The 72,089-nt window shown below is 34.3% G+C and overlaps 1 pseudogene; it reads right to left on the reverse strand.

Moving 5' to 3' along the window:
* Positions 1-47,597: 47,597 nt before the first annotated feature.
* On the reverse strand, positions 47,598-48,197 carry LOC114089341 (N-alpha-acetyltransferase 50-like; annotated as a pseudogene).
* Positions 48,198-72,089: the final 23,892 nt, after the last annotated feature.

Below are 72,089 nucleotides of genomic sequence, written 5' to 3' on the forward strand. Positions count from 1 at the left end.
TAACTTTCTCAATAGGATCTCTAAAGCTCAAGAAATAATGCCAAGAGCTAATAAATGGGATGACATCAAATTACAAGCTTCTGCACAGCAAAGGAAACAATTAGGAATCTAAAGCAAAAACCTGAAGAATAGGAGAAAATCTTTGCTAGCTACTATTTTGACAGAGGATTAATATCTAGACTATATAAAGAATTCCAAAAACCTTACACCAAAACATCAAATGACCCAATTAATAAATGGAGAAAAAAATTAAATAGACACTTCTTAAGAAATACAAATGGACAACAAATATAAGAAAAATGTCCAACATCATTAGCAATTGGGGAAATGCAAATCAAAACTACATTGAGATTTTATTTCATACCAGTCAGAATGGCAGTCATCAAGAATCCAAATAATAACAAATGCTGGAGAGGATGTGAAGAAAAAGGAACACTTTTACACTATTGGTAGAATTGTAAAGTTCTACAAGCACTGTGGAAATCAATATTCATGTTCTTCAAAAGGCAAGGAATGGAGCTACGGTGTGACCCAGTTAACCCCTCCTTGGTATTTATACTTAAGAATTAAAGTCATCATACTACAGTAATATGTGCATGTTTATAACAGCAGAATTCACAATAGTCAGATACGGAACTAGCCTAGGTGTCCATTAGTGGATGATGGATAAAGAAAATGTGTTATCTATACACAATGGAGTTTTATTCAGCCATAAAGAAAGATTATGTTACTTTCTGGAAAATGGATGGAACTAGACACCATTATGATAAGTGAAATAAGTCAAACTCAGAAGGTTAAGAGTCATATGTTTCTTCTTATGTGAAATCTGGAGAGAAAAAAGAAAAGTAAAGGTGGAGGTGGATATTATGGAAATCAAAGAGAGGTTAGGGAGGGAGTGGGGAAGTACTGGGGAGTGTATTGGCCAAATTATATTTGTTATGTGTATGTACAAATATGTAACAACAAATACCACCATTATACACAAATATAATTCACCAATAAAAGTTGTTGAAAAAATGGGTGGTAGATTGTATGAGCTTTGATTTCCTTGTTTTGGGAGCAGTAAGTTATAGCTAGCCAGACAATAAGGTTATCATGATTCATGTATGATTTAACTCAATATTGCAATGGTTGGGTACATATAGAAATATATGATCACACACAGATATATTGCTTAGTACATACACATTCCTTTGCTTAGTCAGCAGAAAGGAACTATAAGCAACAGTACACCTATAGCAATAAACAGATTCCCATCCTAGGGCTCTCTGGAATGTGATTTGAAACCACTCTTGGAAACTAAATAAATAAATCCAGATCTTGGTTGCTAATATCATTCACCAATTAAAACATCCAAGATTCTTTGGAGAAATTGCTATTTCTATGATTCAGTCAGAAGTTATACAAAATGAGCCAGGAGAATCTAATTTTGTTAGGGAATATTTGAAACAATATCCAGAATTATGAGTTTCGGTAGAGTCAGAGGCCACCTGAAAGAGCTCCTAACAGCCAACGCTAGAGGGATTTAAGCAACAAAATAAAGTAGTATTGGATTTATAGCCTAAGGTGATATAAATAATTGAATAAATAATTGAGAAAATTAGAAGAAATAAACCTCTCACGTAGAATCATAAATAATTTATGTATTTACTCATTGCTCAATAGAGAGAGCTAAAGTACCTATTCCTTAAGTGTGGGCTATGCATAGTTAGGTTCTTCCAAAGAGTACAGAGTGAAAATAGGTAAAAAGAAAAACTTTCCAGTGGCTAAATTGACAAATAATACTCCAGCCAAGTGATCAAGGTCAATATCATATAATGTATGTACTCTTGATATACTGTGATGTAAGTGGTACTTTAACTCTGTGATCTTCTTCCTCACCTTTCACAACACAAAATGAATCATGAGGAAAATATTTTTAAAAATTGAGAAAAACTACAAAATACCTGATCACTATTCTTCAAAATTATCAAGGTCATGAAAAATAAAGTCTGAGAAACTGTCCTATCCAAGATGATTAGAAGCAGATATGATAACTCAACATACTGTGGAATCCTAGGTGTGATACAGTAACAGAAAAAGAAAGGCACTAGTTATAAATTAAGGGAATTTTAATAAAATATTAACTTTCTTAAATATAGTGTATCAATGTTGCTCCAAGGGTTGTGAAAAAGGCACAATAATAAAAATATTTTACATGCAGAATATAAAAGCTGAAAGTGACCTGTACCCAACTTTTCTATATTCTAAAATAAAAATAATATAAAATTTAATCCTTTAAATATGATGACTGAATCAGAAATTATAATTTATTAGCATTTTACAGGACATTATCATACTTTTTCTGGATGTTAATTTTTTGATTCAGAAATATAGTTTTTTGATACTTGACATTTTTCTTGTAACTTTAATGATAGGGCTATAATGCTGTTTCAAATGTTGACATGCTGATATGAATAACAGTCGATCAAAATTGAAATGCATTGTTCAAGAAGTTTTAGTAGGTACCTTAATGGTCCTCTCATGAAAATAGGAATGGAAAGGCAGCTTTACAGGATGCTATAATTGTCATTTTAGAATTGCAGGGGAAATCTATTTCAATAAAAACTGGAAGATTTTGTAGACTTTCTGTACGGACTTCACATGTTTCTATTTTTAACTTTATTCATGACTGTCTTATCATTACATTTGAATTTTATTTTATTAGCCATGTCTTTATGTCTCCTAGGAGTGCTATAGTTGCAAATGAGGAATAGCAAAGATTAGATGGTAAATCTGACTGTAACAGAGGCTTGATTTAAAATTTAGTAGCAATATTTGATTCCGAGGACTTGTCATCTTTTAAAATAAAGTAAAAATAGCAGTAGTTTTTGAATAGCAGTAGTTGTCCCCAGCTTGTCTAATGTAGTTGGTTTGCTTAAATATTTTCAGTGTCCCCTCTATTTATCTGTCTCAACTGACAGCTCTTCACTTCACCTTTCCTGCTCTCAGACAACATGGGGAGGAAGGAGTCTTACTCTCCTCCCCCATTCACTTTCTCAAACCCTCAGGGAAGCCAAAATGTCAGCTTTTGACTCTGAAAAATATTCATTCATCACATGGAGTTCATTTCTATTTTATACTCTTCTTCCTTGTATTGTTTTCTAAACAATATAATAATTCCAGTATATAAGCAATTATAAGAGAGGAATCGGGTCATTACTTTTAGTTGTCGTCCTCTTTCTTAACCCAGTTAAGTGATGTCTCAGAGTTATAATTCAAGAATGTATTACTGATGATCTCTGATTTTATTATTTAAAAGAAAAAACACGATAGCTTGCACATTTTGCAGTGTCTCAGCTCCTAAAGATAGGGGAAACATTAAAGTTTAACACATTTTTTAAAACTACATATCAATATGTTGGTTAAATTTTATTTAAGAACAGATTGACTCTATTGTAAAAACCAAGCATACCATAGTATAACGTAGAAACTCTATCTTTCCTCTCATTTATTTTTCAATTTTTAGTAAAAATGTAGTTTTGGAGGGTATGGAGTTTGACAAGTTCTTCAGCAATATCTACTCAGTTTCTATAAAGAGTTTCTAGAGTCATAAATCCTGAATGTTATTCTATATGTACGTCATTTCATTATTAACACACCTTTAGCTTCTCAACACATTAGAATCTCAAAACACCTTTAGTTTTATGTAAAAAGCTCATAAAACACCTTCATCTATATAGATGGAACATCAAAAATCTTATCTGGATTTCAGTGGTGCATGGAACAAATGAAGATATCAATTACCTTGAGGATAGGAAAATCCAAAGAAAAGGCAGGAATAGTTGATATCTGGGAGAGGGTCAGAGAGAGAAAGAACAATGTTGATGAAAATTAAGTCCTTAATTAGAAAAGGGTCAACACAGAGGAGTTGTTGCAGGTCTGAGTAATTACAAAATTAAATGGAATTCATGATGTGTTTTTGGTTTTATAATTTGAATATTTGGAAATTTGGCTCATATATTGCTAGTTATTTTCCCATATTACCCCATAGTCAAAATATATCCAAGAGAAACATAGGAGACTTATAAATATCTGCAACTTCCCTATACCATAAAGAGCTCTTCATCTATTATGAAATACTGTGAGTTGAACTCTCCAACTTTCATTATGTTATAGTTGACAGGCAATATGTTAATATGTTCCAATATGTCTAGAATTTACAGAATTTTCTGACCGTGAAAATTTTCCACTTGAACAAAATATTCTATGCAGCCCCAATGTATAACATAGATAAAAGAGTAGTTTGAGTGAAGCTGGGAATATTCAGCATAATTCTAACTATGTTGCCTCCCTAGTAGCCTTTGCAGTGGAACCAGGTAACCATGGGGAATTCTAGGGCTCTCTGGAATGTGATTTAAAACCACCCTTGGAAACTAAATAAATAAATCCAGTCAACAAAATATAACAATTTTTGGATGATATTTTTTAAGTTTTTTGCAAGTCATTTGTAAGTCGTTGGAAATCACTTCACTCCCCCCTGCACGGTAATTTTAGTGATAAAATAATGGCACAAGATTAACAAAAATCAAGTATCACAAAATAGTTGAAATGAGTCCCCATTTTAATTTCCCTCTTCTAATTCCCACGTATATTAATAGTTCTAATGATTTCATCCAAAAGTATCCCATGCACATGCCTGTGTCTGTGCACACCCACCCATGAGCTTCTTATTTACCCAAGTGAGAAAGTAAAAATCACTGATTTGTAAATTGTTTTTTTCTACCTAAGAGTAGATCTTAAGATATTTTTTCATATTTAAGAACATATTTATCGTACTACATATTGCAAATTAATTATTTTCATAGACTAATATTCATTATCAATACTTATTAAAACTATTATCTTTTCCATCTAAGCATTTTTATTAATTGCAATTAGTTGATGACAATCTTTGTATAGAAATCTCTTCAGATGTTCAAGCACTTACATAGGATGGAGTCTCAGAGGTAAAAATGCTGCAGAATTATTGCAGAATTTCTCTCAAGTCAGCAAAGGAGACACATTAATAAGAAAGAGACTCTTCCTCCACGAAGTGATATGCCATTATTATCTATTTTAACTTTTCCAGATATTTGGAAATAATGTTTGATTTTTAATTTTAATTGGCATGTCTTAATAGCTAGTGGGTTGAGCATATTTTCATATAAAGTCATCTCATTTTTCTGTGAAATACCTGCTTGTATCAGTGTCCCATTTTCTAATCAATTGGTAACTCTTCAAATATAAAGGAAATTAATACTTTGTATATGGTTTGAAAAAGGTTTCCCAAATTCTCTATTTTAAAATTTTATTTCAGAATTCATATTTAATATTATTTTCTTGTATGGCTTTTGATGTGATATCAAAGATAATTGTGAATAGTTAATAGTGGTTAGAATCTGTTTTATGTTGGCTAGTAATCTGTATAAAATCCACCATTGAAACAATATTCTCCCTTGATTTTAGGACACTTGTATGTATCTCATGTAGTGTGTTTCTTACATTTTGATGTGGGGAACTATTTAACATATTGTTTTTTGTTTTTTTTTTTTGCTTTTGATTTGAAGTTCATATTCAAGTTGAGACACAGGCAGGGAGAAACCAACACAGAACCTGTTACAAGAAATCACAAAGCTATTGACCTAGCAAAAAATTCCAAAATGAAAAAAAAAATTGTCTTTTTTATCATTAGAGCCCTGTATGTTCACAGTATTTATTTCTACAAAATAAGCTATTATAACATTCAATGATTTAAACTAAGACTGTATTATCATCCCTAATAACTTTGGGGATTGATGTGTTAAACCAGATGATTTTCTTTGGCATCTTTCATATAGTCTCACTTAGATGAGAACTGCTTCTAGACTTGTATAAAAGCTTCCTTCTTGCACTTAAACTAAGATGGTTGGACTTAAAGGGTGAACTGGTCACCACTTATACCCTTACTTCTAACTTTTCATTTATAAAGTTACTGGTACAAGTGAAAATAACTTATTTTCAATGAACATAATAAAAACTTCAATAATTTTAAAAGTAAAGACAAATGTAAATAAGAGCATTTTTTCATATGAAGGTTTTTTTCCCCCCTAAAGAATCTGTTGAGACCTTGGAAAAGAAAAAAAGGGTCTCTATATACCACTAGTCCACCATAATTAATGTTATCATAAAATCATTTTTTTCTTTTTCCAATTAATTACTTCCTATTATTCTTATCATTTTATCCAAAAATAGAGCTATAAAGGAGAACAGGTATAGAACAGATATAATTGCCTGCATTTTTTCAGGTAGAAATGAGGAGGTTCTGAAATCTCACCCTATGCAAGTCATGCACCTAGCACATAGCTTGGGTGGTTTTGAATCTGAGTGATCTAACTTCTAATCATGTGTTGTACCATAATAGCAATCTCTCTATGACTAACACTTATAATCTGCTACTAAGTAAAATCTTAAGAGAATAGTAAAGTAAATGTTAATGCCTTCTCTTTTTAGATGGCAAAATTGAGGTTAAGAAATGATAAATAGCTTGTTGTAGGACTTCAGAGCTAAGAAGTAGCAAAATGAGCTTTAGGATCCAAGTTTGTTTGATTATGTGATAAACATTCTTTATGCTGAATATCCTTAATCAGTGTGCTACTCATCGTTTCTAGTGGTATTTCTAGTGTTTTACTGAAACTATTTTGCATGAAGGTTAATGGATGAAATATCTATGGGATCATTTGTGCATATCTATAACTCACTAACCTGCCTCTTTTGTGTCTTTTTTTCCCCTCTCTCTTTCTATATTAACAAAAGGATTTTATTTTGCATTTTTATATTATTTTATTTATTCTAATTTGTTACATATGACAGAAGAATGCATTCTAATTCATATTACACAAAAATAGCACAATTTTTCACATCTCTGGCTATACACAGTTACACCATTCTTGTCTTCATACATGTACTTAGAGTAATGATGTCTGTCTCACTCCACTGTTTTTTCTACCCCCATGCCCCCTCCCTTCTCCTCCCCACCCTTTCCCCTATCAAAAGTTCATCTATTCCTCCCACACTGCCCCCTCATCCCCATTATGAATCAGCATCCTTATGTCAGAGGAAACTTTTGGCATTTGATTTTTTGGAATTGGCTTACTTCACTTAGCATTATATTCTCCAACTCCATTCATTTATCTGCAGATGCCATGGATAATTTTTTAACCTCCATGTCTACTATTACCAAGTAGAAAACATAAGTGTGTTTTAGTGTTATTTGGTCCTTCTTATGTTCAGAGTGTTAACACTTTTATTCTAAAATAAAATCACCCCATTGATTTTTCAAATCCTATAAGGTGAAAATTCTACACAGACTGAGAATTCACCAGTGAGGGTATGCCTTTAATATAATTTGTGACTGTTCTTCAAATAGAACAGAAAGGATTAGGAATTATTTCCTGTAAATGGCACTGATTTTCATCTTTTGAGAAATCTTGTCAGAGTGGAAGCTATATTTATTCTTCACAGGCCAAAATGTCTTTTATATATATGTGCTAAGAATTATTTTTTTTTAAATCATCTTTTGTGGAACTTATTTGGGTAAAAAATTAGAATAAACTCTGTCTATGAATAAGTAGCCATCTCAGCTCCAGTTAATCAGTTCAAACTCTGTACAAAACAGAATGAGGAAAAGTTCCTGTAGTTTCCTTTTTTATATCACCTGGGTGCCTGTAGATTGAATTAACATAGAGATTGGAATAACTATTTTCCCTGAAGTATAGAATTTAGGTTTTTGGCAAGAAGGTAGGAATGTTTCCTTTTTTATCTACTCTCTTTGTTTTATTAAGTGGCTAAATATTCCATTTGATTACACTAGGATTGATAATCTAAATCTAATATCCACACATTAATTCCCTGAAATTAAATTAGAAGTAAGATAAAATTTGTTAAGAGCTTTCAAACAAGGTATTCATCTGAAAGATTATTAAGGCTTAAGGCTATTGACTTAAAGGAACAGGACTCACTAAAATTCAATAACTAATTTTAATTTGAATTATTACATGACTATAAATATTATTTTTCAAAATTTGAATTAAAAATTAGGCTGTTTAATTGAAGATTACAATGTTATAGAAAATAAATTCTTTTAATTTATCAAAGATTATAATATGTATATTTTATATGTATACTTTTATGTGTTTTATATATGTAAAGTGAATTTGACTGAACACATAGATTTGCTTTATTTAAATTTATAGAAATATTTTCTATTATGTAATTCATCAACTCATTTGGGCTTTACCATAATGGCATGTATACAAATTCCCTACTTTGAAGACAGTCTTACCCCATAGCTGTCTATTAAGTCTGTGAACATGAATCCTTTACAAATGTCTTTGATCTGTGGTGGGTATAACAGATTACATATTGATGAGGGAATTCCCCAATCTAATCTGTTCTAAATTTTAATTACATTTATCTTTGGGCATGATAACTAAAAAGTATTTGTATTCTACTTTCAACAAGGCTGACTCCTTTTTCAGACAAGCTATATTCAAAGTTTCAAACCGGCTACCCAGCAACTAGCATGATTTGTGGGAGGTAAGAGGGGAGAGGGTTAGCCAGCTTGTGATAGGGGTTGGAGCAGCAGAGGTGCTTCTTTCCTTAAACCCCTCACCCCCCTTTTTTTCATGTTTCACCAGCAGAGGGGCAGTACCATCTCTCCTTTCTTTTCTACTTTCCAGCACCAAGAGATCACTCAGGCTTCAGGGGCTTCTTTCTTTCTCTCTCTGAGCTTTGGTGAGACTGTGCCCTGTCTTCCTCAGTGTCTTCAGACACACTTCATCTACCATCCTTCAGACCCATACCAGTATCCACCCTCCCTGGACCCAGTTAAGATGGTGACTTGGGAACCTATTTCCAGGAGAGTTAGAAAACACTTGAGCCCTGTTCTTGGATGTCTATGACTTTCAGTCTTCCTTGGGGCAGAACTTGTTTCCACTCATTTTTTTTCTTTAAAGCAGCTTAAGTCAGGAGAGCAGAAGAGAGGGGATCAAAGACCATGGAGGGAGAGAACAGCTCTATTTTAGTATTTAAAACACATTTACATTTGATTTAAAGTTGTCAATTATTCCCTAGCTCATTCAATCAGCCTTATGTTGGGATATATCCAAAGCTCTTTGGCCTCATTGATGGACATTATTTGTTCATTTGTAGGGGTGGATCCCTTGACTCAGTAGCCATAAATATGACTTTTTGGCTAGGGATGTGGGATTTGATTTTTTGTAGTCATCAGAACTCCCTTTCCTGGTCCTGTCTGACAAGAACAAACATCAAAGGACCCAAATACATGCTGGGCAGACCTTTTCCAATCTACCTCTCACTGTTTGGTGTCTCCACACTCCTCAACAGGTTGCATAGTGAGAAATCCTTATGCTTTCTTAATGCCGGGAAAAAAAATTTTTACTTGCATGATCCCAAGAAGCCCTTTCCCAAATCAACTTTTGAATGGCTTTGACCCTTCCCTCTTTTCAGAAATCTATGGCTCTGCCACCATCTCCTTCCCACTCTCGAAATTATCAAGGACCATGAAGAGTGATTTTTTTTTTTTTTTAGTTTTTCTTCAAGTTAACAAACTTTATAGCCACTTTTACATGGTTTTAGACAGAAGTCCTGAGGTTTCCAGGTGAGAGACAAAGAACTTTATCATTCATGGCACAGAAGGCAGTGTGAGTTTATTTGCATTAGCATTAGGATGCTAATTCCAAAGGAGCAAATTCAGACATAAATCAAGGTGGATGCTACATACAGTGGGATTCCAAGACAGGTAAGGAAGACTGAGTGTAGAAAATCTCAATATTTTGAAAAGGCTACTAGCAAACTGGAACGATCTTTGCCCTGAAAGGGGAGAATTTTGGATTGTATTGGTCAGCAAACAAATTGACCTCTTCACTGTCTTCCAAAACTCTTTTCATCACTAATCTCCTCAAAAAAATTCCAGAACAAAAGTTGTCAATTCTTTGTTCATAAGCGATATAGAACCTGGAGAGGCTCTTGGAGAACTGCCTCTAAGAAGGACCTTTATCTTCACCTTTATAATTTACCATCTGGCTCACAGTATCAAATAGTTGCTAAATTTTTCAAACTGTTGGATAATAACAATCTGTTTAAATATTTCTTAATTTGTTCCCCTGTATCTTTTAGTGATATTTTCTATATTATTGGCCACTCACTGAATATTCTTTGGATTATTGCAAAACTAATTACTCTGTAATTGTTTCTACATCCATACAAATTGAAGTAACAAACTTGTGTTTATTTATTTTTCTTGTTTGTTATGACTCTAAATATAGTCATTTTTCTCTAATATTTTTACTGGCTTGACTTGTCTCTTTTTATGATTTATCCTTCTCTTTGACAGTGTGTTAGTTACTCTCACTGGTTCCTTAGACTACATTTTCAGTGTGTTATTCTTAGGTTACTGTTGTTTTACTTTTCTTTGTTGTCTAATTCCCTTAGCACTTCTAGAATGTCTACCTTCTCTGATAGAAATTACATAGGAAATCTTACACTCCCTAGTCAAAGGAGACAAAATTAGAGCCATGTATTCTAGTTTTATCCCCACTATATTTTAATGTAGTAAATTCAAATTAGTGCTATGCACATGGATGCCCTTTCTACTGTGAACTAATATAGCAAAAAAAGCTATGACTACAAACTGCTTTTAAGTAATAATGTACTATGCATGTGTGACTAACTATAGCATTTAAAGGTATATATTCTGAAGTAAGACTGTAGCCTTGGGAAAAATTAGGAAGGATCTTCCTAATTTTCTCAAGTGGAAAGTAGGGTTTTACAGAGATTAAGTATGACATCTCTGAAATGCATTCTATGTACTAGAAAAGTAATTGTTGAAAAATTATTAATGAAATGCAAGGTAAATACACATTTATATATTACTTACCAAATTTAGTCAATATTTCTAAATACTTTTTGTTACACTAGAGGTTCAGCATTTCCTTTATTTTTTTTTCTATATTCTCTTTATTTTTTTTAAACAACTATTTTCTTACCATGGTTCTAGTATCCCAGACTCTTAACACACTAACAAAGGGACATTAGGGGAATAACCACATTGAGGAAAGAAAGCATTTGCTTACGAAAAGACATGGGAAAGTCAGAGTAACAAAGGAAGTGAAGTGATTTGCAGTTGCACAGAAAAAAATCAAATTCTCTCTTTCTCTTTGTGACAGTGAAGCTAGGACTCAGGGCCTTGCCTATGCTGGGCAAGATTTCTACCACTGCACTATATCCATAGCCCTTTTTATATTTTATTTTGAGACAGGATCCCTCTAAATTGCCCAGGCTGGCTTCAGACTTGCAATCCTCCTGCCTCATCTTCCCAAGTAACTGGTATTATGGGTGAGCATCACTACAAATTCCTAGGCAAAGATGATTTTTTGATACAAGTAGATAAAAGGAATGTCTTATTTACAAACTAAGATTTGTTTAGATAAGACTATGTTAGTATATACCAAGGTAACCTTCATGTTTATTAACACATGTGACTGACACTCCAATGTTCATTAAGTTTGTTTTATTAAAAATAGGTCCAAGTGATTTTGTTTTCAAAATTTTTTTTTCCAAACCAACTGCTTTCGATAGTAATAATAATAATAATAACAATAATAAATAAATAAGTTAACATTTTTTATAGGTTGTCATACAGGAAAATAAACAATTCAAAATTTTATTCTCTTCCTAAGTATGTTTAAGACAAATTTGGGAGTGGGGGGCTTGGTAAAATGGCAAAGGAGGAGGGGAAGAGAGTATGTGTGAGAGTCATGCTTCCCTTGTATTTAGATTTTCACCTTCAACTGTTCTGATGCTCTGAGCAAGGAATAATTCACTGGGGAGACAAATATAGCCTCTGTAGTTCAATGCTCATGCTACTAGGAAAAGGCTTATAAATGATACTGCAGTTTTATGAACACGATGATTCACCTGTTTTTAGAATAAATGTCCTGAGAGGTTTGGTTTAAGAAAGCTAGAAACATGTAAGTGACAGTACAATTTTATTATAATATTTCATGTATTATCTTTAATGTACACTTTGGCCAAACATAAAAATCAAGTAACAAGAAAAAAAAAAAAAAACATAAATATAAGCAGCAGTTTTTAGAAAATGGTGCCAAGAAAGTAAGTCTGAAGACTGAAGTTAGGAGACGGAAAACAAGCCATCTAATCAGGAAGATGATAGGAAAATTGGCATCCATAACACAGCTTCAGGTCTCAAGATGAACACCTTCATTTAACTAGAAATTAATCTAATGGCAGCATCTTTTTTAAAAAAATTGGTTGTAAATGGACATAATAATAATAGTTATTTTAATAATAAATATTATTATTACCAAAATACCTGACAAGAGTAACTTTAATGAGAAAAAGCTTATTATTATTATTATTAGTATTAGTAGTAGTAGTAGTAGTAGTAGTAGTAGTATTTGTGGTGCTAGGATCAAACCCAGTGCCTCACTCGAGCTAGGCTAACACTTTACCACTGAACCACAACCCCAACCCTAAAGGCAGCATCTTAAAAGTTGTACCAGAGTCTAGATGATTAGATAGCAAAACCTGCAGTAAATGCTGTGTTCGATTTTTTTTATTTTGTCATAAATGATCATTATCGAACTTCCAGATAAGAAGATAGACACATATGTAAACAGAAAAAGAAATACAAAGAAAAAGAGAAGTGGATTTATATAATTTGAAAAAGCAAGTACTAGTTAGTAGGATCTTATGGCTCACCTGGGTAAAGGTTATTGACTCTAGTTCTTTCATTGATTCACCAGCATGCTGTCTAAAACTGTTAAATTGATGAATGCAAAAGTTTATATGTTACAGACACAAATGGTTACAGATTTTCTTCATTTTTTTTCCTAAGGATATTTGTAAATATTTTTTTCTGCTTATATTTGAATATTCAAATATTGTACTTAATTATTATCATCCTTGATATTATCAGTCTCCTCTAGTTAAACCTTCCATTCTGTCATAAATGGTTGAATGTATTAACATTTCATAAGGAATAACTTTGCCATAATATAAAAACCTGTTAACAGAATCTTATAAGATGTTTGAGTAAAATATGTGAACATTTTCACCAATGATTTGTTTCTGAGAACTTTTTTAAAAATTAGCATCTAGGTTAAGAGTAGAAATTCTGTACTAGGCTTCCTTGTTACCCTTTAGTTCCTTTATTTATATTGGTTTTTAAGTTTGGTGCTTTCACCTCTGAACCTGTATCAAAAATGAGGAAAAAATAAATTCATGAAAAGCTAAGCATATTCCCTTAGTGTTTTTACTGAATAGAATAAGATTTCAAATGTGTAGGTCCTTTTATGGAAAAATGTATAATATTTCATAACATTCACTGAACTAAGTCCGAGAAGAGCATTGAATTCCAACACTAATCTCTTTGCCTGAATTCCCAGAGCATTTTGTTTATATATTATGATTTATTTCACTCTCAATTTGATAGTTATTTATGTATGTGTTTTCATATCCACTTACATTTTTATAAGCTACCAAGGACAGGTTTTATGTCTGCTTCATCTTGGAAACCTCAGCCAAGAATTAACACAGGGTCTTAAATGGTAGATTCTCAAAAAGCATATGTTAATTGAAGGCATATTAGAATATTGTTTACTAACCAAGGTGAATGGTGAGCTAAGTCGTACTGACCAAAGAGTGCACAATATGAACATCACAAAGAGTGTGATGTTCTATCCATTTTTTTCTTTTTTTTTAAATAGATGCATTATAATTATACCATAACAATGGGATTCATTGTACACATAATTTGAGCAACCTCATTCTCCAGTATCTTCCCCTTTTCCTCTCTCCTCCCTCCTCCTGATCCATTTGTTCTACTCTAGTGATCTCTCCCTTATTATCATTTCAATTAGTGTATTATATATAGTGTGTTGTGTGTGTATGTGTAATATATTTTGATATATTTTTACATGAACATAGATTGATTTGGTATATTTTGAAACCCAGGTTGTCAGTATGCCCTCCCCTCTTCCTTCCTTCTAGATCCCCTTCCTCTACTCTATTGGTTTCCCTTCTATTTTTGCAAGGTTTTTTTTTCCTTTGCTTCCTCTAGTTTCTACATATGTGAGAAAATAGTTAGACACTTGACTTTCTGAGTCTGGCTTATTTCACTCAGCATGATGTTCTCCAGTTCCATCTATTTACCAACATATGACATAATTTCATTTTTCTTTATGGCTAAGATTAAACTCCATTCTTTATATATACCACATTTTCTTTATCCATTTTTCTGGTTCATATCTTGTTGATTATAAACTGCAGTTACATAAACATTGGCATGCATGTATCACTATAATATGGTGATTTTAGTTCTTTTGGACAAATATCAAAAAGTGTGATAACTGACTCATTTGGAGTTCCATTCATATTCTTTTCAGCAATGACCATTCTGCTTTCCAAAGTGGTTGTACTGATTTGCAGTCTCACCAGCAATGTGTAGTGGAACTTTTCCCCTACATCCTTGTCAGCAATTATTATTTGTATACTTGATGACTGCCATTCTAACTAGGATGAGATAAAATCTCAGTGTGGTTTAGCACTTCCCTGATTGCTAAGAATTTAGAACATATTTTCATATATTTGCTGGCCATTTGTATATCTCCTTTTGAGAAATGTCTATTTGGATGATTTGCCCATTTATTGATTGCTAATTTTTGTCATTAATTTTTTTGAGTTCTTTATATATTCTGGACATTAATCCCATATTAGAACAGTAGCTAGCAACTATTTTCTCCTATTTTGTACATTCTTTGTTCATGTTCTTCTTTTTTTTTTTTCTGTGCAGAAGCTTTTTGATTGATGTCATTCCACTTATTGATTCTTGGTTTTATTTCTTAAGCTTCAGGAGTCTTATAAAGGAAGTCAGTGACTACACTAATATGTTGGAGTGCTGATCCTGTTTTCTTTTAAGAGTTGTACTGTTTCTTTTATAATTCCTAGGTATTTGATTCACTTTGAGTTGATTTTTATGAAGGATAAGAGAGAGAGATCTATTTTCATTCTTTTACACATGAGTTTTATTCAGCTTTTTGCTGCTGTGACCAAAATACCTAACAAGAGTAATTTAGATGAGAAAAAGCTTATTTGGGAGTCATTGTTTCTGACGTCTCAGTCCAGTGATGGTCAATTCCATATTTCAGGGCCCAAGGTGAAACAGCACACAATGGGTAAGGCTTAAGCAGAGGAAAGCTGTGCAATTCATGACAGGGTCTAGAAGCAGAGAGAGATGAAGGTGCCACAGGAAGACCATCTCTTCCAGAGCCTGCCCCTACTGACCCACCTCCTCCAGCCATTCCCCACATGCCTTCAGTTACCACCCAGTCAGTCCACTCAAACTAGGATGGACTAATTAGGTTATAGTTCTCATAATCTAATTATTTTACCTCTGAGTATTGAGTATTCCTGTATTAACAAAAGCTTTTGGAGCACACTCACATCTAAACCATAACAACATGGATATCCAGTTTCCCTGTCCCTATTTGTTAAAAAAGGCTCTGTTTTCTCCAAGGTATGATTTTGGCACTGTTTATAAAGAATAAAATGACTGACTATACATGCCTGTCTCTGTGTCTTCTATTCCATTGATTTTCATGACTTTTTTTTCTTTTTTTTTTCTTTTGCCAATAACATGGTGTTTATGTTACTATAGCTCTGTAGTAGTGTAATTTGAGATCAGGTATTGTTGTGGAGAACTTGAAACATATAGGAATAGCAAACTACTCTGCACAGAAGCTTTTCTGCAAACCAACAGTATTCCTATTTTAAAGATGAACACCAGGGAACTTGCTTTGTTTCAGACAACAAATTTATGAATAATTTACTTAATAAGAGAATTTGAAAGATAATCCTTTCCTATTCTAATATAGTGGAAATACTGTGTATAAAATAATATTGAGACAAAGTTACTGTACAATAATTACAGGCTTCCTTCCTTCATTGTAATTTAAAATTTGCCTTACAAATATAATAAGATCCCAGGCCTTAGGTCCTAATGACAGTGCTTCCAGTATACTTTTCTTTTTCTTTTCTTATTTTTTTTAACATAAAGAGTTATCTTTTTGTCTTTCTTTTTTTTAACATAAAGGGTTTCTTTCTTTTTTTAACAAAGAGTTATCTCAAGGTTAATTATCCCAGAAGTGTTTTAAGACCAGCACAATTGCCTAACATGTGAACTAAATGTTCTTACTAATGATACTTCCTCACCATTTAAATTTTAACTCACAAAGAAATCATTTCTTGCCACCAAGAAAATATGTCCTTTTAAAAATATTATTAGTTTTGTTTTGATTTTAAGCCAAGAAGCAAATAGTTAGCATTGCTGCTTTGAATATTCCATTTTTGGGGCAGTCTTTCTGTAATACTAAAACCACATTATGATTTGTTTAATAAAGCTCATTTTATAAAAAAAGACTGCTAGTATATTTAACCCATTTTTCAAATAGCATCTATATTTTTCAGTGTTAATTCAAACTTTATTTGAAGAATTCTCTAACAGATGTGTTGCCTCCCCAAGTACAGAAGGCAAAATCTATAAGTCTTGATCTAATTTGTAATCTTTGACCTACATGAAGGTTTAGTTGAAATAAACCAGTAAGATCAAAATATTAATTACTAAGAGGTCATTATCATGTGGGAATATTACACACCTTCTTCTCCAAGTAATCAAAGCTGAAGACGGAAGAGTTTCTGGCAAACCACAACAGAACATGATTCAGATACTGTAAGTCAAAAGCCAGATGAAACACTTCTGCCCCTTGCAGGGGGAAAAAAAAAAAAAAAGCATTCCTTTAAAACCAAGGACAAAGAGACAGGCTTAAATAGAAGCCAAAGAGAATCATCTTCCATAAATAGTGGCTCTTAGGATGAAACCTGAGAAGCCAAGGACAAAAATTCTCTTGAGATCCAGTTTTCTCACAACCCTGAGGCTTAAGAAAATGCAAGTCTTGTGGGAAAACATAACTTATAACTTATGTAAATGAATTAGAAGCTGTGTTTGCTTATGAAAAATAGAGAATTAAGAATTAAATTTTCTATAAGGTAAATTGCCTGTAGATTTCTACACAATATTGACTTTAATCCCCAGACAAATAACCAGATAAAGGGCAGTAAGGATGAAATTTACAAGTATTAGGAAGTAATTATCACCTAATATACACTGCCATTATTAATGACTTAAATAACCATATGAAGAATATAAATGTTGCAAGATCTATGATCTAAGTTGATATAAGTAGATTTAAAATGTCATTTTTATTTTTATAGCCCCATGGATAAATGGCATTAAACTTCTCTTATAACACTATTATATTTGCGTTATTTTTTAATAGTACACATTTTTATAAGTTCCTGATATACAGAACTGTGTTTAAAAAAAGACTCTAATCCTGTTTTACTTATGTTTGTTAAACTTCTATTTCATTAAATTTACTGAATCTTACAAAAGCAAATTCTGAAGTCAAAAATGTTAACTAGGTGGGAGGAAAAAAACTCTTCCTGCCCATTAGACAAGTGAGCTTCAAGGATGAGGTATCTAACAAAGGATATTATTATTATTTTTTACCCCCCCTCACTTTAGCTGAGGATAGAGGAAACCAGTGCAGGTACTCTTAGCTATCATATATAGACAATTTGGGGCAAAAATCTGATAGGTTTGATTTGCATTTTTCAAAAAGCAGACATAGAGAAAATACTCTCCCCATTGCTTTTAAAAATATAGAAGAACAAAACCTTTAGAAGCTTTAACAACAGTTAAAATTTTCCATTCAGAAGTTGTAATGATTCCAACAAGAAAATTTAACATAGGGTCTTAAATTTCAGACACACTTGGGATAAATCTGGGTTATAGGAAACAATAACTGAAAATAAAGACAATTATTCCTAGGAAATCACAACTCTTTATAAGAACATCTCATATCCCAGGCTTTACTAATTTTGCTTAGGAATGTCTAATTAAAAGTCTGTTTAAACACTTCCTTTATGCCATCTATTCTTCATCTCCCTTAAAGAGTTTTGGCACCTTTCAAGCACTCTCACTAGGAAAGCAGTCACATCCTGAAAGTTGTTGGCAGAGAAAAATCAAAAGCAATAGTTCTTAGCAGTTCCTGTAGCAAACTCAGAATTGGCATTACTACCAAAGTCAATAGCAAAGGGGGTCATTTATCTCCTTCAAATAATGCCTACCTAACACACCATAGATGTGGTGACAAGTGGAAAATGATGGTGTAACAAGCTATTGATAAAAAGATAAAAGCTGGTTACCTGCTAATCAAAAATCTGAATTTCATATAAAACTTAGCATGGCTTTTTATAGTAAGGAATTAAGTAGAACATCACTTTATAGAGGTTCCCTTTCTATATTTTAATATTGTTTATCAGGTCAATTATTTCTTCATTTGTTCTTTGTTTTTGGCAGGAGGGTGTACCAGAGATTGAACTCAAGGGTACTCAATCACTGAGCCACATCCACAGCCTTATTTTGTATTTTATTTAGAGACAGGGTGTCACTAGGTTGCTTAGTGCCTTTTCATATATTTTTATTAATTAAACTCAAGCTTATGGAATGACATTTAGGTGCCATGTATTGGCCATGGTTCATCATTCCATTTCCTCAATGAAAATGTCATTTTTTGATAAGACAAAAATAAGTCGATGATTAAAATAAAAATATTAAAGTCATCACTTTTGTGTTTATGGATAGTAACCGAATAGGACCTTTTCCTTTTACATGTACAATTTTTTTTTAAAAATTAAATTATGAATTTGAGATAAAATTCATGCTGATTTGAAACTGGTTTTCTTCCTAGGAGTTTTTAACTCTTGAATATATCTTGGGAAACACTTTTAACTTGCATCTGTTACACAAATGGCATTTGTTGCCAGTCACTAAAAGTAAATGTCCAATACTCTTTACCACACTATCTTGGTACTGAAGTCATTACCCTATGTACCTGTTCTTTCAGACTAATGGACAAAGAACCTCAATTCTTCTCCAAAGGGAACAGGTATAGCAATGGGGTGTGCAGGTGCCACATTATGTACATGCTTCAGTAGAACAAAGGAGTTCACAGTAAGTCTAAGACAAGAAAGGAAAGTACCCAACAAGATGATAAATCTAGCTATGACTGTTCTTTAGGAAAGGAAAGGAAGTATTCAGGCCCATAATCTGGTCATATTGACTGAGTAGAGGTCAAAAACCTGTATGCATAAGTCAGCCTACCCAACAGGATCATCCTAATCATTCCTTGTTTTCCTTTTGTTACCGTAGGGTCCACTCAGGTCACCCAGCAACAAGGTTGCCTGATGATGTCCTCCATTTGTATTCCTGGGCATTGAGCCTTTTATCATTACGTGACAGAGCCTATACTCTCCTTTTGCATTTTAATGAGCCCTGAGTGTGGTATCAATCATTTTCTTACATTTAACTTGTATATGATACCATTTTCAGGCCATATTCCTACCTATGCCTGTGTTTTTATGGAATGAATCAACATCTCCTCACTCTAGCCCAGAAATGCCTTATTAATATTTACCCCCTGTGCAAAGACCTTGTTCCCACTAACTAGTTTGTTCCATTGTGCCTGATGATGATGTGAATGCTCCTACTTCTGATTTTCTTAAAAGGCCATTATGACTATCTGAAATGAAATTTTCATCTCCATAAATGATTAAAGGTCTAGGCCATCACCTCTAGTCACTGAGGTTTTCCTCTCTATCAGCCTAGTGATTTCTTCCTCCTCAATATTCTCTGCAACTTTTTTTTTTTTTTTTTTTTTGGCTCCTGTCTGGTGGGATTGCTGCTATTGCTGTTTCTCTGTTTCTTGCTGGAATATTGGCAAACTCCTGGAGAGCCACTGCTTTTACAAGTTCACAAAACCAACTCATTGCAGTTATTGTATTCTCCCAGGGAGCTCCAAATTTGCAAATATTAGCCTTTATAAGTACTATTAAAAAGACTATCTCACAATTGATACCACTTATTAAATAATTTTATTTTTAATAAATATTTTATTAAAAATTAAATATTAAATTTAAAATTTTATTAAATAAATGTCTTTATTCATGCACAAGTGTCCAAAGCCTTTACATGAAGCATTAAATGATTTTAGTGTTTACTAACTGCCAGGAGTATTTACAGATGAAGTACTTCAGGGTTCTGTAGTAGAGGAGAACAATCTGAGATTTTTAATATTTCAAGGAGGAAGAGAACTGCTACAACAATAATAGTGTACTGTAACAATATAGCAGTTCCAAAAAGTGATTTGGTAAGAATACAAATTTTATACAGGTTCTTTTCTGTTTCCCACATATATCAAGTTTACAATTATTGAAGCATTTATAATTGTTGTTTACTGTGGTTCAGATCACTCTTGTAAAGGAACATTAGAAATAGTGATTTTAGAGTATTTTTTAATCTCTTTTCAATCATTAAAATATTTGAGAATAGTATTTAGCTTTGGTAGCCAGGAGCTAGAAATGTATAAAAGAAGAATCACTCTACCCAGAATTTTAGTAATGATCCACTGAGGATCTGATTCCTGGACCATTCTTACACATCTTCCTCATCTGGCTGTTTTTACATGGCTTCCAGGGTAAGTATCATTTTTATTATGAAGCACTATAAAACACAGAAGCTGAGGGTAAATAATTTCTGTAAATTATGTCCAATTCCAAATTGTATTTATTGCACTCAGTTGTTTATTTTTCATACACTATGATCTATCAGGACAAGTCTAAGCCTTATTTACCCTTGTAACCCCAATGTGTAGTGTAGTACACTTTCATATTTTATAAAATGAAAGTGAAAAATATTTGAAAGGGAGCAATCAATGGAATTTTATATATTTCTGATTTGAGTAGTGAGTAAGTATTTATTTTCAGTATGAATAGATTAGTGAACTGAGTGTGTTATCCTAATTATTATATATGGAAAAATAGGAAACATTGAAAAGGAGTTTGTGAAAATTAAAATATTTTAATCAAATTGGGACTGTGTTACTTTCCCCATATCCTTTACCATACTGGATTATCTTAAAAATAAACTTACGTTGTATGATAATTAGAGTCATTTAGTATGTGAAATATTATTAGTATCTTATATTCATATGGTTTTGATACTTTATCATTACATGTTGTAAACACTACCTCATAGAATTTTTATATCTGTATTTCTGGCAACGTATGAAATGTGCTAAATAATTGCTTGTTTTTAAATTTAATTTAATAAAAGGTTCAAAGCTCAGTCATAAGGCATTCTGCATAAGAGAAACTTAAGCCTATCAGTAAATTAAGTTCAATGTGAATCCTGACTTTGGTCCAAATTTAGTCTGGGAATTTTTCTACTAATTATAGAAAATAATAAGAGAGGTTTAGCTCGAGGAATTGGAGCTGCTTTATACAAGCTGTTCAATGAATATCAGATATTTAGTAGCATATCTGCTTACACAGTGTAAATGGGATGAAATAAGACATTAACTTTATATATACACTTCAGTAAAGGTTTTTGTTTTCTCCTCTAATTGAGAAGTTTGGTTCATTTACATTAACATACATTCTTTAACAAGATATCGGCATGCCAACTTTGAGGGGCAACATATGAATCTACTAGACTAAGAAATTTTAAGGTCAGTCATCTTTATTATTTTTTGAATCTTAATGTACAGCTGAGTACCAGACTTAAAAAAAATCACTCAAAATTTTATTATGATAGCTCAGAAGGCTTATGCATCAGAATAGAGTATTTAAATCCAGCCTAAGAAACTTAGTCAGACCCTGTCTCTATATAAAATGTAAAAAGAGCTAGGGATGTGGCTCAATGATTAAGTACCCCTTGGTTCAATTCCAGTATCAAAAAGAAAAAGAAAAGTTTATCATGGTATGTCACAGTAGCCTACATTTATTTTATAAATTTTTTCTTCCCTGGAAACCTTTACAAATGCAATAATAAAAAGGACAGTTTTGAAATGGAGAAACTATTTGAAATGGAGTTGGTTTTTGTTTTTGTTTTGTTTTTGCTGTTTTGAACCCAGGGTCATTTAACCAGTGAGCCACATCCCCAAGTCCTATCTATCTATCTATTTATTTATTTATTTTGAAATAAGGTCTCACTAAGTTGCTGAGACTGGCCTTGAACTTGCAATCTTCCTGCCTTAGCATCCTGAACCACTAGGATTATAGGACTAGGCCATCACACCCAAATGGGACTGGATTTTTGAGGTATATTTTAGCAAGAAGTGTATACACACACACACACAAACACACACACACATAATGATCTAACTTTGGAAAATATAAAAGTCCCATTAATCATTATGTTTGCACAATATGTCCCCATTTGGTTAAAATTCTTTTTTTAGGTAATAGTCACAAGTTCTGGTGAAAAGGAAAGAGTGGTTAAAAACGCTAGAAGGAGAGCTAAGTGAGCACAACATAATGATACCTTGCCATTTTGGCTAAATTTGGCTTTGATCCACCATGAGAGATTTAAAATTTGGATGAACCATTTGAAAACCCTCTCTTTGTTGTCAATCTATATAGCCTTATTCTCTGGAATACCTATACTTTTAACTATTGCTTTTCCTAGATTTTGAATACAACCATTTGTGCATTTAAGTATTACTTATCTTACTGGGTGGTAATCATCATAAGGAGACCTTCTAGTAGTTTTTTTCTCAGTGACTATAAAGCACTTTTATCTATCTCTATATATGTCTATCTTACCAATTTAATATTTTCTACTAAATGGTGAAAGATTAATCATCATAAGGAGACCTTCTAGTAGTTTTTTTCTCAGTGACTATAAAGCACTTTTATCTATCTCTATATATGTCTATCTTACCAATTTAATATTTTCTACTAAATGGTGAAGGATTATTTGCCATACTTCAGCTATGAAGAAGTTGGTGGAAATGATGGGAAGACAAATTGAAATAAAATGAGAAATGTGTGGTTTCAGAGATGGGTCATTTCAGAGCTGTGTAATCTTAGCTAAGTCAATGTATTTCTCCTTAAGTGTAGAAAGTAATATTCACCTGTTATGGTTTAGATATTAGATGTCTCTCAAAAGCTCATGTATGAAACAATTTATGAAAGTTTAATGGTGAAATGTTTGAGTTATGAGAGTTTAACCTAATCAGTGCATTAATCCCCTGATAGGGATTAACTGGATCGCCACTGATGGCAGATAGGATGTGTCTGGGGGATGTGAATCATTGTGTGTGTGGGGGGGATAATGCCTTTGGAATATGTATTTTGTTCCTGGTGAGTGGAGGTTACTCTCTGCTTCCTGGTGCCATGTACCCAACTGATTTTCTCTGCCATACACATGTGCCATAGTGTTCTTCCTCGCATCATGGCCCAGAGCAATGATGTTGCCCATCTATGTACTGAGATCACTGAAACCTCAATCCCCAAATAAATGTCTCCTCCTTAAAATAGTCCTTGACAGGGGCTGGGGTTGTGGCTCAGAGGTAGAGCGCTGGCCTGGCATGCATGACGCACTGGGTTCAATCCTCAGCACCACATAAGGGTAAAATAAAGATATTGTGTCCACCTATAACTAAAAAATAAATGTTTTAAAAAAATAGTCCTTGTCAGGTCTTTGGTCACAAGCAGGGAAAAAACTAGCTGCTCCATATATTTCTAATATTTGTCATGAAGGTCAAGTGAGGCCATAAATGGGAAGATTATATTAAAGTTCAATTATTGTGTTTTAATTTCAACAATTATCTGAAGATGGTTTGAATATTATCCTTTTCTCCAAGCTTAACAGTTATTCTTTCTTCATGAACCTCTTTAAGGCTGAACAATACAAATTTCTGTTTATGAAATTTAGTTTAGACACTTTAAAATTTTAATGTAAATATTTACATTTCTCCTTTTTATCACCTTTACCTATATATCACCTTAATAACTTAAAATATTATCCAGTGAGTGCTTTTAAGGAATTTGTTTTTCTGCATAATCAGATTGGAAATCACATTCCTAAAGCAGTGTATCTTAATTTTTTACAGTACTTTAAAATCACCTGAGGTGCTTTTATAAAAATTTCAGGGTGCCTTCACCAATTTCTGAGTCAATAAGCCTGGGGAGAGGTCCAAGAATTTTATTTCTGATAACTTGCCAGCTGATGCTGATAATACTGTTGTGGAACCACATTTGAGGATCATCAATCTATAATGGTCTCTCTATGATTGACTTCTCTGAGTTTAATTACCCATCCTTTCAACTCATAACTTTCCTATTCACATCCTACATCTAAAAAGTATTCACCAGCCTAATTATTACCACATCATTATGTTTTTCCCTATTAAAATGTGAAATTTAAAACAGTGCTAAAGCTATTATACAGCAAATGGGTACATGCTCCTGAAAAGTTCAGCCTTGGGTTTGCCCTCAGATAAATGAACAACTTGCTTTTCTCTGTTGGAACACACCCAAATATAGATGCAACCTCACATTTAGTTACAAAGTCTACTGTCAGGACCTCATTTTACTTTGTAGGAGTGATAACATAATTGAAGACTAACACCCACTTTTCACATTGGGCATGATGAACAATGATAATCAGGCTATTTCAGGGTGAGTCAGGTGGATGGGTTACATGTTAGGGATAGTGTGGACTAAATTAGGGGTGTTAAAAAGAAGGAAGTAAAAGAGATTTGGCCTGCTCAGCAATTCTAGCTTAATTTTTTTTACATCCTTTAAAAATTCCTGCTTTATTTCAAAATATTAAAGGAGTACTAACATAGAGGCATGGTGGTGCATGCCTGTAATTCCAGCAGCTGGAAAGGTTGAGACAGGAGGATTACAAGTTCAAAGACAGATTCAGCAACTTATTGAGGCCCTAAACAACTTAGAAAGACCCTGTCTCTAAATAGAATATAAAAAGAGCTGGGGATGTGGCTCAGTGGTTAAGTGGAGTTCAGTCCCTAGTACCAAAAAAAAAAAAAAAAAAAATTTAGCAACCTAAAAGAAGCAATTTGTAAGGGTCAGTAATGATGAAAACTATGAATATGAACTTCAGAAGAATTTTCTCTAGAAATATTGTAATTGAATAAGAAAGTACTTCCATCCAGAAGAACAGTTGATGGCAAGACAATAAGGACCTCCCAAACACAAATGAATCAGAAGTTGTCTTTGTTCTCAAAAATTCAGAAAAGGCACATTTCAATTTGGCTGTCAAAAAGGAATACACAGTACAAGAAAATGGCATGATTAGCACTTAATTTAAAGTAACTAAAGTGTATTAGCCCTAGTCAAGTGAGCAGTTTTATTTTTGTTGCTGTCTTTAGTAATCACACAAGTATGAGTCATTTAAAAGCCAATCTGGTTGGTTTGGTACATGCTGTTTTATCGTGTTTTCTCTTTGCCAGCATGCACATTCACCCGTAAATGGTTCACATCTGTTCTTTGTAATTTAGTGATTATATGAAGGCCTTTGTGTCCTCCCAGTTTGTTTTTAAAAGACAATGGAAAGCTTAATTGGAGTGAGATTTAAGCAATAATCTAGATATCCAAAAATCTTTATTTGCAGACTCTCCTTACAAATCGAATATAAAATCCTTATAAAATGTTAAACATTTTATATCATTTAAGTTATTGTATATAATCCTTCTAATTTAGGTCAGATAGTTTGATGGATGGTCCCTGATGTTTTTCAAACTATTGCCAGAATTCACTGTTTTATTTCCTGCCGTATAGATCCAATTTGGGATGACAATATGTCATGGACAGTTGCTGTATCTACTTATTTTGCTAATGCAATTACTAATATTCCTTTGTTTGCTTTCAAAATATGCTCTATTGGATAATCAATTATATGGCCATGCTAGGTATGAGACACAACAATTGAATAATTAGGGGGAGATATTTGATAAAATGATTTTACACCAGTTATGGAAGAAGGGATGTGAAGTGGCTACTAACATTGAAATATCTAAACATCAAGATCTAAGGTTTAGAAATTAATCTCTAGTTTAAATGCAGTCATTATAGGATATTTTGGTTCTTTTAGATTATATTTATAGTTAATGTCTGTGTATCATCTGTTGCACTCTACTTGATGCAAAGTAGAAAGCTGTTCATTTTTTTCCATTGTCAGAGAAATGCTCTTTTACAGCATGATCAAGTATGCTTTTTTCCTCTTATTAGTAGCATTTAGCCATAGGTATTCAATATATACTTTATTGATTTCTATCAGTCTCACACATACAGAAAACCATGACAGTTTCTAATTTTATCTGAATCAGTTTGAGAGCCAGGTGCTTGATAGAGGTGAAATTACTCTTAAAAGTGAACAGAAAACTATTTACCTAGCGTTGTGAACAATTCCGCATATTAGCTGAAATTCTGGATTTCCAACTGGGAAATATTCCAGACAGTGAGAAGTCTCTGTGTCAATAACCTATACTTGCTTTGGATGAAAAGGTTACAAAAAGATCTGGTACTGTGAGACACATGAATAGAAGATGACGCTGAGGATAACAGGGATTGACCTTCTGACCACAGGTATGGATCTAATATGCCTGCTGTGTTTCTTTCCTATCAAAAAGAAGATCAGGACCTATACAGGTTGCCTCATAAGTAATAAAAGGTTTTCTGTAGAAAATTTTATTATTACAACTACCCAAAGAATAAAAAAAAAGAGCTTCATAAATTAATCATCTCAACATTTATTCTCCTTAAACAACTTGCAGTTGTCTACCAACATATAAATAAGATATTCATATGGCTTTGGTAAAGCATTTGGTGAGAACAACAGCTGGATTCAAATGTGAAACAGAAACATTTATTTTGAGAGTTATTTACAGCAATGGAAAGGGAACACTGTACTTCCTTACAGAGCTTTCAGCCAATAATCACTAGGTCTTACTGTGTAGACTGTACTGTTATTCTTTGAACTACCAAAATTATTGATACTATTCACTATCCATTCCACAAATTATAAATAATGGCAAATATCTTTCAGAAATCATGCTGTACACTCTAACAGACATAGACATTTCTGAGTGACTCAGAGATACCTGTTCTGAAGTAGAGCAGTCAGTCCTAAAAGCAGACATTTAAGACCACCCAGTGTATCAGGTGGTTTAGTGTGATTTAATGTGATTTCTAAGGAAATCAAATGCAGGACTTTATAATTCCAGTCACTTTTATATGACAGACCTATTTGGAGGCCTATGTGCTTATTGTATGCACACATACCTATGTTACAATGGTGCTGTGGAAATTAAGATTTAAAAAAATTAATTTAAAAATATAATTGATTACATGAAACAATGCACAAAACGATGTATATACATATTAAAAAAGAGAAATGAGAGAATAAAAAATGTTTCATGTTCTTTTATTCATTGCTTTACGATATGCTGTCTAAAGTGTTTTTCAATATGCAAAATAATATGATTGTCTAGAATATTCCAATGTAAATCATATGATGATTGTATGATGATTATGAATCAACTAATATGTACTGTAATTACCATAAATAGTTATCTCTAATACATACAAAGAGAAAAAATACCCAAAGGTTTAAGTTTAATGTTTGTCAAGGGAAGCAGTATATGGGTGACAGGGTGACATAGATTTTGACACTTGAATTATTCTTTTGGAAACCTTGTATTTGCAAGAAAGAAATAGATAAATTGTGTTAAATATATTTAATTGAGAGGCCACTAGGCTGAGATGAATGCAGTGCTCTGGGGTTCCTAGGTAAGCAAACTGAAGTTCCTTGTAAATGCTAAAACAAAACTGAAGCTTAACCAATCAGAAACGGCCAAGGAACTTCTAACTGGGACTTCCCACTGGATCATATCTAAATAATACACATGTTTACTGTAGCCAATAAAAATGATTTCTTGAATTTTTCTCATGTTCATTCTATAAAAGCCTTCTGTTCATGCTGCTATGGATCCCTGCCAGTTTTGAGTGCTGCTTGATTCATGAACCCATTAATGCTTAAACTGTAAAATTTATTTTGCCTAAAGTTTTTGTTTTTTTAATAGTGGAAACTATTCAAATATTTTTAAAAGATATGACAACTGAAGTTCTAAAGAAAATGTTGAAAGGAAGGAAGGTAGAAAGAAAAAAAAGACATCTAAAACACCTGAGTGATCTGTAACAGAGGGGATACAGATAGCAGCATCTCCCAGTTCCCCTTAATCACAGACAGTGGAGACATAAACAGTAATATGAAAAAATCAAAGTAAAAACCCTGCTTTCAATTTCTGTGGGGTTTTCTGTAATCAAACAAAACACACACACACACACACACACACATCAAAACAAAACATTTTTGAGAAAGTAGATAAATTTTGGAAACTGGATTCTGCATTTTTATTTCTAAATTTAAAAAGTAGATATGGCAGTTAGACTGCTAGTGTTGATATCCAAGCCACATACATAGAAGAATTGGCATTAGAACTTGTTAAGTCAATATTATTACTAAGGATCATTCTGTTAGAATAGAAGTGAAAATCCTGAGATAAAATGCCTATAGAACATAAAAATGATGTATTAACTTTAGTTTGGAAGAACCACCACTCAGCCTACAATAGATAGCTTATATAAGTGTCTCAATATATTGAAATTTGCTAAGAAAATCTCTCCAGGGTGCCCATGTGAAATCTGATGACCATATGTAGATCATGCTTTATTTTGTAAAGAGGAAGAAAGAAACATTATTTTGGGTATGTAGAATTATTAATGGTTTTATTAAGAATCCATTTTGCTATGCTTTGGAGCCACCACACAATATTTATAATTTTCCTACATATAAATATAAAAATTATCAGTAGTATTAGAAATTACTTATACTTCATTAGTCTATTATTAAAGTTATCATTATATTATGAAAAATAAAGTATCAGACCAAGCAGGTGACCAAACAAAGTGTCATGTCATTTCCAATAAGCACACTGTAACCTACTATCATCATTGATCTGAATTAAGATTCACAAACAATCTATTTGAGTACTATGAAAAGTAAATGGCAGCAGGGAGACTGGGTAAGAAGACAGTGCTTAAAATACAGATGATCTTATGATAAGTTTCTTGGAATCTCCCCCTCCACAAATCCTAGCCTTAACTAACAGGCAGCATGAATCCCAGACCCATGATCAAGCACATATCTGAGAAGCTCCAGACAAGACCATCTTTTTCTGATTTAGGAGTGGAATGGAACAGTTCACTGGGTAGAGATGATGAAGAGTATTTCCTGAGTGGACCATAAAGCTATCAATCAGGGTTGCAGTGACTTGAAGCCCTGATTGAGAGATTCACCCCCATGCTTACTCACAAGGTTGTTCACAATAAGTGCCAGGTCCTCCCTACAGCATGGCTCATAGCCTGTCAGATGTATGCCCCTGAGTGAATGATCCAAGAGGAAGAGAGAGAGAATGGCCACCATAGAAACTTTAGGGTCTTGCTATAACCTCACTTTAGAAATGGGGTCAGGGATTCTTGTGATTTGACTTTGTTGGTGATCACAAGAATTCACACATGTAAAAAATAGGATAAACCAACACACGAACAATATAAAACACATTAATGTAAAACTGAAGAATTCTGAATAAGGTAAAAGGATTGTGTTTGTAATAATTTCTTCATTGTGATACTTTACTATGTTTATTAAAAATATCACCAGTGAGGAAACTGGGTGGAAATACATTTAAATAAGCTCAAACATTTCCATCCAGGTTTGCTTAGGTCCTAAGTGGAGGAAACTAAATAATTTCTCCCTAATAGTGAGCACAAGGTCCTGCTATACTGAAGGCATAATACTGCTTGTATATCTGTCTTCCTATTGATCTGTGAGCCTCTTGTGGAAAGTTCCTCCTCGTTCCTGCATTTCCAGAACTAGCATTATATTCTCAGAGCCCAGCCTGGCACTAAGTAGGCGCACCATAAGTGTATCTACAATGAATAAATAAAGGAGGAATAAAATTCTGCTAAATAAAAAAAAAAATTCTCCGAGGAGTTCTTTAAGCCTACAGAGACTTAGATTTATTGAAAATAAATTATTTTAAACAGAAGTGCTATATTTTATGGGTTAGTGGCTCAGGCAATATAGTTTCCTCTCTTTTTATTATGTTAAGTAAATTAGTCTATTTCTCTGTCATAAAAGGAAATGTACTCAATGGAAAAATGGTCAGTACTATGTTTTATATAGATGACAAGAAGAACTAATTTATATTAAGGTGGACAGAGGTAATCAAATGCTTCCCTGTTATTCTGCTCCTATTTATGAATTCCCAATGTAACTTCTCCTCTAAGGAAATTTCCTTCCAGAGAAATACTAGAGAAAGTCCAAAGGAAATGTAATATATAATTATAAACACCATTCTCACTTCAAAATGATTTGTATTATGTGATCTTGGATAGTAATTTTAAGAATAGTAAATGCAAGAAGATCTTAGCCTCCTGCTACCATTGGTTAGTACTAAGGCTTGAAAGTTAAAAGGTAAAAATAAATATCATTAATAAAACTTCACCCTCAATAATTCAGATAATGGCATTCCAATAAATTGTATGCATTTCCTATATTCTTTTATATCATTTCATTTCTAGAGACATTATTATTGTTCATATACTTGAGACTGTTTTTATGATTTGTAACTATCAGATATCCCTTTATCTTAGGTTATTTCAAAGCTCTTTTAATCAAATCAAAGCAGAGTAAACAATATAAAATTGTATGTAATGAAACTAGTGCTAGTGAGGCTTATCACATTTCTGAACTTCTTTCTTAGAATATGAATGTTATAGATTACAAATATGTTAGACTAAAGAGCAAAAATATGGCTAATTAATTTTATTTTCCAGACAGTTTGACTATCTACTTATACATTTTAATTAGAAAAAGAATACAATAAGAGCACAAAATCATTTTTATATAGTAAAAACTCTTTCTATAACCAGCACCAGTTACAGAATCAGAGTAGTTCCTAAGGGCATACTTGGACTCTATCTACTCTCAGTCCATTCTGCCACCCACAGAGAGAGCACCAAGAGTAACCATTGTTCTTTTGTCTAACACAGAAGAATAACTATGTCTCTTTTTAAACTTTATATTAATGAAATCATGCAATCTGTTATATTTTGTGAATGGTTTATTTCACTTAACTTGTTTTTAGGATTTATTCATGTTATAGGTTGTAATTATAGTGGATTCATTTTTATTGCTATATAGTATTGTCTATGAGCATACGACTATTTCATCTGTTTAATATTGGTCTGCATTTGGGTTGTTTCCAGTTTGAGAAATTGTAAGAGATAATTCATAAATATTCTTAAGCATATCTTTTCATGAACTTAATTGTGCATCTATGAATGGTATGTGCCAGAAATAAAATTTCTTGGTTTAGGGAATATGTATGTTCAGTTATGGTAAAAACTATGAAAGTGGTTCCCAGAGTGGTAGTACCAATTCATATTCTGCTTCCACTAAAATCCAGTCATTGAATATGTTTGCTTCTTTGATCAGGGTGAGCATATTTTTAATTTTTTGGTTTAATTTTCACTGCTGTGGATTAAACATTATAAGTATAAACCATTTATATATGTTTATTATCCATTTTAATTTTTCTTTTGTAAAGCATAGTCTCAAAATTACCTCCTGTTTTATCTATTGGGTTAGCTACTTTGTGGTTATGTTATTGTTACATGTATTTTCTTTTAAAAAATATTTATTTATTTATTTTTGCATTATAATTTTTAATACACCATTATATCATAATTTATCATATCTCTGATTATATATAAGGTATGTTGACACCAAATTCACATCCTCATACATATATTTTGTATAGTGATGAGGGTCTCTTTCACCATCCATGCTATTCTCCTTCTCCCTCCCTTACATGTATTTTCTTGATATTTCAGTTATCTGTTCCATGGCTTCTCAATTTACTGTCTTAATAGTGTCTTAATTATGCTGAAATATAATTAATCAATTTTCTTCTTTATTAACACTTCTTGTGTTCTTAAAAAATCTTTGCCCATCTTACATACTGTCATGAATCTAGTGATGGGAAATATGCATCTGTTGGCATATTTTCTATTTTGTTACATGAGTCTATTTGTCTATCTTTTGCCAATTCTTTTTTGGTTTGAATATCATAATTTACAAAGGGTGTTGATATGATACAATTATCTGTTGAGTATTTTCTTTTAAAATTTGGGAAAACAGTCTTCAATGTAGTGTAGTAAAAAAGAAATTTTATTAATAAATCTGTTGAATAGGTCTTTACAAATCAGGATATGCTTTTAAAAATCAACAGCTATATTAGATAAATAATGTTATTTTCTGCAATACTCCCTGAAGGTTCAGGAGTTTAAGCAATTGAAGTTTATATTTCACCCAAATAATGATTCATTGTGAGCATTCATTTGGTGAAATACTCTGTTTAAAATGTACTCCAAATTTGGAGAGCTCTTCTTCAGCATCAATTACTCACTACTGAACAGACATCTGAGTAATTTTGTAGACAGCGTGGTGTTTCTGCCACATCAAGTAAAAGTAAGCATTTTGCCATGAACTCGGAAAATTTTGAACACTTGGTTTCATATACTTGTTCTGTGTGATATATTTTGGAAGCAAATTAGAAATAACTTGAAAATTTGAATTTTTAAACTTTTAAAAAATTCTCAAATAATATTTAAATCACAAATCACCTCTTTAAACAGCTTTAATTAAAGTTTTCAAATATATATTTAAATTGGTAGAATAAAAGCATTTTTATTTCCAATCTTATTTTCCTAGTTGTAATTTGAAATTGCTAATAGAGACCATATCTTCATGAATGTTGAATTTGATTCTATTCTTAAAAATAGAACCTACTTTTCTGTATATTTCTCTAAGTAAATGGTACCAATATTTCTTTAGAAGAAATAGTAAAACCATACTGGTCTTGGCCTTGCCACAGTTCTCTTTCTGCCCTTCTGTAATTCATTAGCAATGCAACTTATTCTCTCTCCTGCTTCTAGTTCTATTTTTATATTTTATTTATTGTACCAGAACATCACATAAATTTATTTCAGATACAATAGCAATGTGAAGATTGACAAGATTATTTTTCTTTTGTTCTGGAAATTGAACCCAGGGACAGTTAACCATTTAACAACATCCACAGTCCTTTTTATTTTTTTATTTATCTTTAAAAACTCATTTATTTCTTTATTTGTTCTAAATTTGTTATACATGACAGCATAATACATTTCAATTCATAGTACACATATTGAGCACAGTTTTTGCATTTCTCTGGTTGTACACAAAGTAGAGTCACACTATTCGTGTCTTCATACATGTACCTAGGTTAATAATGTCAATCTCAATTCACTAAGTTGCTTAGAGCTTCACTAATTTGCTGAGACTGGCTTTGAACTTTCGATCCTGCTGGATCAATATCTGGATCCTCTTGGATTATAGGCATGTGCCACGGTACTTAGCTCAAGTTTAATTCTTTACTGCACCAAGTAAACTTAGCCATTTAATTATTTTCAAAGTATTTCTTCCAAAAACTAAGGTAGTTTTTCTTTCCAAGGACCACACACCACGCTTTCCCAATAACGTTTTTTTGGAGGACTTTCAATTGATGAGTAAACTGCTTTGAAGATATATCAGAACCTTTTCCCAAAATGAAAACTAATATGGACAAATTATATATTACATAAATTTCTTTACAGATTCTCTTCTTTAGAACCTATATATAAATTTCATACAGTATACTGGGCACGGTGGTGCATACCTATAACCCCAGCAGCTCCAGAGTCTGAGGAAAGATGATCTCAAGTTCAAAGAGAGCCTCAGTTACCACAACGTGTTAAGCAACTAAGTGAGACCCTGTCTCTAAATAACATACAAAATCGGGCTGGGGACGTGGCTCAGTGGTTGAGTGCCCCAAGTTCAAATCCCTGGTACCAAAAAATTAAAATAAAATTCCGTTCAGTATAGTTGTAAACTATTTGCTCCACAATAAAAGTATCAATTATTAAAATATTGATATTTATTGTGATCTTCTTAATAGAATTACTATTTTACCTCTAAGATTTTTTTCCCATATATCAAAGCAATCAACTCAACAAGGGATATTAGATCAGTTTTCCCCAAAGGAATATGAACAAATGCCCAGCTTGTCATGGAACCTGGGTGATGACTGGTGCACATGCAGTGAGAAAAGTGAGAAGAACTCACCAGGACAAAGAGAAGCAGTTAAAAAGTGTTTACTGGAGGAAGATATGCTAAAATAGTGCAGCAGGAACATGACAAAGGTATCTGCCCATAGACTCAGAGGGGATCTGGGCTTATAAGAACTTCTGGGTTCATTGTTAACCTTTGGTGGGTTGCTTTTTAGGAGTGCTTTAAACTAATCAAGGGGTGATTGACAGACTCCTATGTCTTGCCCAAAGTGCTATTGTGCATGTACCAAATGCTTGTTCCCAGGTTTTAAATCAGGTGCATGAGATGTAAGCAATATATATGAGGTCTTCTTAAACAGGAACATTTCCAGCTTAGATTATGTTAGGTCAAAATTGGAAGCTTCCATTCATACTCCTGGGGATGGTTGGACAAACTTGAAAAACAGCATTTTGCTGTTTACACTTCAGGGAGTTTAGCTCCTCTGATAACCACACTGGGCAGCATGAAAGGAACATCCTGAGGCTCACATAAGCTCTGTTCATTGAGGTGGGCTGGGGTTTGGGACAAGGGTCCAAAATCTAGCCTGTTTCATAGCTTCTGCCCTCTTCCACATTTTCTCTTCTGTAGGTGGATGGGATTATTTAATGAAAGTTTGATGTAGGACAATTAATTCTTTAAAATCTTAGAATTTAGTTTAAATCTTTGAGTACTATGGGAAAAACTATAATAATAGGAAGCTTATATAATTAATTCAAGCTTTATTTTTTTTTATTTTTTTATTGTGGGTTGTTCAAAACATTACAAATTTCTTGACATATCATATTCCACACTTTGATTCAAGTGGGTTATGAACTCCCACCTTCACCCCATACACAGATTGCAGAATCACATCAGTTACACATCCATTGATTTACATATTGCCATACTAGTGACTGTTGTGCTCCGCTGCCTTTCCCATCCTCCCCCCTCCCCCCTCCCCACCTCTCCCCTCCCCTCCCCTCCCCTCCTCTCTCTCTACCCCCTCCACTGTATAACCCTGAGGGTCTCCTTCCATTACCATGCAATTTCCCTTCTCTCTCCATTTCCCTCCCACCTCTCATCCCTGTTAAATGTTAATCTTCTTCTCCTGCTCTTCGTCCCTACTCTGATCTTAGTTACTCTCCTTATATCAAAGAAGACATTTGGCATTTGTTTTTTAGGGATTGGCTAGCTTCACTTAGCATAATCTGCTCTAATGCCATCCATTTCCCTGTAAATTCTATGATTTTGTCATTTTTTAATGCAGAGTAATACTCCATTGTGTATAAATGCCACATTTTTTTTATCCATTCGTCTATTGAAGGGCATCTAGGTTGGTTCCACAGTCTTGCTATTGTGAACTGTGCTGCTATGAACATCGATGTAGCAGTGTCCCTGTAGCATGCTCTTTTTAGGTCTTTAGGGAATAGACCAAGAAGGGGAATAGCTGGGTCAAATGGTGGCTCCATTCCCAGCTTTCCAAGAAATCTCCATACTGCTTTCCAAATTGGCTGCACCAATCTGCAGTCCCACCAGCAATGTACAAGTGTACCCTTTTCCCCACATCCTCGCCAGCACTTGTTGTTGTTTGACTTCATAATGGCTGCCAATCTAACTGGAGTGAGATGGTATCTTAGGGTGGTTTTGATTTGCATTTCTCTGACTGCTAGAGATGGTGAGCATTTTTTCATGTACTTGTTGATTGACTGTATGTCCTCCTCTGAGAAGTGTCTGTTCAGGTCCTTGGCCCATTTGTTGATTGGGTTGTTTGTTCTCTTATTGTCTAATTTTTTGAGTTCTTTGTATACTCCGGATATTAGGGCTCTATCTGAAGTGTGAGGAGTAAAGATTTGTTCCCAGGGTGTAGGCCCCCTATTTACCTCTCTTATTGTTTCTTTTGCTGAAAAAAATCTTTTTAGTTTGAGTAAGTCCCATTTGTTGATTCTAGTTATTAACTTTTGTGCTATGGGTGTCCTATTGAAGAATTTGGAGCCCGACCCCACCGACTGTAGATCGTAGCCAACTTTTTCTTCTATCAGACGGCGCGTCTCTGATTTGATATCAAGCTCCTTGATCCATTTTGAATTCACTTTTGTGCATGGCGAGAGAAAGGGATTCAGTTTCATTTTGTTGCATATGGATTTCCAGTTTTCCCAGCACCATTTGTTGAAGATGCTATCCTTCCTCCATTGCATGCTTTTAGCCCCTTTATCAAATATAAGATAGTTGTAGTTTTGTGGATTGGTTTCTGTGTCATCTATTCTGTACCATTGGTCCACCCGCCTGTTTTGGTACCAGTACCATGCTGTTTTTGTTACTATTGCTCTGTAGTATAGTTTGAAGTCTGGTATCGCTATACCGCCTGATTCACACTTCCTGCTTAGCATTGTTTTTGCTATTCTGGGTCTTTTATTTTTCCATATGAATTTCATGATTGCTTTCTCTATTTCTACAAGAAATGCTGTTGGGATTTTGATTGGCATTGCATTAAACCTATAGAGAACTTTTTGTAATATCGCCATTTTGATGATTTTAGTTCTGCCTATCCATGAACAGGGTATATTTTTCCATCTTCTAAGATCTTCTTCTATTTCTCTCTTTAGGGTTCTGTAGTTTTCATTATATAAGTCTTTCACCTCTTTTGTTAGGTTGATTCCCAAGTATTTTATTTTTTTTGAAGATATTTTGAATGGAGTGGTTGTCCTCATTTCCATTTCAGAGGATTTGTCGCTGATATACAGGAATGCCTTTGATTTATGCGTGTTGATTTTATATCCTGCCACTTTGCTGAATTCATTTATTAGCTCTAATAGTTTCTTTGTAGAGCATTTTGGGTCTGCTAGGTATAGAATCATATCATCTGCAAATAGTGATAATTTAAGTTCTTCTTTTCCTATTTTGATGCCTTTAATTTCTTTCGTCTGTCTAATTGCTCTGGCCAGTGTTTCGAGAACTATGTTGAACAGAAGTGGTGAGAGAGGGCATCCCTGTCTTGTTCCAGATTTTAGAGGGAATGCCTTCAGTTTTTCTCCATTCAGAATGATGCTAGCCTGAGGCTTAGCATAGATTGCTTTTACAAAATTGTGGTATGTTCCTGTTATCCCTAGTTTTTCTAGAGTTTTGAACATAAAGGGATGCTGTACTTTGTCGAATGCTTTTTCCGCATCTATCGAGATGATCATATGGTTCTTATTTTTAAGTCTATTGATGTGGTGAATAACATTTATTGATTTCCGTATATTGAACCAGCCTTGCATCCCAGGGATGAATCCTTCTTGATCATGGTGTACAATTTTTTTGATATGTTTTTGTATCCGATTCGCCAGAATTTTATTGAGGATTTTTGCATCTAGGTTCATTAGAGATATTGGTCTGTAGTTTTCTTTCTTTGAAGTGTCTTTGTCTGGTTTAGGTATCAGGGTGATGTTGGCCTCATAGAATGAATTTGGAAGTTCTCCCTCCTTTTCTATTTCTTGAAGTAGCTTGAAAAGTATTGATATTAGTTCTTCTTTAAAGGTTTTGTAAAATTCTGCTGTAAACCCATCCGGACCTGGGCTTTTCTTAGTTGGTAGTCTTTTTATGGTTTCTTCTATTTCCTCAATTGATATTGGTCTGTTTAGGTTTTCTATATCCTCCTGACTCAATCTGGGCAGATCATATGACTTAAGAAATTTATCTATGCCTTCACTATCTTCTAATTTATTGGAGTATAAGGATTCAAAATAGTTTTTGATTATCTTCTGTATTTCTGAAGTGTCTGTTGTGATATTGCCTTTTTCATCCCGTATGCTAGTAATTTGAGTTCTCTCTCTTCTTCTGTTCGCTAGCATCGCTAAGGGTCTGTCTATTTTGTTTATTTTTTCAAAGAACCAACTTTTAGTTTTGTCAATTTTTTCAATTGTTTCTTTTGTTTCGATTTCATTAATTTCAGCTCTGATTTTAATTATTTCTTGCCTTCTACTTCTTTTGCTGTTGTTTTGCTCTTCTTTTTCTAGGATTTTGAGATGAAGTATGAGATCATTTATTTGTTGGTTTTTTCTTTTTTTAAGGAATGAACTCCAAGCAATGAATTTTCCTCTTAGAACTGCTTTCAATGTGTCCCATAGATTCCGATATGTTGTGTCTGAGTTTTCATTTATCTCTAAGAATTTTTTAATTTCCTTCTTGATGTCTTCTATAACCCATTGATCATTCAGTAACCTATTGTTCATTCTCCAAGTGATGTATGCTTTTTCCTTCCTTCTTTTATCGTTGATTTTCAGTTTCATTCCATTATGATCAGATAAGATGCATGGTATTATCTCTACTCCTTTATATTGTCTAAGAGTTGCCCTGTGACATAATATATGATCTATTTTTGAGAAGGATCCATGTGCTGCTGAGAAAAAAGTGTAACTGCTTGATGTTGGGTGGTATACTCTATATATGTCAATTAGGTCTAGGTTATTAATAGTGTTATTGAGTTCTATAGTTTCCTTATTCAACTTTTGTTTGGAAGATCTGTCCAGTGGCGAGAGAGGTGTGTTGAAGTCTCCCATGATTATGGTATGGTGGTCTATTAGATTCTTGAACTTGAGAAGAGTTTGTTTGACAAACATAGCTGCACCATTGTTTGGGGCATAAATATTTATGATTGTTATGTCTTGTTGGTGTATGGTTCCCTTAAGCAGTATGTAGTGTCCCTCTTTATCTCTTTTGATTAACTTTGGCTTGAAATCTATTTTATTTGATATGAGTATGGACACTCCTGCTTGTTTCCGAAGTCCATATGAGTGATATGATTTTTCCCAACCTTTCACCTTCAGCCTATGTATGTCTTTTCCTATCAAAAGCGTCTCCTGTAGGCAGCATATTGTTGGGTCTTGTTTTGTGATCCATTCTACTAGCCTGTGTCTCTTAATTGGTGAGTTTAAGCCATTAACATTTAGGGTTATTATTGAGATATGGGTTGTTCTTCCAGCCATATTTGTTTATTTTTGTTACTAAACATGGTTTGTTTTCCTCTTTGATTATTCCCCCCCCCCCTTTACTGTCCTACCTCCCACTGTTGGTTTTCATTGTTATTTTCCATTTCCTCTTCCTGTAATGCTTTGGCGAGGATGTTTTGAAGAGATGGTTTTCTAGCTGCGAATTCTTTAAACTTTTGTTTATCGTGGAAGGTTTTAATTTCATCCTCCATCCTGAAGCTTAATTTTGCTGGATACACAATTCTTGGTAGGAACCCATTTTCTTTCAGTGTTTGAAATATGTTATTCCAGGATCTTCTAGCTTTCAGAGTCTGTGTTGAAAGATCAGCTGTTATCCTGATTGGCTTACCCCTAAATGTAATCTGCTTCCTTTCTCTTGTAGCTTTTAAAATTCTCTCCTTATTCTGTATCTTGGGCATCTTCATTATAATGTGTCTAGGTGTGGATCTCTTATGATTTTGCACATTCGGCGTCCTGTAGGCTTCTAGGATTTGGGATTCTGTCTCATTCTTCAAGTCTGGGAAGTTTTCTCGTATTATTTCATTGAATAGACTGCTCATTCCTTTGGTTTGGAGCTCTGTACCTTCCTGTATCCCAATGACTCTTAAGTTTGGTCTCTTAATGTTATCCCATATTTCTTGGATGTTCTGCTCATGGTTTCTTAACAGTCTTGCTGAGCTGTCTATGTTCTTTTCCAGTTGAAATACTTTGTCTTCATTGTCTGATGTTCTATCTTCTAAGTGTTCTACTCTGCTGGTAGTATTCTCCATTGAGTTTTTAAGTTGGTTTATTGCTTCCTGCATTTCTAGGATTTCTGATTGTTTGTTTTTTATAACCTCTATCTCCCTGTATAGTTGATCCTTTGCTTCCTGGATTTGTTTGCGTAATTCATTGTCGAGGTGATCTTTCATTGTCTGATTTTGCTGTTTAATGTCTTCCTTGATACTCCAGATCATCTGAAGCATGTATATCCTGAATTCTTTATCTGACATTCCATCTGCTGCAGCTGTTACCTCTTCTAAAGTTGCTTTGACCTGCATTGCTTGTGGTCCTTTCTTTCCTTGTCTTTTCATACTGCTTGCGTATCTTTCCTACAGGTGCGGGCGGTGGCTCTGCTCTCTCCTTATTCCAATTGGGGTGTCGTGGCTACCACGCCGGCAGGTCCCTGGGCCTGTTCTGGGAGCTGGCGGCGGCTCTGTTCTGCCCCTTCTCCAATTGGGGTGACGAGTGTACCACGCCGGCAGGCCACCGGGCCTGATCCGCCGGTCGGTTGCAGGTTTGCCTACCCTGCAGGCGCGGGCGGCGGCTCTACTCTGCACCTACTCCAAATGGGGTGACGTGTCTGTCGTACCGGCAGGCCACTGGGCCTGTCCCGCTGGTCGGTCCCAGATCTGCCCACCTTTCGGGCACGGGTGGAGGTTCTGCTCTGCCCCTACTCCAATTGGGGTGTCGTGACTACCCCGCCTGCAGGACGCTGGGCCTGTTCCTGGCACGGGCGGCGACTCTGCTCTGCCACTACTCCAATTAGGGTGGTGTTTGTACCACGCCGGCAGGCTCCTGGGCCTGATCCGCAGGTCTGTTGTAGGTCTGCCTACCTTGGAGGCGCGGGCGGCGGATCTGCCCTGCCCCTCCTACCACGCCTGCGGATCCCTGGGCCTGATCTGCAGGTTGATCACTGGTCTGCTCACCCTGCGGGCACGGGTGGCGGTTCCGCTCCGCCCCCACTCCAATTGGGGTCACGTGACCACCACACCGGCAGGGCCTGATCCGGGCTTGGGAGAATGATCTGCTCTGCCCCTACTCCAGTTGGGGTGACGTGTGTACCACACTGGCAGGCCACTGGGCCTGACCCGCCAGGCTGTCACAGGTCTGTTTACCTTGCAAGCGCGAACGGCAGCTCTGCCCTGCCCCTCCTACCACACCCATGTACCACTGGGTCGCGGGTCTGCCCACCTTGCGGGTGCGGGTGGTGGCTCTGCTCCGCCCCCTCTCCAATTGGGGTCACGCGGTCACCACCCTGGCGAGCCGCTGGGCCTGCTCCGGGAGCTGGCGGCGGCCCAGCTCCTCCCCTCTGGCTCGACGACAAATTGAGGAGACTCGGGTGACTGTGCCTCACCCCCCCCTACCAGGAGACCAACTGCTTATGTCACCGCTAGTATTGATGAATTTCTCTCCTCCGCCGCTTTCTGCTGACATCAGATCTCTGCCATGTTGGTATCCTTTGCGAATGGCAGCATTTCGTTCCCCTTGCCGGGCAACCAAAGCACCGGGTGAGTCCTGACCGGCCCTCAGCAGGACCCGGACCGAGAAGCAGTTTCCGCAGGCTCCTAGCCCCGGGCCAGGGAAGTTCCGGGAGCCGGAACTCGGCCGCTCCGTGCTCGGTGTAAGCTCCTATAAGTGTAAGCTCCAAGAAGCAGTCCCTGCGGGCTCAGTTCCAGGAGCCGGAATTTGGCTGCTTAGTGCTTGGTGTATGCTCTGATAGGGGCAGGGTCCAAGAAGCAGCCTCCGCAGGCTCCGCAGCCCTGGGCCAGGGCAGTTCCGGGACGGTTCTGGGAGCCGGAACTCAGCCGCCCCGCGCTCGGTGTTCGCTCCGATAAGATCAGGTTCTAAGAAGCACCCAGGCGCTGAACCCTAGCAATCTGTCTGCAAGCCGCAGGCGAATTGCAGCCTGAAATTACCTGTTCTATGGCTGAATGAGCTGCGGTCAGTCGAAAACAGGGATAGTGACGTCAGTTTACCAACATGGTGGCTGCTGGCCTCCTCTGTGGTCTGACCGGTGTGGAGAACCGAGATGGACCGCTTCCTTCCCCCGTCTCGAACCCAGAATTCAGCCCTGAGTACGGTGCTTGCGCGGCTGGCAGAAACTGCAGCGCTGTAACCCTGCGTCTCTATCCCAGCGCGCGCTGCAGACTCTAGCCGCGGGGCGATTTGCTGAATAAGCAGTGTTACCCTCCGTGCGACAAACCTCTCGCGTTTGAGTCCCCGTAGCCGATCCTCGTGCGATGGAAATCCTTCCTCCAGGTTCTGGAGCACCCCACTATTGCTGGAAATTCCTAACAAGATATCCTTTAGCCGTCCTGACTTGTCATACTCCCACACAGTGAAGCAGCACACGGGGGCAATGCACTCCCCTCGCCGCCATCTTCCTTCTCCTAATTCAAGCTTTAATATCTTTTTCCTCTTTAAATAACATGTATCTAATTGTCATGAGACAGCTGTTCAACTTTTAATTGCCATATTTAAGGATGCATTCATAGAACTGCTTAGATAGTTCAGGGAAATGGTTGTAGAAATAGAGGCAATGTCATCTCAGAAAACTCAGTTATCTATCAAAAATCATTTTGGTATGTGTAAGTTTACAAAATGGCTAAATTCTTCACATTAATTATACTCTCTAACTTAAGCACTCTGTTCTTGGCAATGACATGCTGAAACTTATCCATGTAGGTAAAGGTGCTTAAAGCTAAAGTTTTCTTCTAAGCTTATATTTGGATTGTTAAAGGAACTGATAATAAAGAAACCAGCATGATTTTTCTACATTTTTACTAATTTAGGATGAGAAGCCTATAAACTCATTCACCAACAATCTTCCATATTTATATTTTTCTTGGCACTTAATGAAGACTGTAGAAATCTATTTTACTTTTGACTCACACTTTCAAATACAAATTTAAGGTTATAGAGTGTGTAAAAACATTCCATAAACTAATTTTGTAATTTAACCTATTTGGAATTGAAACTTTTTAACCAAAAATTTCCATAAAACAAAAGATATTATTAATCAAACTTTCTTTAAAAGTCAAATTGTTACAGTGTTGAGGCCTTTCACAAAATTGAGGCATTCACCAAAGGCTCCCCTCAACCCAATTCATGCAAACATGCCCAGAAGGTTTCAGACATATTGCTTAGAGTTAACAGGCATGATTTTATTAGATGGGAAAAGGAGACACTCTCAAGAAAGAGAATGGGTTCTCAGAAGAATAGAGCACTTACTCCTGCCTTCCAACTTTATTGGGGGTCTCAGGAAAGTTTTCAGATAGTCCCACCTAAGTTCACCTCTTGACTTTTGACTGACAGCAGGAAGTCATCAAATTTCCAAGTCCCCACTACCAGAAGAACTCTAGGTCACTTTGGCCCATGCTGACCATTTCTAATTGAAACCTATACTTAAAGATTTTATGGTCAAGGGAGTTACCTCCCTGAGTTCCAGGATCTCTTCCTAAGGATCCCAAAAGTTTCCCCTCCCTTTAGGATAACTTGAGTTTTCTTTGTTGGCATTTTTGGCCTGCATTTCTCCTAGAAATAATAGGTAGTTTGCTGAGGAATGTGCCATATACTATTGACTTAAACCAGGCAGGGCACAGGTAAACTGCTTTAAAAAAAATGCATGTGGAAGTCAGCATATTCAGCCCAGTTTATAGAATTACTCCTTTAACTTAATATTCCTACTGCTCATGTGTCTCTGTTCCTATCAACATGACAGAAAGCTCAAGCCCTGTTCATTGTTTTAAAGTCTAATGAGAACATTTCTTGAATCATCACTACTGACAATCTAAAAAAAATCCTAATTTTTGAAAATGAGGCAATAGTAGGAGAACATGAGTAATGCAGACATCTCTTATAAAGTCATCAACATACTAATGCTACTTCCCATGTACCATAAAACAATTTGACAAAACCAGTTCTGTCAGTAGAGGAGGTCACAGTGTCATTTGCATTATTAACACTTTATGCTTCTACTTGTTCTTGAAGCAATTTATTTAATGTCATGAACAAGTTACATCAATAATATTGAACAAACATATTCGAGCCTTTCCACAATGTTAGAATTTATTGAATAACAATAAATTCACAGGCTAGACCACTTTCCTCAGTGGAAGTTCACTAAATACTTGTGGGTCACCTGGTAGTCATAAGTCACATCACACTTTACACAAATGTATGTGTAAGTGTGTGTGTGTGTGTGTGTATGTGTGTAAGTGTGTTAGTTACGGAAAGGCTAACAAAATATAGCCATGAGAGTTCAGGAGGCTGAACTAAGAGCAAAAATAGATCCGATATGCATGTGAAGAGTTACTGTAGGTGGTCAGATAACATTATGAACCAATCAAACATCTTGTTCAGGGACAGAACTCTCAAAGCACGGAAACTTATTTTAGGCCAAGGTGTAGACAGATTCAGCAGTTTCATGGTGTCACCTTGATGTCAGCTTGGAGGGGGATTGATGTGAGCAAGTTATTGCACTCTGCTAAAGCTTAAAGATAGGATTCAAAGGTTCATCACTGTGGTGATTTTCCTGGGCAAGGTTCATGGAAAATGACCAGGTAAAAGGTCAAGGTGCTGCTGTGTCCAGTCTCAGGGTTCTCCTTCTTTTATAGGTCTCAAGTGAGGGGATTGAATCTCACAAAGCTAATAAGTTTGTGCGCCTGGTTTTTCTGAGTTTGATACACTCTTGCATGAATGTGTTTCTGATTAAATTGTTAAGTTCACAGATAGTTATTTTTTACTGGCATGATTAATTTATTTATTCATTACAATTGTGCCAGGTATATGGTGGTGATTTACTTGTTCAAACAAGGTATAGAATCATTCTAACTTAGCATGTAAACTCAAAATGGAATAATTTATGGGAAACTATAGCTTTACAAAAGGGAGTAAAAGGTTCAGACTTAGTCTGAGAACTGTAGTCTATAAATCATGGAGTAACTCAAAGCAGGGAACAACCTGCTCTCCACTTTTAACACTTTCTCCTATCCCAAATTCTTGAACTCAATATTGTAGGTACAGAATATAATCAAATCTGGGTTGTTCTCCAACAGATAAGCAATAGCATGGCTATTTTTTTCTCAAAAATACTGTCTAGATATTCTTTCCTATACAAAGTTTAAGTGGCCACACTTTTAATGAACAGCTTGCATTACTTGATATAAAATACATTTTTTTGTGTCACAAGTTCATCTAAGCTTCCTTTTTAAATATTTAAAAATATGTGCTAGAGAAAATACCTGCTTTAGTTTGATTAAAGAGTACGGACCTATAAGGATATCAACTCTATTTTTAAGGTTACACTAGTTATTATTGGGCTTAGTAAAGGAAGAGGATAGGGGGAAAATTATATAACAGCAAAAATTTTAGGTCAGTTAAAGGTGATAACTATAGCTGGAATATTAAAAAAAAAATAAAAAATTGAACTCACCAACCTACACACTATTGGTCAATAGCAGGAGAAGCAAGCATACTAACAAGTAGCTAACTCCTTAGCAAAAATGCATATAACTGAAGTACTTTCAGATCAAGTATAACAATACTACCCCAAACTGCCTCATCCATCAGCAAGAAGAGAAAAAAGAAATTGCTTAAAAACACAAATAAACTTTGTATTTCTTACAAGGATAACAAGGGTCCAAATCTCAGAGTGCTCAGAAGGACTAATGTGGAGTGAAGGCAATGTTTAGTCCTGAGAAACTTAAAAGACCACAAACACACTAAACTTGTCTTTGAATTAGAAAACAGGATATCGCTGTTGCTTCTGCTTTGTCTTCAGAAATAAATAATATTTGTAGGTTCTGCCCTTTAACATGAAAGCATGAGATAAGAAAAAGAGCTAAAAAAAATTTGAAAACTGCTGAGATCTCAAATTTGGGGACTATAAATTTTTAGTGTGAACTAAACAGAGCTACCTCCTCCTTCCTGTTAGGCAGCTAGTCAGCCATGAATGGGTGAGCAGGGAAGGAGAAGGAAGAGGGACTTAAAACCACAGGGAGCCTTATCTGTCAAGATAAGCACCTGGAAGTGGGGGCTTAGTTATAGTAAAATCTCCCCAAGGCACAAATTTAACCCCTCAGAAAAACTGTTGTTTCCAGATCACACCCTAATAATTGGCCTGGACCCTCACTTATCAATAAAATTATCATAACCCCCAATCATCTGGGCAGCTACAATATCAATAACTTTAAAAAGAAAGCTTGCTAAGGGCTATTCAAAGAATAATAAACAAATGAAGTAGGCAGAAAATGAGAAAAAAAAATCAGGGCACTCAATTTCCCCTGTGAGCACCACACCAACCATCTCTTTGAGGTCCATGTTATTCCTGTGCTGTCAGTCAAAAGTCAGAAGGTATAGAGGGAGGAGATTGAGAAGAAAGAAGAAGGGACTGGAAGGGTTAAGAACAGTGGAATGAATCTGACCAAACATTAGTATGTGTGTGCAGGGATGTGGCACAATGGGTCCCACCATGGGATATATCCACAGGATGTTAAATGACAAAAGAAAGTAAACCATAAATTGATTGAGTGAAATGGGGTGGGCAGGGTTAAATTATGGGGAATGACTTGGGTTGGGTTGTGTTCTATACTTTTGTGATAATGTCTGGGTCTATCCTGATGTTGTACATAATTAAAAAGACTTTAAAAAAATGCCCAGGAATAAAAAAAGTCAGAAGATGGATTTGGGCAGGACTCCAAACTTCCCTGGGACTCCCATTAAAAGTGGAAAGTAGAAGGGGTGCACCATCCTTCTCTTCTTCCCACTCTCTCCCTTGAGACTGTTCTCTTTCCTAACTCTTCTAATAAAGTCGTGTTTGTTACTATGAGTGACTTTGTTGCTCAAATCTCAGTCCTTGTCCCCGATGTCAATTCAATAATGAGGACATGGTTTTTGAAAAAAATAAAAAGACAAGAAAAAAGAGAAAAGAAGTTTTATTGCTTTGCTAGCAAAAGAGAAAGAGAAACACAAAGGACTCCTGTCCCAAAGGCTGTGATTCTGCCCCTCAGCAGGAACAGGGCGCTGTTGTAGAGGTGATTCAGAGAAAATGAGATTGGGGAGGAAAGATCAAGAAGGAGAAAATCAGGGAAAAGAAGATTAGAGAGGAGTAGATTAGGGAAAAGAAGATCAGAGAAGATCTGGGAAAAGGTTAGGAAAAAGAAGATCAGAGAGGAAAAGATCAGGAAGGAGAAGATTAGAGAAAAGATGACCAGGAAGAAGGTTGGAAAAAAGAAAAAAATATATATATAAGTTTCAAAGCCACAAGGGATATAGTCAAAGCATCCAGTGAACCCCTGTTACAACATGTCTGAAATCTTTTTAGCATGATTACAAGAACCAGGTTAAGGAGGATCTTCACATTATCTCAGTTTCCCAGGAGACCATGTAACACTTCCTTTAATCGAATCATCTTGCAAAAATAAAAGAAATAAAACAATCCAAGTATGATCCTTTTTAAAAGTCCTTGAAAGTATTAAAACTTCTAGGGGAAAGAAAACAAAGGAGAAAAAAACAAGTAAAAGGGAGGGAAGAAAGGTGGGGATAATCAACAGTCCTCTCTTTTGTTTGGCAACAAGCAGGTACAAGAAGGTTCATTTATAGTTTGTTCAGTTGTCACTTTTCTGATCATCTGCACTCTGACCAAAAGGGACTTTGAGGTTTTTCTGAAGCACATGAGCACCTGCTGACTCTATCTCCTCCAAGTAGCTCTTTGTCTCAGTAATCTCTAAGGCAAAATTACATAGGCATCAATTGCTGACTGGTTGTTGATCTGGATTGCAGATAGACATTGTCAGAACTGTCATCTTGGAGCTGGGGTTGTAGCTCAATGGAACAGCACTTGCCTAGCATTGGGTTTGATCCTCAGTACCACATAAATATAAGGGAAATGAAGGTATTCTATCCATCTACAACTAAACACACAACAACTAAAACTGCCATCTTGCTCACAGATGTTTAAGACTTTGTTAACATTTCAGTTCCAATCCCTAGGCTTGGCAAGATGTGAGACATCCTAGTGTCATGATGGCAAGTGTCTTCTGATTCTGAAAATGATCCACTTTGGAGCATGCTGCAGCTATAGCAGTATCATTGAAATTGTACAACTTGTCGTTCTAGCTGACTGGAAAGATGACCTAGTTTAATCTCTTCAACTGATTAATATTGTATGTTGTTACATCTCCCGGAGGGGTTTGGCTACCTTTCATCTTCCCTACCTGCCAAGGCCATCACTACCACCGATATTACCACAGATGGCCTCATTACCCAGCTCTAGGAGCCCCCAACCAGACCAGTGAACATCCTGCCGAAGGACTTCAGCCTGCCCTGGGTCTCCACAGTGGGCTGGGTGTGTCCTGACATTGGCTGGTGCTGCTACTTCTTCTGCACACGTGCACTTGGGGTCCTAGGCTCTAGCCTTAGTTATCTTTGTGAAGTGGAGATAATCACTCTCTCTCACAATGTGCTTCTAGTAAAAGCTGATAAAACACAGGTTAGTGTGTGAAATGCAAGAAATAAGTAAATGGGGATATTTTTTACCTACTGTCAGTGTTTTCAACATTTGGAGAATGCTTTTGAGCACTTCATGTAACTATCACATCATTAATAAAAAGTAGCAACTTGTCTAGAGACAGTAACAGACTTGCATAGTATAAGGCAATCAATATATAATGAGAAGCACCATACTAGAATCCTAATCTTTGGACTCTCAGGATATGAAACTTTCATAGAAAAACTTACATTAAAATTGCCTATAATAGGGACTGGGATTGGTAGAGCACTGGACTAGCATGTGTGAGGCACTAAGTTAGATTCTGAGCACCACATATAAATAAGTAAAATAAAGATTCATTGACAACTGAAAAATATTTTTTAAATTGTCTGTAATAGCTTTGTTGCAAATGTGTTTAGAGTTCCAAATATTATAATAGTATCACAATAAAATGTCTTGAAATATGACTTGGACCTTAATGAAATCACTTTATTTATAGAACAGAAATCCACAATGGAAAGTGAAGACCAATCTATCAAAACTTTCATTCTATTTCAGTACTATTTCTACTAAATTATAGTTACTCCTACTCAAAAATTCTTGCACTTATCAGGCATATGTGATACGATTCTGACCATGGATTTGAAATCTCAAATGCCTTAATTTGTATAAAGATCTATGATGTGGCTAGGTCCCATGTCACGTGCCTGTAATTCAGTGACTCAGGAGTCTAGGGCAGGAGAATGGTAAGCTTAAGGCCAGCCTCAGCAACCTAGAGAGGCTCTAAGCAACTTAAACCCTTTCTATAAATAAAAATAAATAAAAGGGCCAGGGATATGGCTCAGAGGTAAGAAGCCATGAGTTCAAACGATAGTAACAAAAAAAGAAAAAAAATCCATAATGAGTTTGGATTTGAGATGCTATATGGAACACTTTGCAAGAGTGTTCAAAGTGGCTTTTGTGGAGAAAGTTTCTGAAATATTTACCTGATTTTAAGAGATTCTAAATCTGATTAACAAACTAAAATAGAACAAAGAAAATCATTCTCAGCATGACTATTAGATAAGAAGGGGTTAGATAAGTGGAAGCAAAATGGGAAGCCATTTAAAGAAGCATTCATCAATGGAAGATATATCTAAAAACATAGATAGATGAGAAGAGGGTAGACCATCTGAAAAATCTTTCCTTCTTTTAGGGTGTAGATGTATTACCTGTTTGAATCCACTCTTTATTAAATAAGCAAACCACCTGTTAACGTCTATCTGAAAGTTATGCAAAAAAAAAAATTTATTGAATTCTGTCAGGCTGCCTGTAGAAAGATTCTGAATTAGGTGTGGTAGATCATAAAAAGTTTTTAGTGTTATTCTGTATGCATCAATTGAGTTCTCCCCATGCATCATGCATTGTATTGAATTTTCCTCATTTTATATTTGACATAACTAAGCAACCTGATAGATTAACTAACTTGCCAAACATTACTCAGTAAGTACTGCAAATGGAATTCAAATTGAGATGTTAATTTCAGTGACCACTCTCTTAACCTCCAAACTAAATGATTTTTCACAAAGCTTTCTGTAGCTCATTACTCATATGAATTATTTAGAGACTAGTAGAAAATTTGGGCCTTTATCACCAGCATTCAGAACATACTTATTATTAAAAAGTCACCATGCATTAAATGAAAAATGATGCTATTTTTTCCATTTAAAATGAAGTCAACATAATAGCTAAATTAAGGATAAAATCCAATTCTAGTTATTTTTTGAAACTTTGAAATATGGGATGGATGCTTGAAAGCTGTATCTACATTTCAGTACGTTTTCTTTGTTTTTTTTTTTTTTTAATTTTAACCAGGAATTGAAACCAGGGGAGCTTAACCAGTGAATTGTTGAGGACCACAGCCAAGTTGGGATGATGCATGGCATTTTGCCAGAAGGGAGTGGTTGAGAGGCGAGCCATTGAGATGATGATGGTTATGTTAAGCTGTGTATTCAATTGTATATAGACCTTTACTGTCCAGCAACAGGATGGCTTTTGCTGCCTAGGGCACCCACTACTTTGGAGTTCCCATTGAGTTCTTACGGATCCGAGAGAATAGGCGCAGAGCCCAGGGGAGAGCTGGGAGGGTTCCGGGGAGTGTGCTTGGAGTGATGGTGGAGTTTGGGCAATAAAGTTTCCTGTTTGAACATTCAAGTGCTTTGTGGTGGCTCTGTGATTTGTGCCCAGCCAGACTACAGCAGTGAATCACATTTCCAGCCCTATTTTTTTTTTCTTTCTTTCTTTCTTTTTTTTTTTTTTTTTAATATTGAGACAGGGTCTCACTAAATTGCTTAGGGCCTCAGCTCAAGTTGACTTTGAACCTGAGATCCTCCTGCCTCAGCCTCCCAAGTGGCTGGGATTACAGGCATGTGCCACTGTGTTCCACTTCATTAAGTTAAAGGAATGTCTGATCAACATAATCCTGATGAATTTTTTTTGAGCAACTGATTTAACATATTATTAACTTAATTGGTATTTACTGAATCATTTTATATTATAAAAGCCATCAATACTTTCCAAAAAATAATCTAAATTTATACAGCTGGACAGAAAAATACATAATTGGGAGTGGGAAAGAAAAGAGAGTATAAAAAAGTGTAAGATTTCTTATGCTATGTCACTATATTAACTGCTGGAAATTATTTCGTGTTTTTTTTTTAAATTGTGTTGCTTATTTTAAATATCCAAGTAATATTTACAACGATGTGATGATCAACATTAAATCAAAGTTCTCCTCTAGAGGAGTTTAGACACAATTTCAGGTATTTATTTAATGATACATTTATATGAGTCACTTCTATGAAATTACTTATATTTGCACAAAGATAGACCCCCCAAAAATTGCAGATTTTGTTATTAAAGAAAAGACCTAAAAATTACATTTATGTATCTATATCTATATCTGTATATATACAAACACATATATTATTTATGTCCACTTGAATACATTCATTTATATGCATTTGTGGAATGTTGTATGACTACTAAAATAATCATGCAAAAACTTCATAAATATATATAGAGATTATTAAATTACATTTATGTAAAAAGTAATAGTTATGGGAACATACGTTCATGTAAGTAAGGAGAAAACAAAAATGTCTGGGAAGATGGGCTCCAAACTCTTAGAATTGGTTCTGGGAAGAAGAGACTTTCAGTTACTGGCATGTGTATTGTCAAGTTTTTTTTTTTTTTTTTTTTTTTTTTTTTTAGAATTGCTAGAAAATGTTTTCATCAACAAGGAGAAACATTGAAAACAAAATAAAGTCAGATTGAGGGAGATTTCATACTGAAGGTTTTTGAGAGAAGCCAGTTGCTAATCAAGTAAGGTTGGTGTGAGTGTGGAATATATAAAGCAGAGTGTCATTTTACTGTATATTGGAAGATTTGTGGACTTCAAAAGGGGAAACATGAATCCAACAAAGGTATAAGAAAGGGCTGGTATCCACAGTAGTGGTTATACAAATAAATACTACTCATTTTTCTTAAATGCACATGCTCAAGTCAGGGTTTAGCAATAGGATATTTCAGAGCCTTTAGGACATTTGTCAATATGAGTAATAGCTAGACAAATGTAATGATTTTTTACTAGCATTTGAAAATAATACTGCATTCTTGTTTGTGTTTTAATAAAATTGTTGGTATTATTGCTACCAAAAAAATTCAATTTAATGTAATATATGTGATGTCTGCTATGAATTAAAAATAATCATTAACTAATAGGAAAGAATACTTCTGAAGTTTCATAATCTAAACCAATAATGTAATTCTGAAGACATGGAACATTTTTTTCTTTTTAAACCAGTTATTTTGTCATACAGTGCTTCACCATGAATTTATTTTTTCTTATTATCTTTATACTTGAGGGTCTATTTTGTGTGATTTCTATATATCTTGTTGATACTGAGGCATTAGGTATTAGGTTTGCTATTATTTTTATGGAAATTTTGTGGTCCATGGCTATGGGAGTATGTTGTGCATAGCTATATGGCTATGTGGTTTGTTTTATTTTTTTCATCAAACATGTTATATTATTAAATTGAGTCTTCAGGTTTTTAGTTTGCTATCAATAGTGAACACACTAGAGTAGAAATTTTTCTACTATGTATCTTTTGGTTGAGAGACAAAATCATTAAACATAAATATAATAAAAATTTGAATTACTATCTTTGGATTTACATCTCACTAAATAATTGAAAGCCAAAATATCACTCTACATGGTCTTTTCCTGAGTTAACCTTGGTAGTCTCTTGGCATCGATTATTATAAAAATAGATGACTACAAGTAGCTATGTAGGCAGTTATTTGATTTACTCTATATAGACTTAGATTGGGAAGGTACAGACTCATTAGTTTAATGAACATAGGGTCATATGAGTATCTTCACAAAAACCAAGAAAAAAATTCCAGTCAGATTAGTGACTTGTTCCATCCAAATATGTATTGTGCATTTAAAATTTTTTTTAAAAATCCCCAATTCACAGTTCCTTGTACAAAACACTGAAATTCAGGAAAATGTCACTAAAATTGAAATATGCAAAATCAAATAGGTACAGATGAAGAACGTAAAAGTTTTAATTTCTTTATTATTTATTTATTTAATTTTGGTTCTGGGGATTGAACCCAGGTGTGATTTACCATTGAGCTATGTCCCAAGCCCTTTTTATTTTGTGACAGGGTCTTACTAAATTGCTAAGGCTGGCTTCCAATTTGTGATCCTCCTGCCTCAGTCTCTCAAGTCACTGGGGATTACAGGCATGCATTACTTTCCTGGCTTTGTTTTGTAAGGATCCCGCGAAATGTCGGAGATAGAGACCACCAAGTGACCACTCATGCAATTGGCAGAAGGGGGATTTATTGAACCAGCATGCTGGGGCTCTGTGCCCACTCAAGAAGGGAAAGCAGCCCAGAGCCCCGAGCAGGGGCTGAGCACTGCTTAAGTACACTTTTTGGGGAGGGCGGAGGGCTTTGTATACATCAGAACAAATCATCATGAGGCGCGGGAAAATTGAATAACAACTCCTAAACATGATTGGTTCATTCATTGGCGGGAACAGGTCAGGCAGGAGTGATAGGTCATTCCTAAGGAGGGGGTTACATTTAAACTGATTGGTCCAGGCCCTGCAATGCCTACGTGCGACCACACAGAGCCCTTATTAAACAACCAATAGTCAGGGGAAATATTTACTGGGCAGTTCCAAGCATTGTCTCAACAGCTAACTCAGACCTTGCAGCTTAGAAACTTTACAACACCCAGTCTTTTACCCTTTAACTTTTACGCTTTAACTTCAATTTCTTTTACCCTTAAAGTTTCTTTATATTAAATGGAGACATTTGTGTTATGATTTTAATAGTTGTATAGCACTTAGGACTTACTTACATCATTTAATAAACAATTGAGACATTTGCCATAACTTTAAAACATTATATTTTCTTTGTTTTTAAATATTATTTTTTTATCCTTAAAAGTTAAGAGAGAAAATTGACTGAATATATTTGATATATTTACATCAGATAGATTAAAATATGTAAAATTATCACTAGTTTAAGTTTATAGCACTCTACTGGCAAAATTTTATTCAAATTCATTCTTTAATTTTTTTCAATGAATCTTCTGCTTAAAGGATATAGTGAAAAGAAAATTGCATGCTTTCATCTCATGCAAATAGAGCATTAGAAGATACTCATTATTAATGAAAGGATTTATTTAAATCTAGTAGAAATTAACTACCAATATTGCAAAGCAGAATTTATAGCAAGGAATTTTTTGGAATCTTAAACTGGAGTCTGGAAATTTTTTGGAGGTTGAATTATTTTTTAATAATTATACAAGAATAAATTACAAAAAAGAAACCCACAAGCTAAAACTATTATAAAAGTATGCCATGAAAATGCTAACATTAAAGATCAAATTTTTATTCCCAAATTGCAGTTCTTCAAGCTACAGTGAATTTCACTTTAGGTAGGGAAATTTATGGTACGCTTTGTCCTGCAATAACAAGGTCATTTATTCTAATCATTATTAGACTATTCTAATCATAATTAGATTAGATTAAATAAGCTTGATATTATTTATATAATATATAAATATATATTACTAACTACAGTAATTTCATAACTTGTAAGATCAATCCTGAATAATAGAGAAGTAAACAGTGCTTTTTAAATTTTTTTTTAGTTGTAGTTGGACATAATACCTTTATTTTATTTATTTATTTTTTATGTGGTGCTGAGTATCAAACACCACACCTCACACATGCTAGGCAAGCACTTTACTGCTGAGCCACAACCCCAGCCCCTAAATTGTGTCTTTTTACGTGAAGAAAATAATACTTATAATAATTTACTAGGTTTAATTAATATGCTGTTGAATGTAAAGATTTTAGAAACACAATAAATTGTTATTTATACACTCATGTAACTGCCACCATCAAGATACAGGAGAGTGTCATCATTTCTAAATGTTGTCTCCTGTCTTTTTCTGGTTGCCCCTGTCCCTAAGGATAAGTAACTCTGTCACCATAGGGGAGTCTTGATTGAAATTCACATGAATTAAATCATACAATTTATAGTCTTGTTTCTGAATTCTTTCATTCAATTTTGAGTTTTTGAAATCCATGCTTTTGCATGTATCAATAATTCACTTCTTCGTATTGTTGAAGAATATCGGATGAACATACCATGACTTCTTACTCATTCTCTAATTAACAGACATTTGTGTTATTTTTAGTGTTTGGCTGCTCTGCACATTTATGTTTTTGTCAGGTATTTTCTAGGTAGGTACATTTTTTCTGTTGTTCAATGCTATATATCCAGTAGTAAAACTGTTTTCACACAGAGACAGTTAAATATTTCTTTTTATTACCATGGATTGAACCAAGTGGTGCTTAGCCCCTGAGCCACATGCCCATTTCCTTTAATTTTTTGTTTTGAGACAGGGTCTCACTAAGTTGCTTAGGGATTTGCAAACTTGCTGAAGCTGGCTTTGAATTTCTGATCCTGCCTCCACCTCCAGGCACTTAAATTTTATAAGAAACTGAATAATAGTTTTCCATCTGTGTAATTGCAAATGCTTTTTAATAGACAAATAGTATTCCACGTGTATATACACCACATTATCCATTCATCTAAATTTCAAGTTTTAAAAACTTAGCTGGTTGAGGTGGCGCACATCTGTAACCCCAGTGCCTTAGGAGCTCAAAGAAGGTATGGGGAGATGACTAAGTGGTTCAGTGTCCTTAGGTTCAATCTGTGGTAACCAAAACCAAAACAAAACAAAATTAACTAGTTTGGGATGAATTTATAGATAAAAGTATGCATAGAAAATGACAAGGAGAATGGAAATATGAAGCATGACACACTTTTAATTCTATACAAAATTTAAAAAATAATATCCTCAAGAAAGTTGTATAAGATTATTAATTTTATAAAATATTTCAAATTGTTATACATTCTTTCCTTGGCTTATTTTTTCTCAGAAATCATAAAAAGGGACTCAATATTATTATAAAAAGTAAACAAAGAAATAGCTTTTCTTTCTAGCAAGACTAAGCCCCACTCCCATTACAGCATTTACAATTTAGTTGGGGTTTCAGTGGGCATTAACAGATATAATATACATGTAAAAGGTACTTAAAACTCTCTAAAATTAAACCTCTTTGAAATAATTTTTTCCTACTGAGTAATTAGACTATATTTTCACATAATTAACCAAGTTAATTGTTAGAATGGAGTTTGCTTTCAACTTGGAGATGTAGCTATGAGTAGTAGTAGCAGTTGTATAGCTACCCTCTGTAGGAAATGCTGACTGTGATCTCAAAACTCAGTGTTATAGAACATGATTACAAGTAAGTAAATCTTTCAAATATACATATTTTGAAACCAAGAAAATATAAAAGCATCATCCATAGAAATGATAGATGGAATGGACTGGAAATTATTTTCTCAAAGAACATCAACATATCATTCATATTCTTGGCTAAACATGTTATGTTGTTCTTTGTCTAATTAGCCTGGCCCAGCTGTTTCCCACATTCACTAATGGCAAAATATGGTTGAAAGGCAAAATTTTTGCATTAAATTTTACTGTTTCATGTTATCTTCAAAGTGTCCTGTAAGTAGTGAAAGAAGCATTCACACCATAGTCATATTTCTTGTTTGCAAAATTTATGTTTTCAGGAAAAATGCCAATTACTGTTAACAAACCCTTTGTTTATACAGCAAATACAAACATGTAGCCCCCTATGCCCAGAAAAATCACCCTTGTTGAGTGGATTTCTGTTTCTAGAGACTGTGTAGAATGTTAGCATATACAAGAATAAAAAGAGTGACAACTTTTTTAACCCTTTCAAGTAGGGATCAAGAACTCTTTGATTAATGTTTTTTTTTTTTTTTTTTTTTTGAGTAAAATGAGACAAGTAACCAGCTTGTACGGGTAACAGATGATAGAATCAAAATTTATCCTCAAATTCTGCTTCTAAGTAAATTCTATTGAATTCTATTTAAAAGTTCTATCTTGGGGATTTTATTAGGATGTGCTCTTTGTTGTATAATAAAAAGAAAAAGAAATGGTGATATAGTTTTTCCATAAATGTTTGAAAAACCTAGACTCTATTCTAGAATTTTATAACTTTTTAATTCATTAATGTAAAACTCATTCTAAATATTTTAGTTATATGTTGACATTTCATTAAAGAAATGAATTTATTTTATAATTTTGAACTCTTCCATCATAGCCAAATTTTTCAAAGTATAAAATTGTTGCCTTGTTCATAACTGTTTTGTGATTTATTTTCCCAAGGGATCCTTGGTTCTTACATATTTGCACATGTACTCAACATTTTTCTTCTTTTCCTTCATTTTCTTTTTCTTTTTGATTTAGGTTTAAACGGCTCTCAAGTGATTTGGTGAAATAATTGCCTCTTACTTTTACTCTATGACAACAAAAATTATTAATTTTATACCTCATGCCTTAGTTCTTTACTTATAGCTATATTGAGTAATCTCTTTCATTACTTTATTTTATGCAGAAATTCTCTTTAATTTCCCCAATAAAAGAGTTTAGTAGATGATTTAGGATAATTATTGATCTTGAATTAGACAAGTATTATCCAATATAATTTGCCTTTATTTGTTAATTCCACTGCCTTCTTAGAAATCTGATTCCATCTCCCCACCACCAAAAAAAATAAGTGAATGAAATTAACACATTTCTAAATTTCTCTATTTATGTTGAATTAACTTTATGAAACTCAGTAATTGAGAAATTCAGGCATGTGGGGGAACACATTACATTTTTGTCTAAATTGTCAACATAAAGTTTCTGGTTTTCCATGTGAAAATTCATTTTAAGACATCTCTGATGGTATTTCAATGTTGCTTTTAGAATTTTATTTTAGAATGTGTTCATATGAGTTAAAACTATTTTTATTGAATACCTTTAAATAGTGATATGTGCATGCATTTTACCAAATTATTTTCTGGCATATTATCAAGCACACTAATGTTTAAACAATCATTCTTTTGTAGATTTAGTACCTTGCAAATAAAATAGATTTCTTCAGAAATGAGTAACCTATTTTGAAATATCCTATGTACAGGCATTCTTTAATTCACAGTGGTGGCCTTTTCTTCTGAATTTTCCCTGTTAGGTTTAGTTGACACTTATTATCCACCTTATGTGACGGTAGATGCTCTTTTGATGCCATTCTGTGTTCTCATAATTGTCTAGTTACAGTTCTGATCAATGTGGTTTTGAATTTAGAAATGTCCCCACATTTATTCTAGTTACTATTCACTTCTGCTGACATAACTAACTGTTCAAGTAATATTTGTTTTCCATCTCTTTTCTCTGATGACTAACATACTGGTATTAAGTCACTATGTTTCTTCATTTTCAAATTTTCTGTGGAGCTTTCCTTGAATAGCTAGAGTATCAAAAGCCAAGATATACTTTAAGTGTAAAGGAAATGTGTCATAAAAGCAAAAAAACAAAAAAAATGTACAGGTTAGATGTACTACAGTGGATAAATTAGAACACTGGATTCATTTTGAACCTTCTCATAAAAATGATGTGATCTTGGGAAGTAACCTGTATTTTTTATTAATACAAAAATGATTATAATATCAGTAAATCCATGAAAAGTATTTAGTGCCAGATACAGAGTAAATAGCAACAAAAATATTTTTATAAACAAAATTTCATGGAGCTAATTTATTAAATAGGTAAATGAATAAGTAAATAAGTGAAATAATTTTATATTTTATACCAGCATATCCTTGCTTTAGAGGTAGAACTAAAATTTTATTATCCGCCTAGTTTAGGATGAATAAATCAGCAAAAAGGTGGCCATGTACTTCTGATTATACCAACTTATGGTCAAACCACTTTATATGAAGCAAGAATAAAGGGAAGGTACAAAGAAAATCCAAAACTATGTTTTCTTTTCCATTCCATTCCATCCCTCCCATCTCATTCCATTCCATTCTATTTCCTTCCACTTTTCTTCATCTTTTTTTATATGTGTCTCATTCCTTCCCTCTCTGAATTCTTCTTTCTATTCTTTCTGTTCTTTTTCTTCTTAATATTAATTGTTGATAAATTAACAAAAATAAAGGATGTAGAAATAGCAACAATTTGGGAGGTAATGGTGAGGTCCAGTAGTGGAACATTTAATTATTTGTATCAGAATGAAAATACTGTCAATGGAAATATATGCAATCAGATGGACAAAGATCTGGAGTTACTAATATTAATAATTATTAATATTAATATTAGAGTTATCAGCAGATAGTTGAAACAATTTTGATGGCTGATAAGTTAGCTAAGGATCTATAGAATGGAATTCTTGGAATGTTATTTGATAACATTACTCTAGAATAAAGCATGTTGAGCCTGGTTGAACATCAGAGAGTTTGATTTTTTAGTTAGGATTCTGGTGTATCAGATTTGTAAATTAGGATTTACTAAGTCAAAGTTAGAAGTCAAGATAGAATCCATTCCTACAGTCATCAAAATAAATAAATAAATAAGCAAACAAACAGCAGATGACAATTTTAAAGTTTTACAAATTAAGGGGAAAAAGGGGGGGCAATTACAAATTACATAGCAACAAATGAGTTGTGTGCCAGTATATTAAAAAACTCAAAATATCAACAACAAACAAAGCAACAAGCAACAGTAAAATACTCATTTGTTAAAATTGGTCTAAAATCTCAGATGCTAGACATATAAGAATGCAAACATGGCAAATAAAACCCAGAAATTATGTTCAACATCATTAGTCATCACAGAAATGCATTAAAACCATGCAGAGATACCGTTTCAGACTCATAATAATACCATCAAAATAAAAAAGGAAAAAAAAATACTGGCAATTCCAAATCCTGGTAAGGATGTGAAGCAGTGAGAATGCTAATGTATTGCTGGTCAGATTCTGGAAAAAAAAAACGGTCATCTTCATATAAAATGTATTTTCTTCTAGACATGAATTTACATAATTCCCAGCAACCCAGTCCTAGGTATTTACCTTACATAGGGAAATGAATACTCAAGTTTAAACAAAGAACTACATGCAAATATTTACAGTAGCTCTATTTAGAATTACCCCAAACTGAAAGCAAGCCAGACTGGTGCAATAGTTAAGTGGATAGGTGTGATATATTTCTGCAAAAGAATGTTACCCAGAAATAAAATCGAAGTGACTATTAATAAACATGACATCTAGAATGGATTTCAAAGGGATTATGCTTCAGTAAAGAAGGCAGTCTCAAAAAATTTAACTACTATACAATTGTATTTTTGACATTATCAAAATAATAAAATTGTTGTGAGGAAGGATAGATCAGAGGTACCAGAGAAGTAGGGTGGTAGGAACTTGTGACACCAAGGGATAAGCATGAGGCAGGTAATAAGATTGTTCTGTAACTTGATTTTAGTGGTGGATTCATAAAACTATACGTAAGCTAAAATTTTTAGAATTGCACATTTTTAAAAATCTATTTTATTTCACATTTATTTAAAAATTAAAATTAAAAAACACTGCCAACAAAAAGCATTCTCTTCCATGGTGTTTCTGGATTTAGAACCAGCAATTTCAGTTGCTTAAATTTCCCTAATGATTCTAAATCAGGGAGTAAGTATATAACCCAGAAATGTATATTTTAATGGTGAATCCCAGGAACTATTCTATGACTTATGCCAATAAAAGGAGAATTTTCTCATTGAAATCTCAACTGGTAGAGTTATAGAAGATGGATGTAAGGAAAAATATTGATTTAAGAAATTCTAAGGTCACCAGAGTCCCATGCATTATACCTGTCATATCAAAATGTAATTTATTAATTGGTGTTACTGTTTCTCTACTACACTCTGAGTTGCTTTATGTCAGAGACTGTGCCTTATTTCATTCTGCATCTTTATCACTCAGAAGAATGATTCTGTGCCCCCTTTGTGGCACAGACCAGACACTGTATCTTTGATTTGATACTCACTTAGTATTTATGAAATGGTTGTTTTTAAGGATCAGAATGGTTAGGTGCATAGATCTAAAGACTGGTTATAGGTATGTAAATTGACAAGAAATGACTGCTGTGAAAAAAAAGTATGGAGGCCAAAAATCCAGATATGACCTTTTATATAAGGTGAAATGTAACTATCTTTTTCTATTCTATTGTTTAACTGTACTCCACGACACTCTGTTATAAACGATCATTCTGTGGCTCCATGTATACTCTTGGTGGTCTCCAAAAGGACAGCTTAAGGCAAAAGTTGTGATAGAAATGGGATTCTGTCTGCAGAAATGAAGAGGTGAGAGGCAGGAAAACATAAAGAGGCAGCATTGATTTGTCACCTGCTGAATACAAGCAATGCCCGAGTTTCTCAGGACAGTCCTCCAGGAAGGTAAATGAAATAACTGTTAAAACATTCTTTTTCATTTCATAAGAGAGAGGGGAAATAATGATCCTTTGGCTTTCATATTTCATATGTATTCAACTCACCCACAGTAACTCGTGTTTCTATGTATTTCGGCACCAAGGATTGTTTTCTTGTGTTTTGTGATCAGCAGGGAAGGCTGGAAGTGTGAGATCTATAAAGTACACTTGGTCAGGTGGTGACTACGAAAGAGCTTACTTAGAGCCCATACAGAATCAGGTGCTAGAAGAACGAACAGAACAACAACAACAACAAGAACAAAAAGTTCAAGTCAAGAAAATCTAATGTTGTTGAAAGAAACCTGAGACACTGGCTTTCTCTTTCATACCCAGCCTATAAGTTTGAAAAATCAGTTTTGATTTTCTTTTCTATAGATTCAAAGGTCTGACAAAGACTAGAACATTTGTTATTTTTTTAAAAAAACAACACTTGGCTCTTTCCAATGACATTCATTATTTAACTTCATATCCTGGCTCTGCCAATTTGTAGCTCTCTGAAACTGAGCAATTAAAATTTTCAGCCTCAGTTTTTTCTTAAACATAAAGAGACAGACAGGTATGTAAAATTTGGAAGGCGAATGAACAAAGCTAATATATGTAGAATGCTTAGTATATCTCACACATAGGAGTCCTTCCACATTGTATAAATATTATTTTACTTATAATACTAACAATATTTGTAAAAGCAATGAGGAATTTTGAAGAGGGGACAAGGAGTATATTCAGGATGTGCAGAAATGTTGTAATGGAAGAGCCTTCTTATGGTAGGTTAAATTACATGAAAAAAAGTAATTTGAACAATATTTGAAAGTGAAAATATATATTTCTTGGAAAGGAAACATCAGTAGCACAGATCTGGGAGCAGTATATGACAGCATGGTCCCTATGAATACAACTGGTAGAAAGAGCATATATAAGTTTCTCTGACAAAAAGACAAAACAGTTTGCGTTCAATGGAGAAAATAAGTGTTGCAAATAAAGAGACTTGAAGTGGACTCCTTTGATTTTGAGACAAAAGGGGGATTTTGGAGACTAAGTTTTCACAGAATGAAAAAACAGGATTAATGTTTACTCCCCCCAGAAGGCTTGTTTATTGTTGTTTTGTGTTCTGGATTACTGGAGTAACAATAATATAATGGGCATTGTATAAGGCACAGTTATGTCCCACTTACAAGATTAGGAAGAATAGAATTCATAGATAAAAAGGCATCAGTTTGTGTTGAATGCAGTAGAGAAGTGAGGTTATAGGGCACTTATCTTTTCCACTTTCTCTGAAGCCAATCTGAAATAGAAAATTGTCCTTCCAAGGATGCATTCAGGAAACATACATAAAGGGAGGTGATATGGATAAAAAATAAAAGTTATTTAAAATGTGGGAATAGTTTGAGAAATACAAAAACACCCTTAGGAAGACATTCAGTAAATAATTGTTGCTTGTTGGGCTTACATTTGTCTGATACATAATATTGAAAGGAAAAACTACATAGATCATAAACACTTAAAATGAGAGATTGAATCAGGCATGCTATGCCTTATTCTTAAATAATAAATACATAGCCAATTTTGGTGGAAGCCAACCAGTTGAGTGAAGTTAACATTCCACATTATTAAATATTATGAAAAGCAAAAACAACAGAAATGAAATGAAAGAGAAAACAATAAAAATGTCTAGGTGGCTTATCAATTAGAGAGTAGAACCAAAATTATACTTGGGGAATTTTACTATTTAGTTTTTATAATATGAAAGAGCAGGTTATGGAAGAAAGCCATGAAATGATACATTTCTATTAAAGGTACTTACTTACCTGTTAAACTCCATGCCTTTTCTTTTATAAAGAAAAGATTCCAGTTGAAAAATTGAACTCCCAGAGATGGAAATTTTTAGAGTGTCAATCTTGTTCTGTTTCATAATCACTTAATATTATTATCTCAAATATTTTCCCCAATAAAGTAATATCTTTTGAAGTTACCAAATATTTTTGAAGGTATTTATTATTGTATCGGGAAGCATTATTCTAATATATTAAATGTCTGCCATATGAGAACACAGCAATGCGGACTGAGTGGTACTTTAGTAGAAAACAGGAAGGGGCCTTTGTTTAATATAAGATAACTTAATTATGTGGGTTAGTCTCTGTGTCCTCTATCCTGTACCATTAGTCTACCAGTCTATTTTGGTGTCAATAACATACTGTTTTTGTTACTATTGATCTGGAGTATAGTTTAAGGGCTGGTATAGTGATGCTACGTGCTTCACTCTTCTTGCTAGGGATTGCTTTAGCTTTCAGGGTCTCTTATTTTTACAGATGAATTTCATGGTTGCTTTTACTATTTCTATGAGAAATGCCTTTGGAATTTTGACTGGAATTGCATTAAATCTGTATAGTGCTTTTGGTGGAATGGTCATTTTGATAATATTAATTCTGCCTATCCAAGAACAAGGTAGATCTTTCCATCTTCTAAGGTCTTCTTTAATTTCTTTCTTTAACATTCTGTAGTTTTCATTGTAGAGGTCTTTCACCTCTTTCATTAGGTTGACTCCCAAGTCCTTTCTATTTATTTATTTATTTTTGATGCTATTGTAAATGGGGATTTGTCACTAATATACAGAAACATCTTTGATTTATGGGTATTGATTTTGTATCCTGCTACTTTGCTGAATTCATTTACTAGTTTTCTGGTGGAATTTTTTATATCTTCTAGGTATAGAATAATATCGTCAGCAAATAGTGCTAATTAAGGGCGACAAAATCATACATTGGAGAAAAGATAGCCTCTTCAACAAATGGTGCTGGGAAAACTAGAAATCCACATGAAACAAAATGAAATTAAACCACTATCTCTCACTCAAAGTGGATCTACTCAAAGTGGATCAAGGACCTAGGAATTAAACCAGAAACACTGCACCTATTAGAAGAATAAGTAGGCCCAAATCTCCATCATGTCAGATTAGGCCCCAATTTCCTTAACAAGACTCCTATTGCATAAGAATTAAAATCAAGAATCAATAAATGGGATGGATTCAAACTAAAAAGCTTCTTCTCAGCAAAAGAAACAATCTGTGAGGTAAATAGAGAGCCTACATCTTGGGAGCAAATCTTTACCCCTCACACATCAGATAGAGCACTAATCTCTAGGGTATATAAAGAACTAAAAAAGCTAAATACCAAAAACACAAATAACCCAATCAATAAATGGGCCTATCAAAAGATGATATACAATCAATCAACAAATATAGGAACAAATGTTCAACATCTCTAGCAATTAGAAAAATACAAATCAAAACTACTCTAAGAGTTCATCTCATTTCAGTGAGAATGATAGCTATTAAGAACACAAACAACAATAAATGTTGGTGAGGATGTGGGGAAAAGGGTATACTCATACCTTGCTGGTGGGACTGCAATTGGTGCAGCCAATATGGAAAGCAGTATGAAGATTCTTGGAAAGCTGGGAATGAAACCACCATTTGACCCAGCTATCCCACTCCTCAGTTCATACACAAAGGACTTGAAATATTACAGAGATACAGCCACATCAATGTTTATAGCATCACAATTCACAATAGCTAAACTGGAACCAATCTAGATGCTCCTCAGTAGATGAATAGATAAAGAAAATGTGGTATATATACACAATGGAATATTACTCAGCAAGAAAACAGAATAAAATCATGGCATTTGCAGATAAATGGATGGAGTTGGAGAATATAATGCTATGTGAAATTAGCCAATCCCCAAAAATCAAATGCTGAATGTTTTCTCTGATATAAGGAAGCTGATTCATAGTGGGGTTGGGAAGGGGAGCATGAGACGATTAGACAAACTCTAGATAGTGCAAACAGGTGGTAGGGGAAGGGAGGGGCATGTAAAAATAGAGGATGGAATGAGATGCACATCATTACCCTAAGGATATGTATGAAGATACAAATTGTGTGATTATACTATACATACAACCAGAGATATGAAAAATTGTGCTCTATATATGTAATATGAATTGTAATGCATTTTGCTGTCATATATAACAAATAAGAATAAAAAAATAAAGAAAAAATGAAGAAAATAGAAAGGGGTTTCCTTAGAGCTGTGTTAAAAGATGCTAGAGAAAGTTAAATGGCACTAAGCTATATGTATCATGGAACAGGCTTTCTTACCAATTGTATCAAAAAGGTGAAAACAATATGGTTGTTAGCTTTTTCCTGCCATTAATTAACCTATTACACACACACACACACACACACACACACACACACATATATATATATATATATATCACTAAAATATTTGTAGATAACTTTACAGCACATTCACTCTCTTCAAAACAAAACTTAACAAAGGAGAAATTCAGCTAGATTGATTCCCTGCTATTCTTCTCTTTCTCCTCTAGTAGGATAATGGGGATGCAAAATGCTAATATTATTTTAAGATTCTTAGAATAGCTGATCTGCTTATTTACTCTTATGCTCTCTTAATGAAATATTTCATAGAATATTTCCTTTAGTTCTTATTGTATGATTTCTCACTAAATTCATTGTTACCAAACAGCATGTGATGAGCTATGAGAAGACGAAATTAGAGGAGAGCTAAAAAGCAGAATATACAACATCTATTGATGCATCCAAGGTAACCATTGTATCTGTGGAGCAAGAACATCAAAGTAGTCATTTGCTAATTGACAAAGAAAAAATGGTCATCAAATAAAGCATGGGAGGACTAGAGAAAACATTTTCATGAGAAATAACATGAAAACCATCCTTTTTACTTAAAACTGTTAATGATTGTTAAGCTGTGATCATAGGTTTTGGAATTACTTTCAAATAAACCAGCACCTTTGAGACTTAGCTTGGTCTTCCAGTACTATTCATTAATCAGGATAGAGGACTTCACAGTGCAACAGAAATAATAATGCAGCATAACATCAGCTTTTGGACACTGGCATTGTGGTCAATGACTAGAGAAGATGCATCATTCCCAGGAAATCCAAACTTTCTCTCCCATTGCTACCATATGTATCCAGTTCACCACAACCACCTCTCATCTAGATTCCTGCCCTGGAAGTTGTCTAGCTTCCCTGTATCCACCGTGTTCTATTCTCTATGCTGTAATCACTGTTCCCTTTAATAAGTAAATCACATTATGCCATGCACCCCATCCCTGAAGCTCTTCATTGCCTTCTGTCACATTTTAATATGTGCTTCAAAATCCTGACCAAGAGTTAAAGGCATGATGTAGACATACTCTGGCTGCTGTGTTCTTTGCTTCTAGTTACCCTGCAATTATCCCCTGATCCATACCAAGTAATAAGTGAACCACTGAGCCACATCCAGCCATCCCATCCCACCTTTTTAATTTTGAGACAGGGTCTCTCTAATTTGCTTAGGGCCTCACTAAGTTGCTGAGGCTAGCCTCAAACCTGCAATCCTCCCGACTCAGCCTCCTGAGCTGCTGGGATTACAGGTGTGTGCCACTGCACCTGACTAAGGAGTGTGTTTTATCAGCACATTTATATTATTCCCTCTACATGGAATACTCTCAGAGCGTTGAGAATATCTCCCCTGCCTTCATTCAGGTATCTATCCAAGATAATTTTTTCATAGAATTGAGCCCAGCCTATCTAATATACCTTTCTAAGCCCCTTCTATCACTTTATGTGTTTTAGTTTTTCAGTGCACCTCTTACTACAAAAATTATGTGTTTGCTTATTCCCTTCCTAACCAGTAAATATAAGCAGAATGAGGAAAGGGGCTTGTTTGTTTATTACCAAATTCCAGCGTTAAACTTCTGTTTTTTTTTTTTTAATGAGTGAAAACAATGGATGAGAAATTAAAATAATGATACTTGTATTGTTTCAAGTGCAAATAATTGAACCAGGACCCTCCACTATATCTTTATTGATGGTAGAATCATTCTATATATTTGTGAATACAGTGGTAACTAGCCAAATGGGTCTATTCAGCACTTGAATTGTGGGATAGGGCAATTGAGTAATTGAATGAAATTTAAATAGCTACATGGCTATAATATTAGAAAGTACAGTATAGAATACTCACAGGTGGAGGGTATAACTAGGTCTATTAGCCTAACATATTGACACAAATATTTTATGTAATTAAAATTAAACAAGCTGGAATAGGAAAGACAGTAGAATAAATCAGACATAACTCCTCTATGTTCATATATGATTATGCCACCAATGAAACTCCACATCATGTACAAACACAAGAATGGATTCTAATTAGAATGTAACAATCCATGTATGTATAATATGTCAAAATCACTGTACTATCATATATATCTAAGAAGAACAAATTTAAAAAAATAGAAATTAAACAATCTAGGAGCAGTGTGCATGCTTATAATCCCAGCAGCTCAGGAGGATAAGATAGGAGGATTGCAAGTTTGAGACCAAGCTCAGCAACTTAACAGGTCCTAAGCAACTTAGTAAGACCTGTCTCTAAATAAAAACTAAAAAGGTCTGGAGATATAGCTTAGTGATTAAGTGCCTCTAGATTCAATCCCTGGTACCTTACCCCACCCCAAGAACTTCAATAATGTCCTTTAAATTTTTGTCTAAGTAGAAATGAGTATCCAAGTATTACTACATTATGAAAAATTGTAATTGGATTCCTGAGAGCTTGCTTTGGGTCTGGCAATATAGTTCAGTAATAGAGTGCATGCCTAGTATACAGAAGACCTCAGTTTGATAGACAGCACTGCAGGAAAGAAAAAAAATATACATTGCTTTGATTTAGGCTTACAATTAATTCATGTAATATTGGAAATTATATATATATCCTACAAGTTTTTAAACACTTTGCCAATGAATAATCAGGGACAGATTATATGTGGTGTTTGGTATATAGAAATTTTCAATTAAGTTATTATTTATGACATTACAAAGTAGGGAATATTCTCAATATCAGAGCCTCATGAATTTACATAAAGTATAAATATAATGCAGCCTATTGTTAAAGTGAAATGTGGAATTAAACCACTAATTTTGTCCCAAAATGTGTACAACATAATGAAAGGTTACTGTGTACATGTATTTGTGGATAACTTATGATCACTTCAACTGTCCATAATTAGTTACTGTTTCACTGATTTATACATTGCCAAAGTATATATAATATTAATGATAACACTAGATAAATGTATTCATTTCTATTTGAAGTAAAAATTAATACTTCTTTGGTTTTCCACATTTCAAAGATTAACTAAACATACAGCTTTGCATTTTCTGAAATAAATCTCCTCCCACCTTGTGTTAAAATCTTTAATGTTTTCCTGGGCTGGGGTTGTGGCTCAGTGATAGAGAGCTTGCCTAACGTGTGAGGCATAGGTTTGATCCTCAGCACCACATAAAAATAAATAAATAAAATAAAGTTATTGTGTCCAACTACAACTAAAAAATAAATATTAAAAAAAAACCCACTCTTTTTCTTCCTCCCTCTAGGTTCTAACCACTCTATCTATCTATCTATCTATCTATCTATCTATCTATCTATCTATCTATGTTCTATGGATTTAACCAGAGGAACCTATCCACTGAGCCACATCCCTTTTTGTATTCTGAGACAGGATCTCACTAAGTTCTTTAGGGCCTCACTAAGTTGCTGAGGCTGGCTTTGATCTTGTGATCCTCCTGCCTCAGCTTCTTGAGTGGCTTCGATTACAGGTGGGCACCATTGCTTGCTGGCTCTAACCACTTTTTCTATCTTTCTAATGTGCCAACATCTCCTAGAGTCTCTGTTCTCCCTCACTTGCTCCTTTAGTTCAGAGGAACCATAAAACAGCCAGGCTTGTCCTGGCTGCATCAAGATGCCCTTGTCTACAAGAAGGATAATATCCTTCTACTGATTTCTGAGTTAAAACACATTGTCCAAATATGTGAATAAAAGGTTTTGTGTAATGCATTCCATAGTGTTCAGAAGTGTACAGTGTTTTCTCTGCTTTACTTTTTGCATTCACTACAAAAATCCTGAGATTCAATCTTTTCAATCTGACAGCATGCTCAACACTGAATCTTTCAATGGGAACTAAGTGACTAATGCAAGTTCCAATCTATGATAAATTTTTCTAGACCTCACATTAAAATTAAAGTATATTAGAAAGGGTTATGTGAAAGTCAGTTCTGATAAGAAAATCAACAATGTCTACTATGGGAATAACTAGCTACCTCCTATTGCCTGTCAACAACAGAATCCTTTACTCTCAGAGAAATATTCAGAAATAATTTTGTGCGAATGAAGTGTTTATTCTTTTCTTTTTTTGGATAAGGCAAAGAAGCATAGTGCTTCCTTATTTGAAACCACCAGATTTGTTCATTTGTCTTTGATACTTTGTTGATGTTCAAAACAGTTTAGCTCTTAAATAAGGACCATTACTTGATTCTTCAACATAAGTATTTACATGATGCATTTGGGTTAGAAATGACAAATGAGGTACAGTGCATTAAGTTTCAAAAAACAGTAGGTTATTTACTTTAGTCAAAGTTTTAAAATCTGTCATCACTGTTCTGTTCTACGTGTTGGTACAGAATATTTGGAAATAGTCTTATGCCTTATTTTGTGGTACTGTGCTTAATTATCATCATTTATTCCACAGTCAATAATTATGTATACTTTATCATCTTTTAATATCATCCACAAGGAACAGAACACAGTCATAAACTAGTAGTTATAGTAATGCCACTGATATCAATGTAATAAAAATTTGATTGTTTTGATAACTTGGAGAAAAAACATATCTTCTCTAAATTGTGGATGTTTGGATGTTTCTCCATCAAACTGTGTTAAAAAATAACAAAATATATATTAAAGAAAAATAAACTACTATAGAAAATACTGGTAGTTTCAACAAAGAAATTAAAAATATCATGCAACAAAGGAAAACAGAAGTTACCACACACAAATTACCAGTGAGAAAGAGAGGGAGGGAGGGAAGAGGGAGAGAGAGAAGAAACATTTGATTTTTTTCCACCCAGGAATTTTGAAGGTAGTGTAAATTATAGCTTAATGTTTTCTGCAATGATCTAGGTCTGATTTATAGAGTTCAAGACTGACAAGAGGAGGTAGGAATTGCCATAGTTCAACTCTGGCTTAAGGCTTTGAAGAGGTATTATATAGTTATTCCCACAGTAAAATGGTTCACCTTTCATTTTATAGAGCACAGTGATGGATGGCACTTTGAGAGCCTTGAAGTGATATGTAGCTGCCCCAAACAGTGAGATAGACTCCACAGTTTGAACAGCATCCACTACTCACCTCCAAGGATGAATATGCTGGCTTTCGGTATGCCTTAATTATGTCATGGCAAGAAAATTGAATTTTCCTAGAAAGAATGATTAGCTAAATTTGCTTATAAAAATAAACTTATCTAGCAGTATAATAATATTACTATATTTGTAACACTGCAGCATATAATGGAGGAGATTTTTCTTTAATAAAATGAAACATGAAGCAATGTTATTGTGGGCATTGTGAAAAAGCATATTAACTTCTCTGAGACCTAATTTATTTTTCTCTGAGATGTGGATAAATTGCCTGCTTTATTTGTCATCATGTGTTTTCACTTAACCACAAATGAGATAATGTGTGTGAATCACTGCTATATTGATTTCACTCTAATGTCCCATTCTGTTCTTTCTCTTAGTCTCTACCTAAGTTAACTGATCCTTAAATGCTATTTTTTTCTACGTTTGTGTTCTTGACCTTCTTCCCTTAATTTGCTATTTTTTTCCCTTGTGAATGATTACACTAAATCCTATTCATTTTGAATCAATGAGATTGATTTTTCATGGTTTTCTAGCACTACCTTCAATTCAAGCAGTAGCACTCCTGTGTGCAACTATCTACTAATGACTTACAGCTTTCTTGGATTATGATTTTTCTGTTTTGGTCTGCCCTCTCAGAGCTGTGCTTTCAAAAGGCTTACTACTCAACTAAAATTCACCAAAAACCTGAATAAATTAGAAACCTGAGAATCTTAATAATTTTATTTTATGATCACTTAAATCCAAGAAACAACCATTTTTCTGTACTCATAATTTATCCTGTCCTTTTCATAGCTGTATATACAACCTTAATTTAAACTATGGGAAAATTCACCTCTAATTATCTTCCTGTTTTTCGAGGCATACAAAATGTAAACTGACAGGTGGTAAATCCATACAAATCCATTAATATTTCTCCAAAACCTATAACGTAGTGAGATCCTTAATATTGCCCAAATACCTCCATAATTTCATATCTGCACATGTCAGTTTAAGCCCTGAAAATGGACAGGTGTGAGGACAATCCCTTATATCAGCAATGTGAAATTTAATTTAGTCCCCTGAACTCATAATTCTGTTTCATACCCCAGTGACTTTACACATGCTGTTTCCTGTGTCTGAAATATCCCTCTATTCTTTTCTCACTTAAATAGTCCACACTCATCCCTAATATTTTCCTTGTGTTTTTGTCTCTTGAGGGAGATTCATACATCTATTGTTGTATCTGAAACTACATGACAATCTAGTTACAATACCTGTCACCCCCTAACACATACTATTTTAAATCTATCAAAGGCCTAAATGGATCATATTAATCAGGTAGGCAGAAATTTTAATTTTAAAAATATGTTATTATTTGCTG

This window comes from Marmota flaviventris, chromosome 4 (genome assembly GCF_047511675.1).
Source record: "Marmota flaviventris isolate mMarFla1 chromosome 4, mMarFla1.hap1, whole genome shotgun sequence".
NCBI lineage: Eukaryota > Metazoa > Chordata > Mammalia > Rodentia > Sciuridae > Marmota > Marmota flaviventris.